The following is a 72,089-nucleotide window of genomic DNA, read 5'->3' as shown; positions in this document are numbered from 1 at the left end:
CTCATTCTTTCATGGTTTCTTTTCATCTTAGGAGTCATCTTAGGAAAATAAGGGAGTTTTTCAATTGATTCAGGTGCCTCCTGTTTTTTTCTGCAGCTTGGATTTCTTCATTTGAGATTGTATCACTTAAGTCACTTAAATCATCCTTGTTCAAATCATCATCATTAAAGTCATCTTCAGAAACTTGCACACCAATTGACTTATCTTCTTTCACATCTTCTTTCAACACAAACTCTCTATCTTCATTCACTGTAACCTTATCATAATGATCAATGAAGTCTTCTTTGTCTTTGAACACATCTCTGAACTGATTGAGATGTGTCTCCCTTTTTTCCTTGTCAACCTTAAGTGAATAATTGTTGTTGAAAGGTGGAGAAACAACTATGTATTTGTCTTCTTCTTTGATCTTGTTCAGAATGCCACAAATGTTTCCAGTTGATACTAGATTTTTCAAAAATTCATTTTCAACTTGTAGAGTGGTATTCTTCACCTTCTCTTCAACTACCATTTTCTTCAATCCTTCAGTTTCAGTCACATACCTTGACTGAATTATGTAGCTATTCATACAATCTTCTTCTAGACTTGTGATTCTTTCTTCATAGGTTAAATCACTTGCTTGATACACATTTATCATGCTTTGCTTTTTGAAGCAATCACTTTCTAACTTTCCTACCTTCACATTCAATGCATCAATTGTTTCAAGTAATTCAAGTGTAGAGTTTGAAGACACCTGTGAAGAAGATGATCCAGCTTCAGTTTCAATTTTAGCCATAAATGCAACATTGGCCTTGCTTATGTCATCAGCATGATCACTCCAATCAAAAACACCTTCTTGTTGAGCAAAAAGTGCCACATTTCCTTGGTCTCTAGGCTGGTTTTGATTGGTCCTGTTGGTGTTGTTGGGAGCATTAGAAGGGTTTTGGTTGTTGTTTCTTTGATAGTTCTGATTCTGAGTAACAACTTGTTGATTGTTCTGTTGTGGTTGCTGGTAATTGTTGTTGAACTTGGGTTATTGTTGAAGTTGTTATTTGTAGTTTCTTAGTTGACCTTGCTGATTTTAGTATTGGTTTCTTGGTTGTTGGTTATGATATTAATTCCCTTGGAAGTTTCTTGGTTGATTGCATTCCCTTGCAAAGTGTCCTGGTTGTTGAGTTATAGCATATTGCTTTAGATTTATCAAAGCCAATTCTTTCATTTGGACCTGACACAAGGGACCTTCCAGTCCTATTGAACAACCTTTTGCTTCTAAGAACCAGTATAGCAGCCTGCCACTTCAAGTCCATATCTTCAAGATCATCAGCATCAGTCTGTTCTAAATCATCTTGAATGACACTGGTGTATATCATGTTCTTGGCAACAAAAGCATTATAGGAATCTGTGAACATAGAAAACAATGTCTGGTATTCATTTCCTTGACCACCATAGTTACCACCAAATGGTGCATTCCCACTAGCCATATATACTGAATCTTGATCATCTATTAGTTGAACATTGAACCTTGAAGGTCCACTCTGATGGCTTGAACTTCTGACAACAAAAACTCTTGGAGTGTCAACACTATGCTCAACTGGTTCTTCAATGATTGGGATTTGTTGTTGGTTCTTCACAGACATGTTTCCCATTGGAGCAATAAGTGCATTTGTCACTTGAAAACAGGGCTTATCTTCCCTAATCATCTCATTCTCTATCATTTCTATCACATCAGCTTGTAAGAAGCAAATCACATCATCCAACTTGAGTGAATCATAATTTGATTTATGTATGATAAACTTGTTGACAGTGTACCATTCTTTGGATAAGGAGGATAACAATTTTGTATTCAAATCAGCATCAATCACCACATAGTCTGTTGTTCTAGTTTCATTCACAATAGTGAAAAACCTTTCAAGCACTGACTTCAACCTCTCACCATCCTTGTACTTGAATCTATCAACCGTTGCTTCAACCCTTCCTTCTTTATATTCTTCAATTCGGTGTTCCCTTCAAACATTTCAAGAATTGCAACATACATAGCCTTGGCAGTCTGATGATGAGCAACCTTTGTGAGGATCTCCCATGACAATCCCAGTTCAACATAGCCACTGCTCGGTCATCGATTTTCTTCATTCTGACCTCAAGAGTTTGATTGTTGTTGGTCCCATCAGACACATATGGTCCATTGTTTATGGATTTCCACATTTCTACATCGTTGTAGCATACTGCAGCCTCAAACAACACTTTCCATTTTATGAAATTATCCTGTCCATTCAACCTTCGAATTTTGTTAGTTGAGACTTCATGCTCCTCGTATCCAGACATATTTTTGTTGTTTTTGTAAAATATTTTTCAAAAAGAAAATAGAAATTTAACAAGTATTTAAAAACTAAGACTGAAATAAACCTTTTGAAAATAAATCAGATCTGAGATGAAACACTCAGATCTGATAGATCTGGACCGATTAAAGCAAGATTAAGAGAGAAAGTAATGAAGATCGAAAGAAAAAAGAAACTTTTAAACCGTAAAAGAAAGTAGATCTGAGAATAGAAGAACAGAGTTGCTGACGTCACTCTTCAATGGAACAGTGCTCAGCTGATGTCATCCTTCATCCCCAAATCGACCATATTCAGACAATAATCAGCAACTATTCTTCACCAAGGTAGCTAAACAAGCTTTGATACTACTTGTCGGTCCCGTATACTCACTCAATCCATAGATGTCACAACCCACACTAAGAGTGTTGACAAGAAGGTTAACGAAGGGCTAGATTGGGAAAGAAGAATAGTGTATTAAAGGCGGAATCAATAACACACTAATTGTTGCGTAAAAGACATAATAAAGACAGACATACTCTTAGACTCAAAAGATTTCCATTAATAGAAAGATAGATTACAAAACAGAAATCATTAGGATTCTAGGAAAGGAATGAATTGATTCTAGGCAGATTATCCGTACGAATATGTCAGCCGTCAAATCGTTTTCAATGAAAGTTCAGGTGTATTGTATTTCGTGTGTCGTCTCTCCCTTTAGGCATGCCCTAAAATATTCCTTTTATTGGTGTGCCCTGACAGCTGTCATTCCTTCTAGAAACCCTAATCATTAATACATAATCAGAAACATATTACAAAAAGATTATAAGTGTAAAACAGGTCTTCGAGTAAGCTTTGCAACTTTTGTCATCTTCGAGCAGACCTGGTAACCTTGAAGTGTGCTGGAAAACAGTTCTCCGGGTAGACTTTACTTAGAATATTTTCCTTAGAAAATATTCTCCTAGCAGACTTCAATCCTCTTAACCATAGCAAACTTTGCTCGATATGGTCCTACGAGCAAGCTGTTCTTCATGAATCCCTTCAACTCTTTGTTAAAAGATAACTTATTAAGCAAACCAAAGTGTGCTGGTAACACTGTTTGATTTGTGCTGGTAGCACTATAGCTTGCTCGGAGTTAAACCTTACTAGAGAAAGTCCTTAGAATAATTCTTGATCAACTTTCTTCATGCATGCATCACTGTTTAGTAATCAAATCTTGCTAGATCTTCCACAATACTTGGATTCATTATCTTGGTTTAGTCAAGAGTTTGCTAGTAAGAAAATCATGCTCGACTTGAAGAACACCTTTGCTAGACAAAGTGAACCCTGATCGGATTAACACTTAAGAAGACTTCAAGAAGATAACCTTGCTCGGAGAGCAAAATATCTTGCTAGATAAAGTAAAACCATGCTGGGAGGTCCAAGTGTGCTCGGTGTTCATACTTAGCCATATTTTGTGAGTGTTGAGAAGATTCCAATCTCCCTTAAGCTTTTACACATAAAATATTCGACCCAACAGGATTAGACTGTTGGATCATAATAAAGGTTTCCCACTCTTTAGGTAACGCATCAGGAAGTTTGTCATTGTTTCCATTTCAATTACATTTACTATAAAACAATTACAATAAAGTGGCAGGCAAACGGGCAACAAGCTGCGCCGCAACCCCCTTTTGAATAGCAAAGCCAATTCTGCTAAAAACGAAGCTTTGGGACAATAAGTTTGTCATTGTACTCATACTCTGGCTTATCAGCTACCAATCTTTTCATCTCATTTTCCATGTGACAATAACTTTCAATCAGTTGAGAAAAAGATTCACCCTCCACCATAGTGAAAATACCAAACTCCTTCTTTAGCAATGCCATTTTTGCCTTTCTCATGTCAGGGTTACCCATGTCTTTGTTAAGAAGAGCTTACCAAATCGAGTAGTCTTAAAAAGAATTGAACGTATAGGATCAACACACGCTACCTCACTTAAAAATTTAGATCACTAAATTGCTTAGGTACTTTTTGACCAAAATAATAACCAAACTTAATTACTCAAAATACAAAATTATCGGGAAAATCACAGGCAGCACTTATTACAACATTTTAATAATTGGTCCTGTTTTCCCCCTAACACTCAATGACTTCTTCTTTCCCCCTCCAAACAATTTCTTACTCCATAATCTGCTTCAGTGTAAGTCATGTAAGACAACCAGTTGGAATGATTTGCCACTTGTTGTGGGTTCATTTCTCGACTATGATCCTGACCGGTATCTTGGGGGATATCCTGAGATCTGGGATCCTTAACAGGTTCGGAATCTTGAGCCTTATTTTATTTGAACTAATCTAAAGCTTACAGGTTACTCGTCAGTTAACAACCCGGAACGGCTAGTAGACTGAGTCTTGCTAATAAATCGAAAGCTTAGTTGATTTGCACGTGGGAATGAAGAACAAGTTGTGCAACAGTCATACAATTAGGGTTTCTGAGTTTGTAACATAGGTTGTTATTTATTTTTCTATATAATGAGGCTGATGAGAACATTTTAGAACACACAAACCTCTGGACTCACTACTCGCACTATTTTACTTAGCTTTTGTTCTCAATCAACTCTCAACTTGTAACCGCTTATTTCTTATTAATAAATTGAGGCATGAGATAGTTTTCCCCTCTTGAGGTTTTTTCCTAAGATCCTTACCAGGGTCATATATTTTTCCTTGCTATATCATTGAGTTGAACTTTACTTTTACTGCAATTACAAACTGATGCTAGATTGTCGCTATCTAGTCAAAATAATAATAATCAAGTTCCTAATCACCTAAAACAAGCTAGGGTAAGTAGGGTGTCGAACCATGATGAGTATGTGGTTAGTGTAATGTGGTTAGTGTAACGTGTAACCAATTTCTAGAATTATGAAGTGAACGTCAAAAGTGCTTATCACACTAGCAAATAGATTTAGTTTTCAACTCAAACAAATAACAACTTTCAAACATTTAATAAAAACAAATCACACACGGGTTTCAAATAAGCAAATATACAGTATTCTCATGTTCACTTAACAGGTTAATTGTCAAAGATCAAATCAGATTGACTATAGGCAAACCTTAGGCATCAATAATCGCTAACACACGACACTGGTTATCAAACAATCCCTGCCATCGTGACTCAACTAAGGGCAAGTGTATGCTTCATCATATTCAAACTAGTCAAAACAACCATATAAGCAATTATCACAGCAACTGACAAACTAATCGTTCTGATCGAAATAAACCTAAACCGACTGAGTGCACAGCAATACCAAACATCAATACTTATAGATTAATCAAAGATGGTTACAAAATCATTCGTTCTTAAACACATGAGAAATCTGAAAAATACAAACTTTACATCCCGGGTATGACTCAAGGAGACTAGCCGCTCATGGTGATGATTTGGTCTTCACTTGGTGGTTTGTAGGCCGTGACCCTCAATATTGATTGGAAGGTAGATGAAAAATCAATATGGTTTGTCCTGTTGTGACCTACTGTTGTCCAAAAAACCAAAAATAATAATATCTCTTTTCTTTCTCCTTTTTGTTTCTCTTTTTCCTACCATTAAAACACACCAAAACCAACTAATAATCCTCCTTTTATTTTCTTTCTTTCTTTTCTTCTTTCGTTTTTCCTGTTGCTGCCGTAAAACACCCACACCAAAAACCCTTTTTTTCTTTTTAATATATCCATAATTAATGGGCTGTTATGATTTAATTAGATGTAACTCAAAGCCCATGTAAATCCTTCGGCCTTCTTTATTTTCCTTCGTCCTACCTTATTTTCCTCCGGCCTACTCTATTTACCTCCGATCCTTTTCTATTTTCCTCCGACCTATTCATCTGCTCTTCTTTATTTTCCTCCAGTCTTTTCTATTTTCCTCCAACCTATTCCTCTGCTCTTCTTTATTTTCTTTCGTCCTGTTACTCTGGTCCTTTTCCTCTGGTCCTTTTAATTCCTCCGCTCTTCTTTTTTTTCCTTCGTTCCGTGCACATATAAGTCCCAAATTAGCATCATTATCAATCAATGACCTGTAAAACATAATCACGTATGAAGTACCATTGTTCGTATGTTAAACTAACTACATATATATAATTAATGGACTAAAATATGTACAAAATAATCGACAATCACATCCTCACACTTATCTTTTGCATGCCCTCAAGCAAACTCTAAAGCAAATATCAACCTCCATCATAGGTATGTCACTTATCGCCATTAATACTAGTAAGGTTTAAAGTCATACCCAGTTTCCCAGACTGACACTTTCTATATTGACAACCCACAAAAATATAGTTAATCGTACCATAAAAACAATAGAGCAATCCAGACAAGTGTATCTTGTTTCCAGCTAAGGCATACATGTTCATACCCCTCACACTATCAACACTCCTCTCAGTTTAATATCTGGACTAGCAAAATATATGCTAGTATATGTCTTTACCCTCAAATGCCAAATATGAACCACAACTTAATAAGCTTGCAGGTCAGTCATATCTCCACCTATTAACCACCGGTTGCATAAAGACTCGGACTGAGGGTTTTGCTGAGGCTTAGGTTTGGGTGCGGATTAGGCATATTTAGTGACAAAGGTGGATGAAACCCAGTTTTAAAAATACGCAAATAGACAATCAAATATAAACAAACTGCTGTTTACAATGACTGAACATAAACTGATAACTTCTTTTTGGCTTTTTGCTGAATATTTTTTTTATTTTTATTTTTTTTAATAATAAGGAATACAAACTAATAAACAATATTTATAACTTTATTGATACATATGTACATTGTGTACTATGCTCTACAACTACTACATACAACTCGATAACGAACTCATTTATGATCATTCATTTAAATTTGTTTAGGTTCTTTCATGTGCGTTCACATATTAATAGAAAGTTATTAAATATTATTTGCATTTTGAAATTATATCACCATAATATTTTTATATTTATGTTCATTTAAAAGCGTTCATTTATGTTCGTTTATGTATGTACATGTTTCTTCAAATTCGTTTATCTTTGTTTAATTGTGTTTATTTGTGTTCGTGAACTGTTCATTTAGATTTTAAATGAACGATCATAAAAAAAACACGAATATGTTCATTTTTTAACGAAAGAACATGAACACAAATATTTTTTTGATTAAGTTTTTGTGATCGTATTCATTTAAAGTTAAATGAATAAACACGGGCATGCATTTAAAGTTAAATAAACTTTGATTTCTAATCCGCAAACTCAATCCAAAACCAAATCGTTGCCAACAGTTTTGTTCGGTTTTATTTAATAGCAGTTCAGCTCACAGTTTGTCTAAAAAACTGGACAATGGTAACTCTTATTTTGACGGTTGTTTCTTATTTGAACGTGGCATGTAACAGAACACTAATGATGGGGGCACAAGGTGAAAAATGGGGTCGCTCCCTCCATGAAACTGGGAAAAAGTTGAGCCAACAGATCTCGATTCAAGATAAATTCATGAGGAATTTAAAAAATCATGAGTGTTCGAGTCTCTCTATCCCCAGTTTGACTCCCTAATTCTTTATTGTATCATTTTTCTACTTTTTGCGTTAGAGGTTCAAAAGTACTTATCTTTCTCATTCACGACTATTTATACAAATGGATCCGAGCGGAAATGTATCACATGTCACATGTTGAATCTATGATACATGTACAAATAAACATCTTTGATCAAGGAATCCCCATTTGAATAATACACGATACGAAGATAAAATGGATTATGGGAGTGTGTAACTTGAACCATTGATTGGTATGTGCAAGAAGACCTTTGACGGAACATTTTCATTTCTTTTGATTAAATAATGTAATACATATTACAAATAATCGTAATTAGAAGAGTACAAGTGAAGTAAGAACTGCATTTTTTTAACGAGTCACTCCTAACAAATTATAATTTAGTAATCTGTTTATTTTATTTATAAATCTTTCCGTCAAACTTTCATTGTTTTATTGTATGACAGAATTACAGAAATTCTTCTTTATGTTTGTACCAAATTTCATTCATGATCCTTTATCTTCAAAATTGATTTGTTTTATCATTTACGTTTACAAATCCAACAATGTTTGTCCTTTGGCCCTAACCCAGTTAGTTTTTCTCGTTAAGTCAAGTCATGTGTCTTGCATATAAGGGCAAATTGGTCATTTTACATATTTATTTAAAAAAATAATTAAAACTAATATATATTTATAAATAGTATATTTATATGTAATTTAATCTAACTTCACCTCCATTCTCTCTTTGATTTTTTCTTGTTCTCCGACTTGCCACCTAAGCTCCGCTTCCGGCGAGCCACCACCACCACGTTCTTCACCGATTCAAAAAATAACGATAAAGATCTCCAAATTCTAGGTTTTCAAATTGAACGATAAATAAATTAACAGAAACAGGAATATAACGATGGTTGAGTTAATGTTTACGATGCCGCCGAGAGAGGCCATGGCTACGATTATGGAGGATTCGCTTACAGTATCCATCGGAGAAGTTGATGTTTCGGGAGAGATTGGTGGAGAGTTGAACGGAATCGGTTCGAATCGATGGTGCAGGTTTGGTCGGATTAATGGTGGTGGCGGGTGTGTTGGGGTTTTGTTTTATGAGAAGAAGATGGAGAGAATGGAGAGGGGAGAGAGAAATTTTTATATTTGACATTAACTAATAATTAATATTCTTTTAGTTTATTAATATGTATTTTAAATAATATGTAAAATGACCAATTTGCCCTTTATGCAAGGCACATGACTTGACTTAACAAGAAAAACTAATTTAGTTAAAGCCACGGGACAAACATTGTTGGATGTGTAAACGTAAAGGATAAAACAAATCAATTTTAAAGATAATGGATAATTAGTGAAATTTGGTTCAACCATAAATGATAATTTCTGTAATTTTGTCTTATTGTATTGTATTACTTTAATTAGCTACATGTGAATTTTATTTATTGGTTTTTTTTCGAGTGGTTATATTAAAATTTGTAAGTTAAAACGAACAAGTATATTGGATATAATGAGTCCAAATAAGTTCACATCATTGTAATTCAAACCAATGCAATACATCTGTGAATGACGAAGAGACTAATATGTAACAAAAAATATAAAAAAAATACTAAATGAAAAAAGTTAAAGGGATATCACACTTGCTTACTTCCATATAATCAATAAAAATTATAATAAATTTAAGGAATATTGGTTTTAAATATTTCCAACTGTGCGCTATTGTTAAATAACAGTCCTAGCTTCACACTTGCCTGGTGGCGGTCCAAACTAAAGGTGTATTTATTTATAACAGTCCACGACTAACGGAAGACTAACCCCGTTAGTCCGATGATGACATGGCCATCCAAGCTGTTAAAAAATTCTTATGTGGCACGATTACATGGCGATGAACTCTTTATCATCTTTAAGTATTATTCAGAAAAAAATAATAATAATCTCCATCTCTTTTAAGTATTACACAAGAAAAAAAATTCATCTCCTCTCTTTTCTGTCCAACCACCACCAACCTGCAACCACAACCACCACCATTACCACCTTATTCATCCCAAAAAGTACACATTCTCATCATCTTCAAAATCAACCTTTCTTTCCCAGATATTGAACAGAACCACATAACCCTCACGTAGCTCCATCAAGACCTCACATCATCTTCTAATCCTCTGAAAAATTCCCAGACCTATTGGTAATTTCATTACAAAACCTTTAACTCTATACTCCACTCTCATATCTCAATCCACCACTACCAATTCTAACAACGTCACCACCGGAGATGACCATTCTCCGGCGATTGCGAACAAGATCTCGCCGTCTAATCCTTCACTGCCTCCACACAGTCCACATATCCACCTGTCGTGGATATTTCCCCTCACTGTCGGGATGCACGCCACCGTACACTCTTTCGTCACCGTTATCTCCGTCGCAAAATAATCAAGCCAGATCCCCAATTCTCGAGCCATATAAACCCTAACCCTAGAAAAAGAAGCAGATGATTAATAGGATTAGGGTTTGATGGTAAGTGCTGGAAGGTAGTGATGCTGGTGGCGGCAGGTGGTAAGTGGTGTTGGAGGGCCGGTGGTGGTGGAGTAGAGTGGGAGAAGAGAAGAGAGAGTGATTAGAGAGTGGTGGTGGTGGTGGTAGTGATGGTGTAATCTGCGACTAAGCTCGATATTGCCACGTATTTTTCATATAAGCACGTTTTTGACACGTATGCATGCCACATCATCATCGGACTAACGGGGTTAGTCCTCCGTTAGCCGCGGACCGATAGAAACAAATACACCTTTAGTTTGGACTCCCACCAGGAAAGTGTGAAGTTAGGACTATTATTTACCAATATTGCATAGTTGAGATTATTTAAAACCAATATTCCTAAATTTAAATACGGAACGGACAAATATTTTCATTCAAACAAATCGTTGTTGTAATGGCGAATGGACTAATATGTATGTATTGAATCTAAACTATTACAAGCCCACTACCTATAATTAAACTCCATCACACCTATAAACCTACCCCATTTTGGTCCAAATCATAAGTCCAAGCAACTACAATCCTAGCTCATTTACACCTCAAAGTTTATGTTTAAGCTAAACCTAAACACATCATACCCAAAACATTACATATTCATTATTATTATTATTATTATTATTATTATTACACAGAAAAAAAAACTAATATATAACTCTTAAAAACAACTTCATTGTAACGTATAATCTCAAAACATTCATTCAAAAAATTAAGAAACAAGATACAACCAACAAAACATAATTTGTTAACTTCATTTAGCATTTAATTGTAATACATAAATCCTTAAACACTATTCACAACATCGGTTGATCTACACGTTAAAGTTTGTGTTTAAGTTGAACCTAAACACATCATAGCATAAAACCCAATATTTTAAACCAAAACTAAAATAAAATGAAAATTAAAAATTATCAATACCTCAAAAATCATAAAAAACTAAGAACATAAGCTATGGATAAGATGAAAAACACAAACAAAAAATCAAACATTAAACCACCCCGATCATAGAGAACAAACATGATACAACCAACAAAAACAAAAAACATTCGTTCGTTACGTAAAAGTAAAAATCGTGCCCAACAATAAATATAGCCCATTTCGGTAAAAAAAAATCCTACAACCACAATAACATTAAAAGCAACGGTCATTGTCCATATATGTTAATTGTATAATTATAAAAAATTAGATATTCAACTGAACACATAAATCATAAAATTAATGTAAAACGTTATATATTTAAAACAACATTAAAAGAAATACTTAATTAAACTCGTGTAACATGCGGGCTAAAAGCTAGTTCTCGAGATGTATCCATAAAGATTGTGTGCATTAGTTTGTTTAGTAGTAAATTTGATGTAGCAAAGACAAATTGCATCTGATTAAATCAGAACCAAGAGCAAGATAATCTGCGTTTGAATTTGCTACTTCTTCGAAATATCTCGATTGACGGCTATAGAAGAAAAGCGTGGTTTTATATATGCGCTAGAGCATTTTTTATGAATTCCTTGGGGTGTTTGAAGATTTCATTATGTAAGTGAATACATATTAAAATAATGAGAGTGAGAGAATTGCTTAAAACGAATTACAATTGAAATTCCTATATTAACTTACTAAACATTCTTTCAAAATTAGTTCATTTCAATATTTTCAATTCCAGTTTTAGGAAATATTATGAATTTTAGGAAATATTATGAATGGAACGGTGATAGAGACTGAATCGAGATGGTCAAACTCCCGATAGACAGTAAATTGGGTTAGGCTCTAAAAGCAAAAGAGAAGAAAAGAAACCAATCTTGAAACAATTTTCTGATTATTGTTCTCAAAAGAAGATTACAATATTGTCACACCCTCACTTAGGGCCTAGGCGTGTGACCAATAGTTGGTACCTATTTTGAAAATATATCAGAGTTTTAGCGGAAGTCTTTAGTTTATAATAAAATATTAATTTATGTTTTGAAACATTAGTTTATTTGTAAAATATAACAAAATATTTGATTTAATATAAAGCTTCTGGATAATAAATATTCAAGAGTTTGATTTTCAAACCTTTGTTTTATTTATAAAACTTTGTTTAAATATTGTTTGCAATATTTTAATAATTTAAAATATTGAGCCATCTCTACCTTGCGAGCATATATCTCCATGAGTTGGCTATAATTCTATGCTACTTGTGCTAACTTTATTTCCTTACCTTTTGTGCTAACTTTATGCTACTTATGGCCAGTTGTGTTTAACTATTTACCTTACCTTTTGTATTCTAAACATTTACTGATGTTAACAAGATTGCTTCTTGGATTCAGTCTATCGAATCCTTTTAACTTACTCGTCTTGATACCTTTCAAGATATTCATACTTGAGTAATAATATTCCTTTACTTCTTGATCTTGACGGATTCCTTCTGTTTATTTCTATCAATTATACTCATGAACTTTAAATGTTCGGATAACTGATTTTCCTTGAGTAGACATGTTCTTATGTCTTAGTTTAATTTATTCATTTCATCTTTAATTCATCTTTCTATAGAGATAAAATATGCTATAGTCTAAATTTAACTATGTCTTTTCATAGGTATTAGCATTCTTATGTAAAGACCCGATCTATATGCTAATATCTTTCTTTATATACATTAGGGATTTAAATACCCTTATATGATTACAAAATTTCTCGTTTAAAACGAGATTATAAACACTTTACAAGAGCTAACTATTAGTTATTTCTAATGCCTTTAGATCTTGACTTTCGTTGGCATACTCTTGTCTACTTCTATTCTTGATTGTCGGATGCTTCCCGTATGTTTAACATATTAGCCTTTCCTTTCTTAGCACCACTTCCATTTGTGTTGTTAGTCTTATTTGGATATTCTGAGCTGAAGTGTCCGTTTTCTCCACAGCTAAAACATACAACTGTTTTCCTTTTGCAATCGTCTTCCGAATGACCGAGTTTCTTGCAAAAGTTGCATGTGATCAATGGAATATTTTTGGGGAAGTTTGTTGGTCTTAAACATTTCCCGTGATGTCTCTTGCCACAGCTTTGGCAGATTGGTCTTGTATAATTAAAAGACCCTTCCTCCTTTTCTTTGCCTTTCTTTGTTTTCTTTTCCTCAATTTCTTCTCACTTTCCTTTGTTATTCTTATCCTCTTCTTGATTTCTGATAAGACCATTCATAAGATAACCGGCTAATTCCATGGCTGAATCAGCGGTTTAAGGCAAATGAGATCTTACCATATCTCTAATTTCTCGAGGTAAACCACAAATGTAGCGGGTTACTTTATTGGATTCGGGTATTACCAAGTGTGGTACCAATCTATAATACTCATAAAAAGAAAAACACAAACGTCATCACTCAAGGAATTAGTTAGCACATGGTTCGTAAGGTAAGTAGTTAATGACGTTGATCAAGTGTAATTAACTATTTGCATTACTCCTCAGGTTCTAAATACTTCCTTCATGATTTCACTTGTGCTAGTTTCTACTTTAAACAGTTAATCAATCAAAATCAACTAATCCTATCCCTAACATACACATATCCTTCCTGTAATAAATAAACTAACATCTTACACAATATCTAACCATATACTTTACCGTTACTAAGCTTGCTTGAGTGACACATGGCTATCTTGAACTTGCATCTTCTTTCTTTTCATACTAAAATCCCATTTTCTGTTCGAGTCTAAGCATGTAGGATGCTTAAATCTCTCGAACTTTGCTCTGATACCAACTTGTAAGGCCCCGTTACAGGTAGCCCTACTTTGGTGTTGGATTTACTCATAAACACAGTTCTTATAAATCAGAGTTAATTAAAACTTTCGCGGAACATAAAACTTTAACCGTTTATTACAAAACAATTAATCTTTTCTTTAATACCATATCACAAAACATTATATTTAAAACATCCTTTCGTACATCTTCAGATGCCAGCCGTTCAATCCATGCCATGTGTCATCCTCATGCCGACTCTTTAATCTGCTCACCTGCGTGCATACTAAAAGTCAACTACGCTGAGTGAGTTCTAGTTAATTAGGCGACATACATTAGATACAATACGTACACATAACATGCAAACATACATATCCGATGATATATACTAATACTTAACCAGTACCCTACTTCCATACATACATACATAAATATCTACAATCACAAACCTCAGTCTACCGTGAGTACGTTCATAGTCCGCCGTCTATACCTGTACTCAAGGTCGTGAACATGAAAAAGGTCCGACGTCCTTACCTATGTTCACCATTAAGGTACGTACAAAGTCCGCAGTCCTTCCCTGTACCATCCTATGTTAACAACACAAGCAAGGTCCGCAGTCCTTCTCTGTGTTGCAAACTAAGTGATAACACGTAAGAGGTCCGCAGTCCTCCCCTATGCTATCACGACTCAACTATAGCAAGTGTAAGGTCCACAGTCCTTTCCTATGATGACTCCTATTTCTTAGCACGCAAGAGGTCCGCAGTCCTCTCCTATACTATCACAACACAAATACAGCAAGAATAACGTCCGCAGTCCTTTCCTACGCTGACTCTTATTTGAAGCACGTATAAGGTCCACCGTCCTTAACTACGTTCTCATCTATCATCTGTAACTCGTATAAGGCCCACCTTCCTTAACTACGCCATCACCTGTCAAGTCTATGTCAAACGTAAGTTAGAGGGATTTGCCATCCTAACTTACAACGTCAGGCGTAGAACTTATATACCTTTCATGTACCTGTATACGCATACTTCACATATACGATAATTATAGCATAAGAACACTCTATCAAGCCATTTCCTGACAGTACATGCAATATCCGAAGATCGTTCATGTACCGACAAGAAATAATTTATACATTATACGTAGCATTCATATTCGTAACTATAACTTGACAGTACGTGCAATATCCGAAGATCGTTCACGTACCGACAAGAAATTCCTTTATACCGTTCACATATATCACATAGGGCATACACTTATCGCTTAGGATAAGTGTATTAACAAATCACATCAAGTATGCACATAGCCCCGAAAACATAACAAGGAATGGGGCTAGAAACTCACCTGAATGCGATTACTTCTTCTGCTACTGGTTATTCCTTCTCGAGCTGTGCGCGACTAACTGTATAACAATTATACGTATCAATTAACTATCACTACTAATAACGCGTTCCTGGTCCAATTATTAACCCTCAACGAATGGGGGTTCGGGGGCAGCGCCCCTGACGGCGGGGTTCTAGGGGCGGCAGTCCCTAGCAGGGTTTAAGGGGCAGAGCCCTTGGCTGGGATCAGCTTGAAAAAATTTTATTTACATTAACTGTCTTAACACATTTCCCATTGGGATTTTAAATTATTTTCTAATTCGCTAACCCATTCTTTATAACGAATTAATCCTAATTCGTTAACTAATTCGTTACTCTGGTTCGTTACGTTAACATGGTCCGATTCGTTATCCCAGTTCGTTATCTTGTCATCATCTGGTTCGTCAATCTGATTCGCTACCTGAACATGAGTTGATTCGTTATTCTATTTCGTTATATGAACACTATCTGATTCGTTACCTTGACATCACCTGATTCGTTATCATAATTTAACGAATGGATAACAACGAATCAAGGGTTTATTCGTTATCAAGTTACACAAAGTAAGGGCTCATTCGTCATGTACGCGTAACGAATTACTATCCATAACGAACTATAAGCTGTTCTTATCCATACTTTGACTCAGGGTCAAAGTCAAAATTGTCAAGAACATGAAATGGTCAACTGTTACCAAATCTGCAATTGAACCTTCATTTCCTAACCAATTTACACGATTTTGGTATCCATGAACTCGTAATCACAGCGCTAACAAACCCCAATCATCAAATCGACTAACGTTCATGTTTAAAGGGTGCAATTTGGGCACATATATACGGGTTTATTTTGGTTAACAATTAACCTATCAAACGTTAATCAATTTCAGTAAGTTTAGATTCGTTGGATTCGTTTTTAACATACTAACACAGATCTAAGATTTCCAAACGAATTCGAACCTAAATGAACGATTTCTAAACATAAACGTACCTTAAACGAGTCGAACTACGAACACGGTTAAGCCTTGATGTTGTTTTGGTTCATCACAACGATCTAGCATAAACGGGTCGGGTTCTCGTCTTCGGATCTTGGCTCGGGTTATAGGATAATGTTTGTGTGTGTTTTCCAAGGTGTAGGCTATGGTGTAGTGATAGATAATAATGGAAAGGATTAGGGTTTAAGGGGTATTTATACTCCCTTAAGCCCATGGGCCTAAGGCCCATCTTTCCTTTTTGGTCCATAATTAATTCCATCTACTTAGCCTACCTGAACCATCTTATTATTACGTCATCATTTCTCTACCAAATTTAGTAAACTTTTCCATCATTAACGAATAATACATTAAATATTATTTTAGGAAATTTCGGGATGTTACAGTGTGTGTGACTCTTCTTTCATTGCATCGATGAAGGGAGTCATTGCATTATGAATCATATCTTGGATTTTGATCGAATACTGCTCAGGAATCTCCTGTGCAGGTTTGGTTATATCCTTGTGGCTTCTATCAGTTGAAGCTTCATCGTTATTCCCTTGATTGTTTGGGTTCGACATTCTGTAAACAGAATAGATTTTAGTATGAACAAAATTCCTTATTTGTATACTAATGATTAAATGTTTACAACGGTTGTGTGACATTATAAGTGCAAAAGATTGATTTGTTTATGAAATGTTTAATTAAGTTCTTCGCATTTCGAGGTAAGTTCTTTCTAATATTTCTTGAGATTGTTCGTCTCGTAATGACACAATCTAATTGTTTATTCTTTGTTTTTGAAAATTTTGAGATAATCGTGTGAAACGATAATTATTTTCCAAGTATTTTAATGACAGAAGTCGATGGGGTTCTTGAGAGGCATCAATACTTCCTTGTTGTATATTCTTGAAATAGTTAGTACATACCCTGTGTACAAATCAACCACGATAATTTATATAATTACTTTTCTAAGTCTCTTTTTATTTAATCCTTGCTAGTTATTTCACATAGCATCGACTTGAGTTTAGTCATCTTTTAGACTTTGTCCACCTGGACCTTTCCTTTATTTCTTAGCTATTACTCTCTTACTTCCAGATGTACTTGGAAGAATTATCTTGAGAGTTTGTCTAATCTTTCTTGACATAATTCTTTTTAAAAGATACATTACTAATTTCGAGGAAATTTAAATATATCTTTTATTTATGTGACAAGATTACACGGTATTTATTATATTTGCATTGTTTATAACTACTAAGACTCTTATTTCTTCCATCGAATAATCAGCTTCTTGATCTTTTCGTCCTTCTTTACATTTTCTCCTTTCTTCTTTTCCTTTTGTCTTTCTTCAGCATCCATTCCTTTAGTATTAGTAAAGTAAGGATTTTGCATTATTGAATAATATTCCTGTCCCTGAGGATTTCCTTCTGGATATGTCATTACTTCCTTTCCTTTCGACACCATTGGTTTCTTGGATCTACTTGATACGTATCCATACGTGTTTTGATTTGGAATAATCTGGGCTAGCGGGATGCTTGAATCAAAGGAATCTGAATCTTCCTCCATTGTTGTTTGGTATGAACTTTCGTCGCTAGATATAGGAATTGGGAGAAAATATGTTCCCATATAGCCTTTCCCCTTACCGGATCGAAGCTTAACGGGTTCTTCGCTATATTGACGATCGCACATCTGTACGACGTTATATTAGGGATAGGAGCGTGTTTTTCCTATCTATCCGTACTTGTTATATTTTATTGGTATTAAATTTTTAAACATTCAATTATTTCTTTGATATCCTTACTTGGATATTGATGATTATTATAAACTTATTTCTGATCGAAGCCTAGGTATGATGAAATACCTAATTCGCTAAGATCGATGGCTCTGATACCAACCTGTCACACCCTCACTTAGGGCCTAGGTGTGTGACCAATAGTTGGTACCTGTTTTGAAAATATATCAGAGTTTTAGCGGAAGTCTTTAGTTTATAATAAAATATTAATTTATGTTTTGAAACATTAGTTTATTTGTAAAATATAACAAAATATTTGATTTAATATAAAGCTTCTCGAATAATAAATATTCAAGAGTTTGATTTTCAAACCTTTGTTTTATTTATAAAACTTTGTTTAAATATCGTTTGCAATATTTAATAATTTAAAATATTGAGCCATCTCTACCTTGCGAGCATCTATCTCCATGAGTTGGCTATAATTACATGCTACTTGTGCTAACTTTATTTCCTGTAATATTTGGGGGGGGGGGATACGTCAGCGATATGCTGGTGAATCGTTGACTCTAAAAACATTTTATAAATCTTTCTTTGACTGACAGGATAGTTTTCATGAAACACCCTCAGCAGAAACGTCTCTTATTTCTGAGATTTGTACCACTTGCCATACACACACAATTACAGTTCTCTGGGAACTGATGCATTGGGAACTGAAGCCCATTAGGAACTGATGCCCATCGGAGAACTTTTTTTATGATCTCTAGTCTGCGGCCACGTAGCCTTGATTGATAGACTAGATTAATTATGTTTGGATCCATACACATGTGTGCTTGGTATGATTTGATTTTATTTTCTATCTTGTAAATTAGGGATCACGTAATCCCTTAAATCTTTTTGTTAGAGATCACGTAATCTCATAAAAATTTGACTGTCTTTGTTTAAGATAAACAACCCGTTTATCTTGACTGAAAAAGGTTTAACGTATTCACATGTGACTGTCTGTTCTGAATGATGTGGTGATCTCGTTTGAAAACCTTTTGTGAATGAATGAATGATTGAATGATTGACCTATAATATAATAAAATAGGTTTATATAAATACCCGGATCGTCTCTTAATCCGGCTACAGACCTTTAGTCTGGTTTTGATAACTTAAACCTTGATTGATTGATTGTTTGTTTGAATAAAACATTTTGGATATGAATTCCTTCTCTTTATTTGCCAATCATGTACTATGTTTCTTCTTCAAAGAGAAATGTCTATGATATGTTTATTCTTCAAGAAGAAACGTCATTTATCTATAACCTTTGTATATAAAATCTCATGTTTCTTAATCATAAAGAAACACTATTTTTAACTATACCTCTTGTAGGTAAAACTTATCTTTCTTACTCTTAAAAGAAATATTATTTAACTATATTCCCATGAATACTTATATTTATTAACCATAAAGAAATTATATTTAGTTGTAACCTTTGTTTATATAATCTTGTATTTCTTAATTATAAAGAAATTTTATTTAATTGTTATAATTTAATGAAGGTCTATGCTATACCCCTGACTAGGGTCTAAGCCTTTTGGAATAATAATATTTTATTTGGACAGAACCCCTACCTTGTTCGGTTTATTATTTTCTAGATTCTTGGGCAGCACTTCGACGCTTGCACGTATAATGAGAATCTTGATCAACAACTCCTTGACACGCAAATCGAGGCAATATTTGGGGGTCGCCGGGTCGTGCACGTACTTCGAGGCATGACGTCGGGTCGTCTCGGGTCGGCACGCAAGACGAGGTACGCCGGTCGTCGGCATTGTCGATACGAACTTCGAGGCGTCGTCGGTATATGGTGCGGATTACGAGGTTATGATTTGTCGGGTCGGTGGCACGGAAACCGAGGTAGAGAGAGAAAGTTTCTAGAGAGAGAATGGGGTGGTGTAAATGAAATGAGCCATGGAGCGTCCTATTTATAGCTGAAATCCGGTCCCATCGCGATACGCGATGGCACCGTTCTATTGGTCTTCGCGTATCGCGATGACATGTGTTTCTCAGAGAGTGCCATGTGTCGCCACGTGGCGGACACGTGTCACTTTCTTAAACACCCTCGACCATGTGTTGCCACGTGGCGGACACGTGTCATTTTCTAAGACACGTTCTGCCACGTGTCACCTCCCTCCGGGTGACACGTGTTGATGTGTCATCAAGGACCATCGCGTATCGCGATGGCCTCTTTGGCCATACGCGATGGGTCAAAAAATCAGGATACTTATATTTAAACCCCTTTAGTTTTACTAACATGTCATTTTTGGATTGAAATTTTTAGGGATGTTACAAATATATAGGAAACCAATACATAAAATAGAAAAAAAATAAACAATAAGAAATCTAGTTAGAGTATAATATGGAAACTAAATAATAGATAAATTAATTAATATATATTAATTCAAATAATATACTGGAATCATGTATCCCATCAACTCCTCGCCCCTTCAAAACGTCCTTGTCCTCAAGGAAGGAATGAGGTCGCCACTCACGTCTCGCCGCGAAATATGGAATCTGTGCCTTGGCAGTGAAGTTTGGTGTCGTGAAAGCTATAACGTTGAAGTTCTTGACACCAGAACCTTGTAAGAAGCCTTGATGGAGAGCACGAGCATGAATTTTTAAGAACCCATGCCGGGCAGCACATCTTTTATAGGTGCAACAAGAGTTGGAAGTGATGGTGGCGATGTGCTTTTCTTTGCTATGGCGACCAAGATCACAACATTTGGTTGTGGTTTCTTTGTCTTTTCCGGTCCACTAGTTAGGTTGGGAACAAAGTGTTCTGATACTAGTGTGAGTGTTGGGACCGGTGCGGTCCTAGAAGTGATTACAGGTGATAGTGGCGATGTCGGGATTATGGGGTGTAAGGGTTGGTTTTGTGCAGGTTATTGGTGAGGATATGCCGGAAATTTTGTTGAGGGCGACGGTAAGGTTTGCGGTTATTTGGTTCATGGTGGTAGTGAGGGAGTCAAAATGGAACTTGGCTTGGACGACGCTTAATTCTTGCTGGATTAATAGCCGATCGATTTTTTCAACCAAGGTCATGATCAGGTCTTTACATGATGAAGGAGACATGGAGATGAATAGAAGCATCAAACTAGAGACCGATTCGAGATGATCAATCTCCCGATAGACCCGAGAGTGGGTTAGGCTCCATGAATAAAAGAGAAGAAGAGAAACCAAATTTGAGACAATTTTCTTGTTATTTTTCATATTTTTTTTTAAACAAAGATTCTAATATATAGGAAACCAAGATATAAAAACAGTAAAAGATAAATAATAAGTAAACTTAATTAAAATATAATATGAAAATTAAATAATAATATACATTAAATTCAAATAATATAGTAAAATCATGATCAAATCAAACGGGATCTGAGAATTTTTAGTTGTGAACAAGTCACATTAAACCTGGTGATTTCCAATTTGGGCTAACATGTCACATGGTTTAACCCCACATCAACACCTTAATGTTACATGTGTTTTATCCTGTTTTTTTAAGGAAAAGGAAAAACCTAATCTCCTAATTTTAAAAATAAGAACAATTTGAATGGTTGTTTGCAAGTAGCTTTCAGAATTTAAGGAAGCAAGGTTTTGTGCAGTCTTGGTAGGAAACTCCTAGGACCAACCTCTTTAATCTTCAAGCATCACTTGTAGTTCAACCGTTATCTATGAGATTTAAAGTCCATCATTATATATTAAACATTTAAACGATTAATTTTTTTTATTTCTTATTATCTAAATTAGCTATGAAATTATAGTGTTCAAGACTAACTAATACCATAGTTGAAGAGTGAATCATATTTAAGTGACTAGATGTTATATGAAAAAGGTTAAAAATATAAAGGAAGACAAAAATAATGAGTGTGAGAAGGATTTATAGCCTAAAAACCCCTTGGATTTTAATTTTATTATTGTAAGAAAATTAATAATATACTTAGGAATTGATGAAGAAAGGGTTTCACAAATAAGTGAGATACTATAACCCAGTTTAAAAGCTATTTGGGTTTGTAAGACCCATGACCCACTTATTTTTTTACTATAAAATTGTTCTTAATTATAAATAATATATTTATTAAAAAAGTCGGATACTAATTTTTAGGATATCCTTATTTTATAGGTGAGATTAATATTTAATATTTAAATGTTATAACCCGTTTAAGGGTTATCTGGGTTTGGTGAGATCCACAACGTGAATTCGGGTAAAATGCATGAGAAGCATCCATTTACAAATAAAGCAATATGATAGTTTGGGAGAATGTAATAATGTTTCGTTTATATATTTAAGATATCAAGGAAAAATGACACGATGTCAAGGAAAAAAAGACTAAATCAATAACGAAAATAAACAAAAAACGCAATGATAAATAAAATGACAATGATCTTTTTTTTCTTAACATTGTGTCTTTTATTTTATTTTATATTTTTGAATGAGGAAGACCGTGAAAACATTTTAGTTTTTTTACTTTTTTATTTATATTTTGAGTTGTGATTTTTTTAAAAAAGTTTTTTATGTGGTCATAAATTCTTCTAATCATTCTCCTTTTGTTGTCATTCATAGAATAATTTAATTCATCTTATATGGTTCTGTTTTTCCTTAAAACTTTATAAAATACAAATCCCAACATAATATATATAAAAAAATAAAATAAAAAAATAAAAAATAATAAAAAAAGCTACACTGATTTCCATGTTTGACATTTATATTTAAAAAATATCATAACAAATACACTTATTAAAATTAAGCATTCAAACTCTTTCCGTTCCTCTTGCAAAATAGTAGTTGGGTGCATATCTTAGGTTACGAGGTTAGGGCGTCCTCAGTTTACCTGGTTTTAGGATGCTTGGGTGATGGTTTCTTCAAAGACGTGTCTAGGTTGAAACGATGGGGTGCAACCGTTTTTTCAAGTACATATATGATTCAGTCCAGGGGGATTCCGCTTTTCGACAGCCGCATGTTTATTCAAGGTTTTACCCGTTTTGAAAATTGGCTTGGGTTGGGTGTATATACGTATAACTATAAGAGTAAGTTTAAATCCTTTCAAAAAGCACGGTCATAACCGTTTGACCTTGTCCCTAGCCGTTGTAATATCCTCACCGTTATTGGCAGACACTATGTTTCACACTTGGTTCGTTGCCAGGCCGGACCACGCCACCACATAGCTTAAATAAAACAAGTGCAAAAAGGAAATAAGATTCAAAAAGCTATATTTACATATTCATATCTTGAATCTTACTAATCTTTTGAGGGTATATAAGAGAAGAAAAAATTTTAAACCAAGAAAACATGGAGACCCACCAATTTTGATAGCCAGGTTCAACCCATCTTATATACTTCCTTTCTCTATTACTTTAAAATACTAAAGTCACTTTCAGATAATATCTTTTAACCTAAAAATTATGAAGTTTCAAGCATAGAAAACACATAACCCCACCAATTTTGATAGTAGGGTGAAACCCATCTTCATCTCACTCTCTATTTTTGTATTACTTTAAAAAAAAACTAACTTGAATTTATATAAAACAATAACCAAAATTGATGATGAAGTAATGTAGAGATACCAGCAGCCTTGGGTCCCATCTTAAAATGGCAATTTCTTCCTGCTACCTCTTCACTAATTCCACTAATTCTTTCCAGTTAAAAAAAATCAATAATCCTTATATACTTTCCAGTTATTAATCAGCTTCAATGATGGATAATAGACTGGTTGGTAGATTGTTTAAAACCGATTTTATCAAAGCTATGCGCCCAAAAGCGACTTATCGAAGTTATGTGCCTCTGCCATCACAATAAATCCTGTCTTTCGAGAGGCCGTCCCACCATCAATCCTAGATTATACATAACCAAAAATTACTAAAAATACTAGAAAGAATTATTTAACATAACAATTTATATTGTTAAATATCTGAGCATAAAAACACTTATAAACGTACTTGTAACACAACTAAACATAAAAACCACACTTATAAATTATAAAATTAGGTATAAATCAATATTAATACGCATGATGCGATGAAGAGATCGCATAATGCGCGATGTTGTCTGATGCGCATAGGTTACTTCTACCTTATGCGTAGAGTACTTGTATAGAGAAAGACTTGTTTTGGTTGCACATAAAATTTCGTTGTCGGTACATAGATTTTCTTTTTAATTTATTTATTTTAGTCTCTTATTTTTAGCACATCGCGCATTTTTAACTAAGGTAACAACAAATATAAAATCATTATATCCGTCTATACTTTCACTTGTTAGTTATGTAAATTAGGTATAAAATCAGAAACATAAAATATGTATAAAACAGTAAACGGTGTTTAAACAGTATCTAAAATCATAATCCTATAATCATTGCATCAAACGATATATAAACATCAGGTGATTCAAACTGTTTGCATGTGTGTAAATATATACATATATATACACCCACAGACACAGATACCCACACATGTGTGTATGTGTATGTGCATATGTGTGTGTGTGTGTGTGGTAGAAGAATACCTGCACTTAAAACAGAAAGTTGCAATGGTGGCAATCATTCAATCGGTCACCAAGCTTCTTCAGCTTCTCTTCCTCACTGCAAAAGCACTTACAAAGTAACCCTCCAAATTCAAAACATTAAACGATAATATAAATTCATTTTTATATTGCACTTCTAGAAAATAATTAGACTCACTAGTAATTTTGATGACACAGCATCCTTATAAATCTGTTCGTCGCTTCAGAATACTCAACAGGTTCCCTGATATCGCTAATGTAGAACGTTCAGCGAAATTCCTGTTACGTAAACACTTTTATTCATTAATAACGGATGATACCGAAAAAAAAAGCTATAACAGAAATAAGTCAAACCGGTTGAAATTCGGCCTACGCATATGTATTATGTGCATATAACATTTTAATCCTTTATTCAAAACTGCAACGATATAAGCTATGTAATTTTAAAATTGGTATATAATTAAAAAGTTAGGTTGTTTTTTTGCTATGTCTATTGCATGTATTTAACCCAAACCGAATAAAACAGTATGCCTTGATCTCTCGGTGCTGCTAACAATACCCTTTTCTTCAACATACGTAACCATATGATTCATTATTTTCCTTCAAAAATGAAAATAAAATAACTCACCCTCAGGCCGTCTCGTGGATAAGCTAAATGAGGCCAAGGCTTTAGGCCTCCATTTTATAGGGTCTCCATCTTAAAGAGGAGTTATGTATTATGAGATTTTGAAAGTAGAGTTCTCTTAGAATTAGTAACTCGTTGATGGACCACAAGCTAAGGAGGATTGCTTCATATCCATCATCACTGCATATCATCCATATTCTATAATTCTTGTATACTCTCTAGCGCTATACGCATAAAGAAAAGAAAAGAAAAGAAAAGAAAAGAAAAAGGCCTCAACATTTTAGTTAGTTATAGGCCTCCGAGGACGTTAAGCCGACCTTGCCCACCCTAAAAAGATCAGCAAGATCGAAAAATAGCCTAAACTAGCCCTAAAGAAGCTTAAAACATGTATAAAACCCCTTAAAATAGTATTTTTATGCTATAAGCCTTGCTTATTTTGGGGCCTTGCTGTTCAAGCCCCTTGAGACAAAAATAAGCTTTTTTAATAAACGAGCCCGGGCCCGACATCGCTTATCGAGCTCAAGGTCGCTCGAAAGCCTATTACTTATATAATTTTTATTTAATATATATCTACATAATAATAATTATTATGTATAAAATTGTGATAAAATAACTATATGATTTACATTATATTATGTGTAAAAATTGTGATTAAAAATATATACAAAAAAAAAACTATAAATGTAAATAAATACACTAATAAATAATAAACGAATCGAGCTGAACTCTAAGTTTTATAAACAGAGATTGAAACGAGCCGAATTCGCGATCGGCTAGTTTACACCCCTAGAAAGGGCAAAACAAAACTTTGGATAAATGCAAATCGCATAACAAGCCAAAATCATTAACAGAAATAAAGATGATAAGAAAAGTTTTTATGATTCTTGAAATGCGTAGTAACAGAAATATCTCATGTACACACAGGAATCTCCTCCATGAAATAAAACAAAAAAGATAAAAAGCAAAAACGATATCATTAATTCACAGAGCATGTAAGGGTCAAGATCTCAAGAATTCTTCAGGTTGGCCATGCAGATAACTTAAGATAATTACTGTCTAATGTATAGATTTAAACATCTTATGCATGCATACATATATTAAGTTTAGTTGGATACTTTAATCATGTATACAGTATACTGTCAGATACCTAAGCAGCTAAGCTAATTGTCTAATGTCAAGATTTAAACATATTACACGCACATATATTATAAGTTTAGTTGGATACTTTAATCATGCATACAGTATAATGTCAAATACCTAAGCTAATTGTCTAATGCCAAGATTTAAACATATTACACACAAACACACACACACACTGATAGGAATCATGCTGTAGTTCTAGATTAAATGTCGTTTGTCTATTTTGGGAGGGGGTCAAGTGCAACTTATATTTCTAGATAGGTATTAATAGCTAATAGTACCATGGCTCCTGCATATGCAGCGAGAGAGGGCTAGGCCCTGGAATCTCTTGTAATCGTTCTTTACGTTTTCATTAATACAATCATTCTTCCTTTTTATCCCTATTATCTTCTCAAAATTCAATCTATAGCATATCAAACCCTATCACACACACACACACACGTATATATTATAAGTTTAGTTGAGTACTTTAATCATGTATACAGTATACTGTCAGATACATACGCAAGTATGGTCTAATGCAAAAAATTTAATGCGAACAAATAATGTCAACTTATGCTATTTTACAAAAATATAAATAAATAAACAAATAAATAATAAAAAAATTAAAAATAATAACTTATCAAAAATCAAGTCGCCGCTTCTAAAATGTTATAAATTTCTGACACTGCTGCTAGATTTAACAACTAACGAATGACAACCAAATAAATAACGCATCATGTTTACATATAACACACGCACCTGATGTAAGCCCCCGCTCTTCTGCATGCCACATACTTACACAGCCACAGGGATATCAACTCTTTTACTATATGATACATCCGTTTGTGGGACCCGCACGCCCAATGCAGCTTTCCTTATTTGAAATGCTTCTTTGGCCATCCCAGCTTTTATAAGACGCGACACCAACGAATTCACAGTAACAGAATCAGGAACACAACCAACTATTATCATCTTGTCAAAAAGACTTATTGCTTCCAACATTCGCCCTTTCATACAATGCCCAATTATTAAAATAGTAAATGTTATCTTATCAAGTTTGCATCTTTTTTCCTCCATTTTTTTTGCAATAATATTCGCCTCGTCCACATCACCCGCTTTACAAAAACCATCAATCACAGGGTTGTAAACAAACGCTTTACAAATGATATCATCCTGTTTCCCCAACTGTCTTAAAACATCGTGCGCCTCGTTTAATCTATTTTCGTTGCATAAACCATGAATTAGAATGTTATACGTGTATATGTTCGGGTGCAAATTTCTTCTACCCATCTCATCCCAAATCTTTAACGCTCCTTGCACGTTTCCCGCTCGACAATAACCATCAATAATTGATGTGAACGTGATAACATCTGGAGTGCAATTAAAACTAACCATTTTCTCATATATGTTTACCAACGAACCCATATTTCCGGTCTTCGCAAAACCATCGATTATGACATTAAACGTAACGGTGTTGGGTTTAATTCCATGATTCATCATGAAACTAAACAAGATTAACGCATCGTCCATTTTACCAAGCTTGCAGTACCCTGATATAACGGAAGTAAACGTTACAACGTCTGGCGAACGCACTTTGTTTAGTAACACGTGTGCTTTATCGACATTATTAATCTTGCACAAACCCGAGATGACTATGTTAAAAGTATAAGCATCAGAATGATATAACTTAGATCGTAAAATAACGTTTTCAAACAAATCAACGGCTTCATCCACTTGACTATTCTTCACTAACGAGCTCAAAAGTTTGTTAACCACAAAACAACTAATGACCCCCTTCTTTTCTACACCATTTTTCGCATGATTTACAACCAACTCTTTTGCCACTTCAAATCTACCGGTATTCACAAATGATGCAATCACAAACCCTAAAAGCTGACTATCCAGAACCAACCCATCAGCCCTCATCAAATCAAGTAAGGATTCGGCTAAATCAAGAACACCCGTTCGACAAAACGACCTTAACAAAAACCCATACGTTTCAAGAGAGTGAACAAGATTCAACATGTTTTTAGTATACCGTAAAAACCCGAAAGCCAATTTGGGGTTATTCAATTTAGTATCCATATGGTGAATAACATAAAACGCAGTCTGGGGATTCAAATTAGAGCGAAAGTAATCGAAAACATGAGGTTTTTTCATAGAGGCATTTCGTCGAACATGTAGTGTGCATAAGATTTTAACGAGCCAAAGAGAGACAGAGAAGACTGTTTCGATCTGGGTATTGGGTTTTGGGAATGAAGAGTACCTGGGGAAGTTGGAAATGGTGATTGGGGGATGGTTGAAGAACGTCAATCGCATTGTTGTTGATGTGATATTATGATGTTAAAGGGGGATTGAATCAACCATCACCGATGAGAAATGGTCAATGGCTAAGTTTTTATTATTATTATTATTATTATTATTATTATTATTATTATTATTGTGGGCGTCATCGGGTGTGCAGTGCAGTGCAGTGCAGGTCGGCCGAGCTCAGGCGACCATCGGAACTGGCTTGGCTGGTTAGGTTCGGAAATGGAAGTGGGGTTTGGATTGGGCTGGTGGAGCCCAAATGTGATTTTGCTGGGCTCAAACCGGGCTTATGGGTAATGTTGAATCAATTGGAGCCTAGGTCAGGTTAGCCGTTTGTATATAAATCTAACTATCTATATAACTGTCTATTATAAAATTTTAGGTGTCATTCTTAGGTTGTTCCCCACATTCTCTAGAACCACCAGATTGTTTGATCTATAAATGGAGGCTTCTCATGCATTTGACCCGAATTTGCGGGTATGGGTCTCACCAAATCCGGATAGTCTTTAAATGGGCTATAACATCTCATTTAATTGTAAAACTATTTCATAATCAAACAATAATTTTCACGGGTCATGGGTCTCACCAAACCCGGATAACCCTTAAACGGGTTATAACATCTCATTTATTTGTGAAATAACCTCTTAATTATCAAAGAATAATTTTCACGGGCTATGTGTCTTACCAACCTCTAATAGCCCTCAAATAGGTTATAAGATCTCATTTATTGATAAACACTTTATCAAACCCTAATTTAATTTATTTGCTTTACATGTTCTTAGTTGTTGGTCTATCATCTCCATCGTTGGTTAAATTCCAATACTACCCACCATCGTTAAATAAATCAATGCCTCTTTTTTCATTAGACAAATATTTGTGTTCATGTTTGTACATTTAAAAAAAATCAGCATGCTCGTGTTCATTTATGTTTGTTCGTTAAAAATCTAAAAAACCTAAACATCTCAACTGATAAAACCCAAACGTTAAAAAATATAATAACAAACTAATATGTATTAAATTAAAACAAAACTACGTTAAAAAATAAAATAATTATCATAAAATAGCAAAACGATTAAAAACAAAACTTTAAATAAACTCAACACGGGAGGATCAAACTAGTGATTTATGATTCAGTATGTTTATTAAACTAAACCATTAGAAGACTCCATGAGTTATTAAGAGGTGTAACCAAACACTCTACATCCGATAGAATAAGAGGCTGCCAAGACGTTTACGGGTGTTTTCACAAAATAATTGATACGGATTCTTAATAGTTTATAAATAAGGGGCTTTTTGGTAGCCCGATAATAATTTTGTTAAAGAGACTACCTATGAATCGGTCAAAGGTAAAATTGTTTGGTTTACTAAAAAGACATTTTTTTAATATTTCATGAGGTCTTTAATGAGTAAGTTTTAAAAACATGTTAATTGATTCAGAGACTACCTCTTAATCAGACAAACCTCTTAATAATTTAACACAAGATTGTCAAACAACCAGTTAGTTATAAAAAGATTTGATGGGTAGTACAAGTTTATATAATTGTATTATTGCATTATATGCCACATGTGACTTGTTAGAACAAGTGTATGCGGAAATGTCATCCATGTGCACTTTTCTCTTATACATACACTATTAATAGTAATAAAAAGAAAACTGTATTCGTATACGGGTTCTTATGGACATGGGGGGAAATGAAGAGTATAGAAAACATGATGGGTAAATTGGGATAGAATAACAAGTCATAAAGAAGCACGAGGTATGGGTCTTATTCCACTTCGGGGTGCTAACATAGCTCTTTTCACAAAATAGAGATGGCGATTCAAGAACGAAGTTAATGCCCTTTGGAGAAAAGAAGCTATTTCGATACACTCGTCTAATAGTCCTTGGCCAGCACTTGCGCATGTAAAAAGCAGTTGGGTACTTGGAGTAGCATTGTCAAAATGGAAAATCATATTGTTTTCTCTAATCTTAATTTTGTTAATCTAGTCAAGGGCGAGATTGGAAATGAGGATAAAATTTGGTTGAAAATGTTTTCTCCAATGTAAAAAGTAAAAGTTGTCTTGTTCGATCATGGTGTGATATGGCAAGATTGCCATTGGTGAGAATATTGTTTGGAAATGGAGATGGAGAACGCAGTTTTGAGCATTCTTCATAATAGGGAGCTGGAGATGTAGCTCCTGGCTACAAGACATCGTTATTACCAATACTCCTGATATATGGATATGGTAGAATGATCCTTCAGGTAAGTTTTCGGTGGCCTCGATCAAACGCCTCCTTTTTAATGCTACCGTTTGTAATGAAGGGGAATAGTTGGGCGCCAAAGAAGAATAAATATTATTGCTTGGAAAGCAGAAATGGATAGGTAGCCGACTTTGGTGGCGTTATCGTATAGGAACATTTAAGTGGGCCTGTTGTTTTGCAAAATGTGTGGAGACTATGAAGAAACCAGTAATCATTTGTTTACTTCATGTTATTTCGCCACCTTAATTTGGCAATTTGTGAGTAACCGGTGTAGGATCTCCCCCATCTATACTCACTCGGTAAGAGATTTACTATTGTTACATAACTTTTCTACTTTGGGTAACCGAGATAACAAGGTGCTTCACGGTTGGGGTGTTCATGGTCCGGTTTTCACGGTTTTTGGGTTAAACCGCTAACCAAACCGTTAGTAACGGTTTTTAGTTTTTGCAAACCATAACTAAACCGTAAAACTTTTAAACCGAACCAACCAAACCGTTACTAACGGTTTGGTTCCGGTTTGGTTTCATGGTTTGAGCCTTTCGGGTTTTTATACAAATCGTTCAACATAAGGCATGATATATTTATAGTAAAGTTGTCAATAATTTGCAAATATCAAACATGTTTAAAAACAATATGTTCACGGTCTAAGTTTAAACACAAGTTGTTCGAAACACACATCAAAATAACTATGTGACCAAACTTCAATATGCCAAACTACATCAAAAAATTAACGATTTGGCTTAGCACATTTTCTAATTCATTGCAAGTATGCAGTTAATATATATATTAGATACATTACAAGTTCTAATTTAACAAGTATATTCATATATAATCTAAGATATTGTAAGAATTTAAATATAATTAATTATGCAGTACGGTTCGGTTTTATACGGTTGGTTTTCGATATAAACCGTAAACCAAACCGTTCTCTACGGTTTGAAATTTTTAAAACCGATCGACCGAAACTTATGAAAAAAAACCAACCATGAAACCACATCGATGATCAGTTTGGGCGGTTTCACGATTTCGAACCAAGTCGTGAACACCCCCTACTTCACGGTATCATTCTCACGGCCAGTGGCGAAGCTTGGATGAGTTCGGCCGAGGGGCTCAAAATGTATTATAAACATCAAAAAATAGGGGGCGGGTTCAAATTTTCGGTCCAAAACGAGTTTCGTCCCTGCTCACGCTGTGTTGGTTAATTTGGAAAGCAAGGAATGAGATGGTCCATTCTAACGCTCTGTCTAACATTTCGAAAACCATGGAGGCTATAAAGTCTTAAGTCATTGAGTTTTTTATGTTTTAAAAATAGATTTCTGTTTAAAATATTGTTTGGAAAGACTGATGTAATTACATTTTGTAAGTTGTTGTTTTAGCTTTTAGCGCCTTCCTAGTTGGTCTAATGAAATTTGATGTTCCAAAAAAATATAATTATATTTTCTTTAAACTCTGGTATAAAGTTACAAAATCGCAACATCGGGGTTTCATTTTACTTCATGGAGTTCAAATCCTATAGCATAGCCCAGGCATATTTTGTAAGGTTGGAATTGGGCTTATAATGAAATTCGGCCTACACCAACATTCTTAATTATGGGTAAACATGTTTACGGTACAGTTTAACCGGTTTTCATAGAAACTACGACTTTTGAGAAACCAAAACAAATCGTGTAGGTTCGTCAGACCACCTATAACTGGTCCAGTTAAAGCAATCTTAGCCCATATTACTAAGGATTATGATGAGCTTCTAGGTTAAAGAGTATATGATTAATGGATGATAAACGAGAGCTATTTGAGAGATAAGGAACACAGTGAAAAAGTTGTAATAGTATGAATGTATTAAGATTTCACATGGTTACATTTACGATTGTTTATTAATATTAGACTTATTGCATCTACATCCATACACTTGTGGTCCTTGAGGGGGACCTCTACCTGTCACTATATTGGATTATTTAAGTATGATCTTGTGGGTCTTTCAATTGTGCCCGTTATGTACGGTTGTTATTTTGTCTTTATGTTGGTAAATGCAACTCCTTTGTTATTTGGGGTGTTACCATCACATGTGCGAGTAGTCCAACGTATTATAATTGTTTTATTTGTATATGTTTTCTTTTTACTAAAATTAAGTGGATAAAATATTTTGCTTTTTCAAAAAACACAACGGGTTTGGTTTACCTTGGGTTCTAAACGGAACCGTAAACCCTGGTTCTTCAAACGTAACCCGTAAATTAAACTGGTTTACTTTTAACATGCCTGACCCGGGCAATTTAGTTTGGTTTCAGTTTGTTATCACTAAATGCTTGTAAGATTTGTTGATAGTTTGTAATTAGGTTAATTGCATTAAGAGGTATTGAATCTGACTCGTGTTATAAGTGTGGTTAGCAAACTAAATTTATTCTATGTTAGAGTTAAGTGTAATTTTCATACCTGTGGGTTGCTCAATTATGCAATTTTAGTATCATTTTTGAATTTATTGCAAATGGCTACTTCAGTTTTTTAAAACTTGCAATTTTAGTACTTTTTTCTAACCCCGTTTAATTTTGGCCATTAAGTCAAGGGCACTTGGTAATTTCTTATTTTCTTTATTTATTTTTTCTTTTTATCACATACCCCTTTTATATCCATAAAATAAAACTCTCAAAATACCCTCTCTCCTCTTTCCATCATCCCTTACGCTGTGTTCCCGAGTCTCATTTAAAGAGGGGAGGGGAAAGAAATGAGAAGAAAATGGGAATTGTTATGAATATAGATATTATTATGTTTCTTATTATGATTATCAACCACTAAATACCGAGAGCTTGTTACGAGTGGATTCACTTAAGATTGCAAGACTTTAAGTCTATAACCGAGTATAATTCGGCAATGTTTAGAATCACGTCACAACTGATTCTGTGTGGTGAAAATATTACTGATAAGGAGATGTTGGAAAATACATTCTCCACCTTTCATGCTTCAAATATGTTGCTGCAACAACAATTCGTGAAAGGGGTTTCACCAAGTATTCTGAGCTTATATCTTGTTTGCTTGTGGCTGAGCAAAACAATGAGCTCCTCATGAAAAATCATGAGACTCGTCCAGTTGGCACAACCCCATTCCCAGAAGTGAATGTGGCAACATATAATGGCCATAGTGGAAATAGTGGACGTGGTCGTGGTCGTGATTACAAACGTGGTCGTGGACGTGGATATAACCGGGGGAATCATCATGGTGTTCAGTTTAGAAACACAAAAGCCCACCAAAAGTGGCATTGTAATGAAAAGAAATCTAACGATGAAAAGGGTAAAAAGAAAAGCGAAACTACACCAAATGCATGTCATAGGTGTGGAAGTAATAATCATTGGGCTCGTGCATGTCGTACGCCCAAACACTTGGTGGAACTTTACCAACAATCCATCAAAGGCAAAGGATAAGAAATTGAGACACATTTCACATATGACGATGGAAGTGTTGATATCCTTGGTGGTCAAAAGGACCTTAACGAAGATACTCACATTGATGTTGGTGATTTTACTAATGATGCAACTAAATTGGATTATGATGATTTCCTTGTTGATCCAGTTAATTTGGATTCTGGTGATATTTTGGCTGATACAACCCAGTTGGATGCTTGCGATTTTTTCACATATGAATGATTTGATTTAAGTTATGCTATTTGCTTAATGTTTATTTTAGACTTTATGTTTGAGATTATGTTTTTGTTTTGAAGCACACTAGACATTATGTTTTATTTTTTTTATGCTTGAAGTATCTTGAATACACATACAATTCTCAAGAAAAGGAACTATTTTTCTAAATTAGTTATAAAAGAGGCAAACGTTAGTACTATACCTGGTAGTACAAAATTAATTGAAGGTTTTGGAGAAGCTTGTATTGTGTTACCTGGTGGAACACAATTTAAATTTAACAATGCTTTATTTTCCCCAATGTCTCAAAGAAATCTAATAAGCTTTAAAGATATTCGTCTAAATGGATATCATGTTGAGACAATAAGTGAGGGGCATAATGAGTACCTTCAAATCACAAGTATGAAATCGGGTAAAAAGCATGTATTAGAAAAGCTACCCGCGCTTGCCTCCGGTTTGTATTGCACTAAAATTATTGCAATTGAATCTAATATAGTCATAAACAAGAAGTTTATGGACAAAGAAAACTTTATGGTTTGGCATGACTGGCTAGGCCATCCCGGTTCAATAATGATGCGAAGAATTATAGAAGATTCATGGGGGCACCCTTTAAAGAACCAAAGGGTTCTTCAGACTACGGACATTACATGTGTTGCATGCTCAAAAGGGAAGTTGATTACTCGCCCATCACCAATTAAGGTGGGGACCGAATCCCTTACCTTCTTGGAAAGAATACATAGGGATATATGTGGGCCCATACACCCTCCTAGTGAACCATTTAGATATTTTATGGTGCTAATTGATGCATCAACGAGATAGTCACATGTGTGTTTACTATCAAGTCGCAATATGGCATTTGCACGACTACTTGCCCAGTTAATAAGGCTAAGAACACATTTTCCAGATCAACCCATTAAGAAAATTCGATTAGATAATGCTGGTGAATTTATATCCCAATCATTTAATGATTATTGCATGTCTATTGGGATAATTGTAGAGCATCCTATACCTCATGTACATACACAAAATGGGCTTGCCGAATCGCTTATCAAGTGACTTCAAATGGTTGCAAGACCAATGATTATGAAATCAAAACTACCAGTTACTTCTTGGGGGCATGCGATTTTACATGCAGCAACACTAATTCGCATCAGACCAACGAGTTATCATACTTCATCACCATTAAAATTGGTTTTTGGTCAAGAACCAAATATTTCCCATCTAAGGGTTTTTGGTTGTGCCGTATATGTTCCAATCGCTCCACCACACCGCACAAAGATGGGACCTCAAAGGAGGTTAGGAATATATGTTGGGTATGAATGACCATCTATCATTAAGTATTTAGAGCCATCAACGGGAGCTTTATTTACGGCTCGATTTGGTGATTGTCATTTAGATGAAAACCTTTCCAACATTAGGGGGAGATGAAAATCAGCTGGAAAATAATATAATTTGGAATGAATTATCATTATCTTATCTTGATCCTCGAACTAAACAATGTGAAACGGAAGTTCAAAGGATAATTCATTTACAAGAAATAGCAAATCAATTACCATACGCATTTACTGACCCGAAGAGAGTGACTAGGTCACATATACCAGCTCTTAATGCTCCAATAAAAATTGGTGTCCCTAATGGACAACCACATATTGGTAATGAGTCTAATGCAGGCCTAAAGCGTGGTAGACCAATCGGTTCTAAAGATAAAAATCCTCGAAAGAAAAAAGGAGCAAGTAATATAGATGGTCTTGTCGAGGTAACTACAATGCTTGAAAAAGAGTCTCTTGAAGAGACACTAGACATAATGGTTCCAGAAGAACCTCAGGTACCTGAAAACGAAGAGATCTCAATAAATTATATTATGTCTAAAAAGGTATGGAACCGAAATATAGTCGACATCGATGATAATTTTTCATACAATGTAGCGCTAGAAGTAATGGAAAACAATGAGGATCAAGAACTAAAATCTGTCAATGAATGTAAAAATAGAAATGATTGGCCAAACTAGAAAGATGCAATTGAGACAGAATTAAATTCCCTTGTGAAACGTGAAGTTTTTGGACCTGTAATTCATACACCTAAAGGTGTAAAGCCGTTGGATATAAATGGGTCTTTGTGCGAAAACATAATGAGAAAAATGAGATTACACGATATAAGGCACGATTGGTAGCACAAGGATTTTCTCAAAGACCTGGAATTGATTATGAGAAGACATATTCTCCGGTAATGGATGCGACGGCATTTTGTTATCTTATTAGTCTGGTAATACAAGAAGGGATTGATGTGCGTCTAATGGATGTTGTGACGGCCTATCTCTATGGCTCACTTGATACTGATATTTAATGAAACTTCCGGAAGGCTTCAAATTGCCAATATCATGTAAATCTAGTTCTCGAGAACATCTATCAATTAAGTTAAACAGATCTTTATATGGGCCAAAGCAATCTGGACGTATGTGGTATAATCGCCTTAGTGAATATTTGTTGAAAGAAGGATATAAAAATGATTCTGTATGTCCATGTATTTTTATAAAGAGGTCAGAATCTGAATATGTCATAATTGTTGTATATGTCGATGACTTGAATATAATTGGAACTCCGGGGGAGCTCCAAAAGGCGATTGAATACTTGAAACAAGAATTTGAAATGAAAGATCTTGGAAAGACAAAATTTTGTCTTGGTTTACAAATTGAACAAATTAAAGATGGAATCCTTGTGCATCAAGAAAATTACAAAGAAAAATTACTCAAAAGATTTTATATGGAGAAATCGCATCCATTAAGTACTATGATGGTTGTAAGGGCACTGGATGTTGAGAAAGACCCATTCCGACCTCCGGGAGATGGAGAAGAAATTCTTGGTCCAAAAGTACCATATCTAAGTGCAATTGGTGCATTAATGTTTCTTGCTAGCCATACACGACCGGATATATCGTTTTCTTTAAACTTATTGGCAAGATATAGTTCATGCCCGAATAGAAGACATTGGAATGGGGTCAAACAAATATTTCGATCTCTCCAAGGTACAAAAGATATGGGTTTGTATTTCACTAACCAATCGAAAACAAGTTTGGTTGGTTTTGCAGAAGCAGGTTATTTTTCTGATCCTCATACAGGTCGATCTCAAACTGGATATTTGTTCACATATGGAGGTACTACAATTTCATGGCGTTCGGTAAAGCAGGCAATCACAGCAACTTCATCTAATCATGCAGAAATGATAGCAATCTATGAAGCTAGTCGAGAATGTTTTGGTTAAGGAAGGTAATACAATATATTCGTGGATCTTGTGGTATTTCTTCCGAAGACAAGGGGCCGACCGTTTTACACGAAGATAACGCAACATGCATTGCTCAACTTAAGGAGGGCTATATCAAAGGTGACAAAACCAAGCATATTTCGCCAAAGTTCTTTTTCACACATGATTTGCAAAAGAGTGGAGATGTTATCGTCCAACAAGTTCGTTCCAGTGACAATTTAGCGGATTTGTTTACCAAATCACTCCCGACCTCAACATTTAAGAAACTGGTTCATGGGATCGGGATGCGCCGACTCAAGGAGCTTAACTGATTCTCATCAGGGGTAGAAAATACGCGTTGCACTCTGTTTCCCTTAGCTAAGGTTTTGTCCCACTAGGTTTTCTGGCAAGGTTTTTAATGAGGCAGCATAAAGCGTATGAAGTTGATAATCAAGGGGGAGTGTTATGAATATAGATGTTATTATGTTTCTTATTATGATTATCAACCACTAAATATAGACTGACTTGTTCCTTAAGTTTTCCTCCTCTTATAAATACCTATTGGTATTTCATTGTGTGACAAACCAATTAATAATATAAACTTATTCTCTCCCTAATTCTCTTCTCATTTTCTTGCTAGTAGGCTTGTCATAAAACAGGAATGTGATTTATGCCATAAATTATTTGATTAACTCGAAAACCCAATAATAATAACCTCCAGATTCAATCAATCACAGTAAACTCTAGTATCAACGGTTTCCACCAATGGAATCTAACTCACTCCTTCATCATCCATGGATATCAAAGGCAAGTTATTCTTTATTTACACACTCTTAATCCTCAACGGTTTCATATATTTCCACCACTGATTCGGATGAAACCTCCGATCCCTCATATCCAACACAACTTCTAAACCTACTGAATCAACACATTTCTCAATTAGGTAGTCAAGAACCTAACTGAATTAGTAAGCTCAGTTATTATTATTGGGTTTTAAAGTGAATTTTTTAATCTCATTTTTTCCGGTGATAGAGATGACAGAGACGGCGCAGCGACGATAGAGATGACGGAGGTGTGGTGATGATGGTAGATGTAAGTAGTTGGCGCGGCGAGTAAAAGTTGGGCGCGGTGGTGGTTGGGTTCTTTTTCCAGCGAGCCGAAGGTGGGTGCGACGGTGGTTGGTTGCGTTATTCCGGCGAACAGAAGCCAGAAGGTGCGTTTTTTCCAGCGAAGGGTGAGGTCATGGATGGGTGCGTTTTTCTGGCAAACAAAAGGTGTTTTTTTCCAGCGAATAGAAGGTGGGCGTGCAGCGGTTGGGTGGTCTTTCCGGCGAGGATCAATGGAGAAGAAAATGCTTGATTTGAGGATTTAGGTTTTGGATTGATGATATGATTTGGGGATTTATGTTTTTATGGATATAAAAGGGGTATGTGATTAATGTCACACCCCAACCTACGGCGGAAATGCCGGGGCGCGAACTGATTGTCACAGCTCTCAAGGTACTATCATGCAATATTTAAATGACAATATCTATTAATTTTATTCAATTTTCAAATAAATCAAATACGAAATACAACTCATTAAACAAACAATAAACACAAATTTAATTCTTGGTTTTATCTTTTCTAACATAATTCTTCACTAAATCATCACAAAGTCTTGCAACTAATTCAAGCGATAACCTGCATATGCGTATAAAATAGAATTTTGCCAACAACACGTGTTGAGTGAGCAACACACCAGTTTAGTTGTACATATAGTATATATAACAAAATACGTAGCTGCAACAAGTCATATGAGAATAACAAATTAACCAAATGAGCAAGTATAACTGAGATGTCGAGAAGCACAAAGGCTAACGACTGGCGTATGATCATACTAGACTGAGATTATGTTGGACCTCTCCGAATGCGAAAGCATACAAAGCAAATAAGCACATAAACAAGTAAGGTATAAGTTGTTAACACATAAGACAAAAGTTGCAGTTTTAAGTATAAGTATATATGAGAAGTATATTTACGCATATGTCCCCAAAACGTGGAAAACTGTAAAATAGGGGAATGTGGTACTCAACTTAGCAATTAAGCAAGAGATAAAGAATAGGTAAGAAAGCGATAAGTCAAACTCTTCGTGAAAAATACCGACGAGATGTCCTAGTAACGAATAATTGAGGAAATGAATATGGATGGTATAACAAAGCTATAACTAGATAGAGACTTAGGAAAATATGATCGAGTGATTATTGAGAAAGTTATATATGGCCTTATTATCAATTTTTTTACTTTTATTTAACAACGGTTTCACATAACTAATATTATTTTAGTTACAAAATTTCTTAAAAATACTTAAGTAAATAATCATAAGACCTTGGATAAATTCTATAAAAATATTTGTTTTAAATAATTATTTTAAGCTAAAAAATACATTTAAGGTATTTATATATTTTTATTATTAATAAAGATTACTTATTAAATTTGATATTGTAAATAATAAATAATAAATAATAATAATATTTATATATAAAATAAGACCTTTTTATAAAACACTTAAATTTATACCATATGTTAATATATTAATTAAAGAGATGTTCTAAATATATAATAAAACCCCTTTTTTATATATTTAAACCTTAAAACAAATTCTAATAACATATATAAACGTATACATATATGATTTTAACCGAAGTTCGGAAAACAAATAGTTTAAATGTCTGTTTTAATAAAAAAAAATACATTTATTATGAGTTTTATAATAATTTTGATGGAATTAAATGAACAAAAGCTATGTTTAAAAATAATAAAGCAAAACCGGGCTGGGGTGGCTCGAAGCGCCCCCAGCAAGGTAACGTCTTAGCAAAACCCACACCAGCCATGCGCGCTAGTATGGTGGTTGTTCATTAGATGCAACAGATTATAAATAAACAAACAGACGAGTAACAACACAAACACAAACCCTAACAATCAAATCGCTAGATCTGATAATAATATGTTTAATTAAGGTTAGGGTTTCGGATTAGGGATCAAATACGATTGCAGTCCATGTTTCAATTACCTGATAGAGTGATGATTTGACGGGGAACGGCGTGACACAGCAGACGGCGAAGACAAGGTCACGGATACGATGCAGCAGGCCATGTTAATCAAATTAGTATTAGGGGTTTGATCGGCGATGGTACAAGGATGATTCCAGTAGGTTAAATCGAATTATAATCATCGATAAATGATATAATCAATAACGAGTTAAGGCGGTTGTTAAATTAGGCAATACGTATATTATATGTACGAGTTAACATAATTAAATATGTCGGTGGAGTCGCTATGGTAAGGATAATCAGACACATGATTGAATTTCTAAGTTTGTTACGAGAATTATGGTCCAAGATGTTGAACGGGTTACTGATTTGAGAAAATGGGTATGATAAATGGGTACGGGTAAATTGGGTAATGGGTTAAGAGTTCATATTATCATAAATTTGCAAACAGTCCTTGGAGATTATAGATGGAAACAGATTTAGGTTAAAGTATAGTTTTAGGGTTAATAATGTATATTTATCAAAGTTAAATATATATTAAATAAATTTAATAAACAATTAAATATTATAAAATAATTACTCGATGAACGCGATATTTTCTTGATAAAATTTCCCGAACTTAACAACGGGTCGGGTAACATTTAATAAACTAATAATCTAAAACCCGAGTTGTTACAATTAAAAGAAAAATAAATAAAGAAAAAAATGAAATTATCAAAGTACCATTGACTTAACGGACAAAAATAAATGGGGTTAGAGAAAAGGACTAAAATTGCAAGTTTTAGAAAACTAAAGTAGTCATTTGCAATAAATTCAAAAATGTTACTAAAGTTACGTAATTGAACAAACCACAGGTATAAAAATGACACTTAACTCTCTATGTTAAACTAAGCGTACTGGGCAACATGTGGGGGCGACTTTTGGGCGAGTTGGGCGAGAACAACCCCCCCTGGTGAAATGTGGGGCGATAAAGGGGGGGAGGGGGGCGAGAACCTTTTGTCGCCGGGGGATGTGTGTGTGATGTGTGTGTATTGTATGTATGTATATATATTTATATTATTATATATGTTTGTGTGTGGTATATATATATATATATATATATATATATATATATATATATATTAGCTTACAACACCATTACACCCTAAAAACAAATTCTTACCATTTACTGATTGAGCACCACATATCACAATTCGTCCAATTTGTAGCCCCTTCACTATGCATAGCCTTATTATGTTAATCTAGAAATTTGATCGTCGCATGCAAGCATCTGACTTGTAAGTTAGAAAGAGCTTATGTGGAAAATGTCATCATTTTACCTTTGAACTCATTTGTTCCGATGTGTGCATTTTAGTAAAGAAATAAATCAAATAATATCCTTGTTTTTGTACAAAGGGTGATCTGTAAGGACTTCATTGTTTTTAAAATCTACTATAAAAAAGATTAGAAACATTTTGCTATAGTGGAGATCCTATGCACGTTTATACATTATGGACAATAACAAATCATGTAGAAAATTCGTTGGTTTATCTAAGTGTTCACGTTTTCCCCTAGTTACGTGAAAGAACACAACAACAATAATAATCTACCTATATACGTAATAAAAGGGTGGATTTTCAAGCAACAATTTCCTACTACTTTTTATCAAATCTCTTTAAATTGTCACATGACAATTTGACATTTTTTTTATTTTTTTCTTTTTCATTAAAATACATTTTATCAAATCTTTTTAAACTGTCACATGACATTTTGGCTTTTTTTTTCTTCTTATTTATTAAAATACTTTACATCAAATCTCTTTAAATTGACACATGACATTTTGATATTTTTTTTATTTTTTCTTTTTCATTAAAATACTTTTCATCAAATCTTTTTAAATTTTCACATGACATTTTGGCATTTTTTTTTCCTTTTCATTAAAATTAAAATTGAATTCACATATAGCGGGTTCTGTAAACAACTAGACTATGTTAAAGGCAACTCAATTTCTATCATTCAGTTTTAAACCTAACAATTCTATGTAATCCTCAACTCTAATTCTATAATGATTATACCCTAATTTAAAGTATAAATGCGAGTAGACTATACATATTCAATTAACGATCGTTGTTTGTTTTTGCATTTGTCTTCTACATTAGAATTATAAGGTTTGTTTGATTTCTTCCTTTTACATGCGTTTCAATCGATATTCATCATGGGTATCGATTTATCGAATGCAACATAAAATTAAAACATTTTTAGGAGATTCGTTGGTAAAAACATGAGTTTCGATAAATTAATTATATCTTTTTGGTTCTTTGATTAAATCCAATTTATGAAATGAAACTTCTCAAATTTTATAACTTGGTTTAAAATTAAAGAGTTCTATTCATATTTCTATATAACTTTGTACAGCATGGCCTAAATATATTTAGTCTCCATGAAAGTTTACCAATAGAAAATTTTAAAGTTTTGTAACGTTTGTTAACTACTACAAAACACTAATGTCTATTACGTGTATGATATTGGTAATTTTATGACATTAACAAAAATGTTTGTAATTGTTTATATTATCGCTTTTGTTTTTATTATTACCCTGTGCAATGCATGCATTTCTCTTTTGATTTTTTTATTTATATATGTTTTTACTAACTCGTGTATCACACGAGTTCTAACCTAGTAGTAGTAGTAGTAATAATAATAATAATAATAATAATAATAATAATAATAATAATAATAATAATGAAAAATTCCAAAAATAATCCTTTTGAGGAGAGAGAAAGTATGAAATAGCCCAAAATCCTTATATATTCCCAAAATAGCTCGCTAAATTTGGACTGAGGCGACGAGATTTGACGAAATCTTTAAACCAATAGAATTCAGTCTTTCAAGACGCGTTTGTGGTGAATTTGTACCAAGAAGACCATTATTTTGTAAATATTGAGGGACCCGTCCTTCACTTTATTCTTAAAAGTTGTCATATCCTGACCAAAGGCGACGGAATATGCCGGGATGCGACAGATTGCCCATAAGCGCATGACACTATTTAAAGCGACAATATTTAACAACACATTTAATTTCGCAACATCATAAAGTCACATAGCAATATTCATAGATAATCATAACAAAATATAGCAAATAAATATATTGTTCAATTTGCTAATATCCTAACGGTCTTCGTTACGTTTTCTCCAAACTCCATAATCACCCTAACGCCAAACCTGTAACATTGTGTAAAATAAAGTTTATCAACACAAAGGTTGGTGAACAATTCATAGTTTTTAACAATATGTATATAATAAGAAAAGCCACAACTTGTACACGAAACAATAAATAAAAATAATAATTTGGACAAAAATGAGGTCGCTAATAAGAATACATTAGCGGCACCGCCTATAAGAGAATATCAAATAGATTCGGATTTCCAATGAGATCGTCAATAAGAATACATTAACGACGCCGTGATATAAGAGAATACCAGATAGTTCACGGATTTATGAATCAACCCTCCAAAAGTGGTAAACACATTAACATATAAGCATGTAAGCATAGAACACCAAATCGAGCATTTGTTTAAGTAAAATATACAATAACATTTGTGGTTTAAGACTCAAGTATAAAGCATTTAGTTTGAATAAATATGTAATATCACCCCCAAAACGAAAGATGGAAAAACGGGGTATGAAAGTACTCACGTTCAAGTATAAAACTTGGTCGGTAAAAGGCGGGAAAACGGAAGGACGTGTCTAACGAGCAAAGCCTAAATAAAAGTAAAAGGCTTGAATTAGAAAGGTTGTTTTAGGAAAGCTTTAAAATAAAAGATAAGAAATGTAAACAATTAAAGTTTAAGGTTTAAAATGTAACTATCTAAGAAATTATAATAATAACCTTTAAAAATTTAAGTTTGCTCGAAACCGGGTTAAAGTATCTAACCTTAATATTTACTCAACCTATGTTAAGTAATAAGGTGGGTAAAAATGCAAGAACGCAAGTCCCTTTATAATATAGATACTAAAACGGGTTTTAACGAGTGTTCAGGTTGTTGGTTCGGGTCTTGATAATCAGTCAAAACCAAAGTCAACTTTTTTAAATAATAAATGTTATGAGACAACTCAATAAAATCTAATAATACTTAACCAAGTATGTTGTTCTATTGTTTTAGAACTAACAACGTACGTTAAGCGAGTGTTCGGTTTTTTCGGTCCAACTTTGTTATAAGATCAAGTTGGATTCAACTGTGACATTCATCAATTTCGGGTCTCGTTTGTATTCGTTTTTGTATTCGTTTATCATGTAAACCGACCCATTTTGTAAACCAAAGCTTATGATATAATCAAAATGATGGATTTTATGTTACAATATTTTTTTACACTTGTTGGGTCTTGAAAACATTCTTTTTGGTCCTTAAAACTACTTAAAATGACTTAAACCAAACTTTGGGGACTATTATTGCCATTTACCAAAAACTTGTTTGACCATTTCAACCATCACATGCATCTTTACCCTATTTGTATGAACCATACTCTTACTATTATAAAAGCAAGGCTCCATACACCATTTTGGTTGTTCATCTTCTCCAAAATCTCTCTCAAATCCAAGTATTCATCTTCAACATTTTGTTATTTTGATTTCTTAAGGTCAACTAACTATAGTCTTTCATTTTAACTTGTTCATATAATATTACTAACACTTGAATATGGTGGTACAACATACATATAATACACACCCCTTGTTTCCTTTATTTGTTACTTCACCGACTCCGGTTGGTTAAGTTTCGAATGTCATAAGGCAAGGCTTCATGGAGGACTTCGTGTTCTTGATATATATATACACACACATAACTTATTATACATATCACTTATGACTAACTTCTAACCCTTTTAGTTTGTTCATCTTATTTACAAGTTCCATGGTGTGGGTTTGTATAAGACTAACCTCGGTTTAACCGAAACTAGTCCAAACCGGAAACCAAACTTTTGTTTACTAGTTTTGTTAAAATAGTTGTTTAAACATGTTTATTGCTAGATTTGAGTTTCAAAAATCATTTTTACAAGTTCTTTGATATTAAGCATATGGAATCCATCTATGAACTCGTTGGGAGATGGAAACCGAACTAACCCGAAACTTTTGCTTAAAAAACTTGTAGTTAACTTTTTAGTTGTAAAATTTAAGTTTTCTTCATTTATAAACCAATATACAAGTTCTATGATATTTGGGCATGTAGAAACCATCTATGAACTATTTGTGAGATGGAGACTGAACCAAACCGAACTATACCGACTTTTACTCGCTTAAGACACACAAGTGTGTTTTTAGCTATCAAGACTTGTATATTTCTTTAAAAATAGTTTACAAACTGATTTTAATTATTTTCTTAAGTACTTGGAATTGTTGGATCCAACTTGATCTCATCACATAGTTTGGACCGACAAAACCGAACACTCGCTTAACGTGCTTTGTTAGTTCTAAACAATAGATCTACATACTTAGTTAAGTGTTAGTATATTTTAATGAGTTATCTCATAACAATTAATATGTTGGAAAGTTGACTTTGGGTTTGACCATTTGTCAAGACCCGAATCGACAACCCGAACACTCGTTAAAAACCCGTTTTAGTATCTTTGTCCCAAAGGAACTTGCATTTTAGCATTTTTCCCACCTTATTACTTAACATTGGTTAAGTAAATATTAAGGTTAGATACTTTAACCTGGTTTCGAGCAAACTTACATTTTTAAAGGATTGTTATTATAAATTCTTAAATAGTTAATTTTAAACCTTGAACTTTAATTGTTTACTTTTTGCAACAATTATTTTATTTAAAAATCTTCAAGACAACCATTCTAAATCCAAGATTTTATTGTCATTTAGGCCTTGCTCGTTAAACTTCATCCATCCGGTTATTCATCTTTTACCGATCAAGTTTTATACTTGAACGTGAGTAACTTCATACCCCATTTTCTATCTTTTGTTTTGGGGTGACATTTCATACTTATTCAAATCAAATGCTTTATACTTGAGTCTTAAACCACAAACGTTGTTGTATACTTTACTTGAATAATTGCTCGATTTGGTGTTCTATGCTTATATGCCTATGTGTTTATCGCTTTCGGTTGGTGGAATCTATAAATCCTAGACTACTTGGCATCCCCTTGTAGCAAGGTGTCGTTAACGTAATGCAATTAACGATATTCTATTAAATCCTAGACTACTTGGCAATCCCTTGTAGCTAGGTGGCGCTAACGTAATTCTATTAGCGATTGTCAATTTATCCAAGTTTATAGCTATTATTTATGGTTTTGTATACTAGTTTTGTGGCTTTTCATACTATATATCTATTGTTCAAACTTATGAATTGCTCACCAACCTTTGTGTTGACAACTTTATTTTATGAAATGTTACAGATTTGCATCTAGGTTGATTATGGAGTTCGGTGAAGAAAATGACACAAATACCGTTAGGATATTAGCAAAAATGAACAATATTCGATTTGCTATATTTTGCTATATTTTGTTGTATTTGACTTATGAATATTTGGTTATGTGACATTTTCGATGTTGTGAAATGAAATTGTCGCTTTAAATAGTGTCATGCGCTTATGGACAATCGTTACACCTCGGCATGTCCCGCCGCCTTTGGTCGGGGTGTGACATCAACATTCCAAGTACTTTAATAAAATATTTAAAATCATTTAGTAAAGTATTTTTAAATAAATATACAAGTTTTGATAGCTAAAAACACACTTGTGTGTCTTAAGCGAGTGAAAATCGGTTTGGTTCGGTTTCAATCTCACAATAAGTTCATAGATGGTTTCCACATGCCCAAATATCAAAGAACTTGTATAATAACTTATAAATGATGAAACTTAAGTTTTACAACCAAAAAGTTAACAATAAAGTCTTTAAACGAAAGTTTGGCTTTCGGTTCGGATCTAGTTTCGGGTTAAGACCGAGGTTAGAATCTACAACCCCATAACCATAGAACTTATAATAATGATATTAGAAACTTAAATATAACATAAAGCATGTTTAAACAATTATTTAACAAAACTAGTAAACAAAGTTCGGTTTACGGTTTAGAGCTATTTACAGTTAAACCGAGGCTAGTCTCTTCAAACCCATAACCATAAAACTTCATAAATATGATAAACAAACTAAAATGAGCAGAAGTTAGTCATGGTTAGTATGTATAAACAAGTTATATAAGTATATATATATATATATATCAAGGACACGAAGTTCTCCATGTAGTCTTGCCTTACGAGGCCCGAAACTCAACCGACCGAGGTCGGAAAAGTAACCACCAAAGGTAACAAAGGGTGTGTATTATATATATGTTGTGCCATATGCTTCAAGTATTAATTTGGACTAAGTAAACTAATTAAAATTTCAAAACTAACTCAGTTTGACCTTGAAAGTCAAACTTGACATAAACATGAAAATAACCTTGAATGATCTTTGAATTTGAGAGAGAGAATGGTTTATGAGCAGTGATTAATGCGGGAAAGGGTTGGGTATTTATAGGAAGTGATTAAATGGGTTAAACAAATGGTTTATTGGTTAAAACTCGGATTTATTGGATAAAAGAACCAACAAACAAACAATACATGCAGGTCTGGTCCGCCTAGGCGTCGCGCCACGCGATCTTATGGGTCTCCCCCATCGCGTAGCGCGATGGGGTGGTGGCTGGTGATGTTTTACAACTTTCAAAAATGACATAATGGTCCCCGGAGTTCGTTTTAAGTGATTGTAACGCGTTTTAAGGACCGAAATGGATGTCTTCAAGACCCAACAAGTGTAAAACAATATTGTAACATAAAATCCATCATTTTGATTATATCATAAGTTTCGGTTTACAAAACGGGTCGGTTTACACAATAAATGGTTACAAAACGAATACAAACGAGGCCTGAATTTGACGAATGTCACAAAAGCTTTCTTGCCATACGGTTTATTAAGGTTTCCTATCTGTCCCCTACAAGTTTTAAACAAATGGAAAAATTTGCCTTTAAATTTTGTCTTTCAAGACACATATTTGGTAAATTTGTATTAAGGGGACCATAATTTTGAAAATATTGAGGGACCCGTCCATATTTCTTCACTAAATCTTATTATTAAAAGCTGTCTTTCCAGACGGTTTATTAAGGACTCACACATGACCTCTACAAGTTTTAAACACATGAAAAATGTGCATTTCAACTTTGTCTTTCAAGACACATATTTGTTAAATTTGTACTAAGGAGACGATATTTAGTTAAACTCTTACGGGTCCGTCCATATTTTTTCATTATATGTAGAATATCATCTTCCTCAATAATTCACCTCTCTTCCACAATCAACTCTAACACTTGTTCTTGAATCAAAACCTTGAAGTTTAAGAGGGGGGATCATGTGGAGGTTATGAATACGGGTCTCGGGTTCATTGGTTTCTATTACCACCATAACAAACAACAACATTATCAAATTTCATGGAAGTTGAAGGTTTAGGGTGGTATGGGCCAGTTTATTCAAAGGATGAATGAGGAAGATGAAGATGAAACACATGTATATGAAAAATAATGTAAGTAATATGCATTGGATGATCATGTCGGAGTAGACGGAATCACATAAAATCTTGTCAGTGTAGACGAATTAAAAATTAATATCGTAGGTGTGGACTAGATTTCAACACATAAGAAATAAACTACTAGCTCGTCTTCTTGGTACAAATTCACCCAAAATACGTCTTGAAAGACTGAGTTTAAAGGCACAATTTCCCAAGTTTTTGGAATTTGAAAGGATCTGGTATGAAACATTATTAAATCGTCGGACAGGACTGATTTTTAGAAGAACGTTAGTAAAAAATATGGACTGATCCCCAACATTTTCAAATAACTCGTTGGATTTAAAAAAAATACACCTGTCAGATTTCTATTGGTTTAAAGATTTAGTCAGATCTCGTCGCCTCAGTCCAAATTTAGTGGGCTATATTGGGAATATGTAGATATTTTGGGCTATTTTCCACTTTCTCTCTTCTCAAAATGGTTATTTTGGGAATTTTCCCTAACAATAATAGCAATTAACAATAAAAATAATAATACAAGCACAAAGTTCTTATAGAAACGTAATCTTTGTTGCAATCTAGGACAAGTTGTAGAAGTGGCTGATCAAGAAACACTAAGCAAGTGCAAGTTCAAGCATTGCTTCTTTTCTTCTTTCACTGGTGTGTATATATGTGTGTGTGTTTGTTGTATACAAGAAATATACGTGAAGACTATATCTATCATGCTAGAAGGTTTGCGAGTTCTTTTTCTATTGTATTCCTCACTAGTGTTAAGTCTCAACAAATGCAATCACTATACATTATTATCCGCCAAAGATAGCTAGGATGTGCAAATAGAAATGTAGTTTAGTTTAGATAAAGATAAGGTGGGCCATGCAAGCAATGTATTTTTTAGTAACTTTTACAATCACATAAGTGACATAAGCATGGGGTGCATTTTATTAGTATTAATAAATAACCGGAATACAACCATATTATATTACACATCACGAGCGAGAATGGGAGGTGAAGGTCATGCCTTCCCCGATTCTTTATTCAATACCTTTCTGAAAGCAAATGATGCATTGTATTAATTAATTATATGTGCCAACCATTTAAATCTTGCAACTAATGTCCTAACGCAATTTTTTTCAAATTTCAAAAAAATTAATAATAATAAATCTCTAATCTATATCCAAACCACCTGTATTGTTTTGTTTTCTTTGAATGTATTATAAAACTTATAAATTCGTCTTTAATTAGTTTTTTTATTTAACTTGTAGATTGACCTTAATTAATTTTCTTTGATATTGATATAATTAAAGTAAGTTAAAATAAAATAAAATAAATTAAATAATTATACAATAATTGTGCTCAAACCCTTTCACGTGACCCTTTGTCAAATGATAGTTACATAACCAAAGGAGTTGTAGGTGATGAAAGTGAATGTCAATGTGACAACGTGGTCAAAGTCCTTTCAAGTAATCACTTACACATAGAATAATAAGCATTATAACAGGTAAATCATAATTCATAACTACACACATAAGTTCAAATGGTACATGTGTCACAAACACAAAATTTGGCCTTGTCATTTGAAATTAGACAATCACCCGAAACTGCCACCAATCGTTCATCATTAAAACTGTGATTTAGGTTTTTCATTATAGAATAATTATGTTCATGTTTATATACTATTAAGACATGAAAAAAATGAGTATACATACATCATTTTTTTGGGTACACACACTCATTTTTCTACATGTGCTTCTAAAACGACTGATAAGATTCTTATCAAAACCAACCTTAATTAAGACATAACATACATAATGCACAAGGTCATTTGGGTGCACATTTAAGTACTTACATCGAGTTTAATAAAGAACTATACGGAAAAAAAATAATTTATTTGAGAACACACTATACCAATAAGATAAAAACTAAAATTTGAAAATAGCTGCTCCGCTAGAAGGCTTCGATGCAAACACATAGAGACCGAGATCACACTTGTTGATCACCCCCTTCTCAATCCTAGAATCATAGAATTGCTCCTGCAAACCATTTCAATCCATCACTCACCACAACATTTAAAACATAAATATAAAAATTAAATATATGAATTAATTGTTTTTACCTTCAAATTTAAAATAAATTGCGGGACGATGTTTTCTTTGACTAAAGCAACCACACATCCACCCCATCCAGCTCCGGTAAGCCTAGCCCCAAGAGACCCATTATCTTTACAAACTTTAACTAGTTCTTCAAGTTCAGGACAACTTTTTCAAGAATTACATACAGATTAGGTACCATCAATAACAATGTATTATTATATATACGCGTGTATACGTATATACACGCCTGTATGGTAGATGTATACCTGCACTCAAATAGAACGCTGCAACTATGGTGGCTTTCATTCATAAGGTCGCCAAGTTTTTGCAACTTTTCCTCCTCACTATAAAAACATCTCGGAGTTAGAATAATATTAATATTGTTTTTAAATATATATATTAAGTTTATAGAAATACATTACTCACTCAGAATTTGATGATACAGTATCCTTAAAAGCAAATACACGCTTCGCTTCAGAGTACACATGAGAGGCTCTCTGTTAACACAAAATGTAAAAAAGGGTTATGATTTATTTCAACAGCTCAAACAGGTCAAATGGGTCAAATCTGAAACAGGCCAAATGGGCTAAAGTTTTATATAGAATTACCTGGAATAGCTTGTAATGTTTAGCAGCTTTAAGCACATCAAGTGAAGAAGCTGAGTCAGCGAATATCAAATCCAAGCTTTTGAAAGTAATTTTCTCAATTTCTTCGGCTGTATACGGTTCTTCTTTTAGATATTCCTGTAATTTTGAAAGTATAAACCATTATAAAACTTATAAAAAATAAAAGATGTAAAATTTGAAATCAAGTATTATTCAATAAGTAGAATAATATTATTCAACAGGTAGAACAATTAAACTTAAACATAGAAGTGGCAAAATGCGCAGGTCAAACGGGTCAACCCAAAACATACTTTGGTTAGAGTTTGACCCGTTTGACCCACTCGACCCATTTCGGTTTTAGTCCAATACCTTAACAGCAAGGGTTGGGTCAGAAGACCCGTGAGTCCCTGCAAACGCTACACATAAACCTTCTACATCTGAAAGTGTTTTCACTTTTGATATCGCCTCTTCAGGCTCCATTCCAAGTTTTATACCGAGTACAATCTGAAACATTTAAAAAACGCAACGATATTAGAAAAAGATGATGATTACAATAATATTTTAACATACTACTTTCTATAAATTACAGAAGCTAAGCGGCACTCAACGACTCGATTATTATAGTTTGTTGCTGCAGTTACTGCTTTCTGAGATTCAGCCAATGAATGGGCTATCACAAAAGAGCTGCCAGCTGGCAGTTGCACATCTGTTGCACGAATCGGGTTGAAGTCTATGAGCTCAGCAAACCCAGTTTTGGCCATAATGGATATTGCCTGTAAAATTAAGTGTAATTAATTATGTAATTAGTAAAAAGAAAATGTAATTAATAGGAATAATAATGTAATATACCTGGTCCATCCCACCAGATTGTGTGCCAATGTGTCTTTCACACTCACATGTAAGTTGAGCAAGTTCTTTCTGCAATGTAGAAAATATAATAAGTTTTATCAAATTAATATTTTGCAGGCACTTGAAAATATAAAACAAGCCTTATATCCAACAAGAAAAAAACCTTGGGAAGATTGATATTGTGGGCAGCCATTATAGAAATTGTAGAAGAACACACAAAAGCTGCGGAGCTTGAAAGCCCAGACCCTGTATGGGCAAGAAAGAAGTAAAGTTAAAGCATAAAGGGATTTAATTTTATTTTATTTTAACTGAAGTGAGATAAATATTATTTAATTAAACAATATTGACTACAAGATTCCACAAGTATTTGAACAGAAGTCTTACCTGTAGGAACTGTTCCATCAATCATAACGTCAAGCCCAACTGGTGAACTGATATCCAACCCTTTCGATTTAGCATATTCATGGAAACCTTTGTATCTGCAAAATACAAACCGTAAGTTTCTAGTTCTTGCATATCGATTGTTAGACCATAACATTACTACGTTTGGTAGCAATAGGCTTATCAATTCATTTAACATTCACGATCCGAACACAAACAGTTAAACAGAGATTTCTTTTTCGTGTTCATTGACAGGCCCAGGTAGCACTTTAAAGCAGAACTGGAAGTCACTCACCCGCAAATAAAATAATGGCCCCATCGATGATTCTTCAGGTCAATCTCCTGCAATAACATAACAATTTCTTTAAAATCAAAACAATGCTATTCTTAAGATGTATAAACAATATCTCTGTTTTTTTTTTATTTTTGCAACATAAAAGAGGTGTTTATTTACCTGGTCGGGATCAACAGGATAAGTACACACAGTGTACTTATCATTAACATTTGCAATTGTAAGAAGCTTTTCAGATTCTGATGCATCCCTTTTCCGAATGGCTACTATCGTGTCTTGCCTAATCGCCATTGGTAAAACCGAATATCCCTCATAGTCAATGTGCTCACCAATCAAATTCACTCTTCCTAAAATTCAATAATAATATTGCATGAGTTTAATGTCACCAAAAGAAGATAAAAATAAACATGAAAAGTACTCTACATGTAAGAAAGTTTGAGATCTTAAACTATACACAAAAGAAAAAAAAAATAATAATAACAAATTCTGCTTTTATTGTTATTCCTAGTTGTTTGTTTAGGATCTGATTCTTCCTCCTTTCATGGATCAGCTTTTTATGACAAATCCTTGTACTGAATACACTCTTTTTTTTAAACGAAAAAAAAGCGAAGCCTAAAGTACAAAGAAACGTACAACCAACTAAAAACACAAGATAAGAAATTAAACTAGCATTAATAATATGACATGAATCAATTCACAACTTTTAGTTATTCATGGAATATCAATTTTTCTTCAAAGACTCTGAATTCTAAAAATTCGATTTGATTAATTCTATCATCCAATTGCTATGACAAACACTAAATCCCCTAATTACTAAACCTAAAGTCACTTAAACATTGATTACATCAACAATTAAACAATGTGCAGTAAATGCATAAAGTAAGCAATCAAACACAAATCACGTATTTCAATCGCAAACAAAAGGTAATGACCTGGAGCACGAGCGTAGATTTGGGGAAGATGACCGAATAAGTGTTGGAATTTGGAGTTGAGAACGGAGATTCGAAGTTGAGCTTCTTCAAGTTGTGATCCGTCGCCATAAACTTCGTCAAGTTTCGAGTAAACTGGAACCGGCAGATCCTCGTGATTCTTCGCCATTGATTGATTTTTTGCTGCTGAGAATGAATAATAATATAACTAGACGGGTGCCCGCGCGATGCAGCGGAGAAAAAATCATAGTAATCATGTTCGTTTGAAAATTTGAAAACGTTTGAACCAATCATCACTTTTGGTCAGCCGGTTTCCGAATGTTCAAACCATAGCAAACAGTTTGGTTTGTGGTTTATACAGAAATTTGGCCATATAAAACCGGACTGGACGGTAAACTTATTATTAAGGCTCAATGCATGAAACCAAAACCATTAGTAACGATTTAGTTTAAAGTTTCTACGGTTCAATTCGGTTCTCAATAACAAATAATCGAACCAACGGTATAACTTAGAAACCGTTAAAACCGAATTGTGAACGCCCATACGTAATATGTTAATTTTTTTATTTGAAAAATTATAACAATATCATACCCAATTTAAAGACAATAAAATGCTCATTTTGATAGCGTAATCTTTTATAAAAAATATTAACGTATGAAAAGGTTATGGCCGTTGTAAAATCGTTGGTGGGAAGTTATTTACAATTAAAATTAAAATGAATGTATAGGTAAAGATAAATGTCCAAAATAATAACTATTTCTAATATTTACAAAAGTTGATTATAGTTGAGGAGACAATATTGTAACTATTTCAAGACATAATTTGTAGTGGACAAGTTTGTTCCTCTCTTACATGCTATATAAGGTGTACTTTAAGCTTTAAAAGTTGTAATTTAATTAAAAATGAATGTTTTAATTTACTCTTGTTTGATGTATTATATATAGTATAGATAATAATAATAATACGGTTGAGTTTAGATGAGTATTGGCCGGAAGAAAGGATACTTATACCCAAATAATTGTATAGTTTGTGTTGGATAATAATTACATCTATCATACTTGGAGATTATTATTATATTTAAAATAAGATAGAAAAGAAAAAGATTAACTTGTTTTTCGGTTACAATTTGAGTCAAATGGAATTTCATCGTCATCTCAATGTCAACACTAACTCATCTCAATGTCAACACTAACTCACTTTATTGTTAAAAGATAGGGGTTAGTTGATCTTGATTTATCTAAATTTGAGGTAAAGATGGTACATATAAATTTAAATATTAATTGTATACAGATAATATTAATAATATTTTAATGTATTTAAACGTAGTCCTAGAAGGCCAAGAAAATAAATGTTTACATTCTATAATCTCACAATTAATAAATTAGAAAGAAAAATAAATGCTTCCATTCACATGTAAACAAATATCATCCCCTTACTTCTGTAACAATTTTAGAGGTGTATGTTAGAGCAAACCCAAAAATATAAGTTGTCATTTAGAATTAACTAATTTTTTACCCGTCGCGGTGCAGCGATGCACTAATACGGGTTCGGTTGATAACATAACTAAATCCAAAAACTAAATAATTTGTCGAAAGAAAAAGGTTAACGTGTAACAAATTAAAATAATTAAAACAACATTTATTTGGTTGGTAAAGCATGAGCGTTAAAACTCAGACGTTGTTAAAACCCTGGTGGGTTAGGTAAAAACTGAGCGTTACCACGGCGATATGACGCGAATTCAGTCAGTATTTCGTTATGGTATAAACAATGTTGGTAAAACTCAATCGTTAAAACCTAAAAAATAAATTCATCAGATTTACATAAAAAAGACTAACATATAAAAAGTTTTAATATCAAAATGACATTTATCCGATCTGTAAAACTCGGGCCGTTGGTAAAAATCGAGCGTTGCATAGATGAGCCGACGCGAATTCAGACAATTTCATTTATGATCGTTACGGTATGGTATAAACAACGTTGGTAAACTCCAAGCGTTAAAAACACAAATAATAATGGAGTATCCCCCCCCCCCCTTGTCGGGCTTAGGTATATCGGATTTGTTGTTAGACAAGCTGTGTTGAAGGCGGAATCAGGAAAATTGCCAAGCATGTGCTGAGAATCAACACGTCTTCATTCCTTTTATTTTTGATACATTTGGGTCCATTGCCCCCGAAGCTGTTATATTTCTTAAAAGAGTTCAATGGGTCGTGCACAGTAACTTATCGACGCTAAAGAACTATAACTTTGTTTTCAGTAGGATCGAGTTGTCATTCAAAAGGGGGTGGTGACGCAACTTGTTGCTCGCTATACCCACCTCTCTATTGTAGGATCATTTTGTTCAATATATTAATTTTATCAGAAATAATAAATAAATATATAAATCCATTAAATTAACCTATAAATAAATACATTTAAAACGGCGTTTTCGGTCAGTGCAACTCGGGCATCAGTAAAACCTAGTGTTGTTGTTCCCAGGCATGGCAGCGGTGAGTCGGTAAAACCCGTGCATTCGTAAAACCTAAGCGTTGTCGGTCTAGGGCATTGCGGCGGTGAGCCAACGCTTGAGTCAGTAAAACCCAAGTGTTGTCGTTCATGGGCATTGCGGCAGTGAGTTAACGCGAATGCAGTTGGTTTCGGTTACATTCGTTATGGTACCGCAACTAAAACAAAAATATCGGTAAAATCCTAATGCTGTCAGTCTCGGGCGGTAAGTCAGTAAAGCCTGGAAGTTGGTATAACCTGGGAGTTGGTAAAACCTAGGCGTTAATAGAAACCTAGGAGTCCGTAAATCCTGGGAGTTGCGGCGGTGAATTGACGCGAATTCTGTCGGTCTCGGTTACGTTCGTTACAGTGCTGGAACTAAAACAAAAAAGTCAATAACCCTAGGTGTTGCGACAGTGATTCAATAAAATATGAGTGTTGTCGGTCGACACGAATTCAATCGGTTTTAACTACATTTGTTAGGACCGCCACTTGCCCCAATGAGATACCTAGCGGTACCAATCTTTTATATTGTATATCTATATCTATACTATATATAATGCACCACTTATTGGCAAACTAAGACACTTCATTTTTAAGTAATTTACAAATTTTCAAACACATAGTACAACTTTACATAGGGATAAAGTAGTCATTCTAACACTAAATTTCACGTGTCTTTCATATTTTTATAAATTATTTACAACCTTGCCCCCTCAACTTTAATCAACTTTTGGAAAATTAAAGAATAGTTACAACTTTGATTCCCCATCTTTTAACTATATATTATTTATAATTTCACTTTTAACCTAAATTCCCCAACGATTTTTAAACGGTCATAACTTTTTCATACGTTAATATTTTTTTTTAAATTGCACCATAAAAACGAGCATTTAATTCTCTTTAATTTGAGTATGATATTATCATAGTTTGCTTTTAGTTAAAAAAAATACATTTTAAGTAAGGCGTTTGTGGTCCGGTTTTGATGGTTTTAAATTAAGCCGTGAGCCAAGTCGTTTTTTGTCATCGAAAACAGAAACCATACCTTTGAAAATTAAAACCCAACAAAAACAAACCATTAACAATAGTTAGGTTTCGGTTTCATTTGTACTTCGATACTAAATTGAGTTTAAAATAAGAATTCTTAATCCACGGTTTCAAATAAAACGACGAGCACCCAAAAATCTCTTACGTGATTACCAAGGTCTGATTTCTCACTGCATTATGCGGGCACTCGTCTAGTATTATATAATAGACCATTACACATAATTAGTTACATAGATGATTCTTGTGAGTTGGTGTTTTTTTTTTTCTTTTCTTTTTTTTAGTAACATATAAGAGGTTTAAAGTTTAACTTCTGTTAACATGTGGTTAAGTTGAATGCCAATTTTTGTGATTTCACACTCAAGGGACTAATAATGTATTGTTCAATATTTGGTGGGATGTTTGTGTATTTTACTTGCAATTAAAAAACTAAAAGCAAATATTGTAACATCCTAAAATTTTAATGTTGAATAAAGGAAGTTATGTTTAGTGATTTCGCGTGATTAATTAATATCGGGTAAGGAGCGGACCATGGACTTGGATTAATTGAGATGGGTTAAACGAGAATGGGCCTTAGATCCATGGGATTTCAGGGATATAAATATCCCCTAAACCCAAAAATATCTTCCATTTCCACCTATTCCAAACACACTCCAAAAACACACTACACCACAACTTCGCCGGCGGCCGGAACCGGGCAGATCCGAGGAGAGGAACGGGCAGATCCGAGAGAGAGAGAGAGAGCGATTAGTTGTGTTAACAAGTTAAACGAGATCCAAACAAGCTCAAAAAGGTATGATTCTTGATCTTTGAAGTTTAAAGATCTAAGTTTTATATTGTAGATACGACCGAAAATGGTCGGGAACGTAGTGGGTGATGTCGAACCATAGCAAGGGTGTTAAAATCGCCCAAAAATGCTGGACAGAAACCGAACAGCGGCTGATCTGGGCAACTTCGCCTTCAAAGCGATGAACTTCGCTGCAAGATAAGTTCGCCTGATGAACTTCGCCTGCAAGCTAAGTTCGCCTGATGGCAACTTCGCTGTAAAGTTAAGTTCGCCTAACTGGTAACTTCGCCTGAGGCCAAGTTCGCCTGATGACAACTTCGCCTGAAGCCAAGTTCGCCTGCTGGCAACTTCGCTGTAAAGCTAAGTTCGCCTAGCTGGTAACTTCGCCTAAAGCTAAGTTCGCCTAAGGTTTAACTTCGCCTGCAAGCTAAGTTCGCCTGATGGCAACTTCGCTGTAAATCTAAGTTCGCCTAGCTGGTAACTTCGCCTAAAGCTAAGTTCGCCTAGCTGGTAACTTCGCCTAAAGCTAAGTTCGCCTAAAGTTTAACTTCGCCTAAAGCCGAGTTCGATTAGGAAATAAATTAAAAGCGATAAGTAAAAGTAAGCTAATACTAGGCCACCAGATTAGATCAGGCGAGTATTGATACGTGTAACTTGTACAGTCAGCCGAGCTCAGTTAAAGAAGGGATTTACAGCTATCAGAAGAAAGAAGCAGAGTTCAGGTGAGTTTCTAGCCCCATTCCTTGTTATGTTTTCGGGGCTGTGTGCATACTCGATGTGTTGTTAATACATTTATCCTAAGTGATAAGTGTATGTCATATGTGATATGTGTGATAGATATGAATGATTGTTTGTCGGTACGCGAACGATCTTCGGATATTGCGCGTACTGTCAGGTTAAAAATAAAGGTACGAATATTATATATCGAAAATGTATGAATATTTCAAATGAATACTTGTCGGGGCGTGAACGATCTTCGGATATTGCACGTAACGACAAGGGGTATGGTTGTTAAATGAATGAGGTAAAGAATGCCTAGAGTGTTCTTATGTTATAATGTAAGTGTATATAGGTACACGAATGGCATGTGAGTTCTACGTTCGACATAGTAAGTTAGGATGGCAAATCCCTCTAGCTTCTGTCGGACATAGACTCGGCTGGTGATGGCGTAGTTAAGGACTGCGAGCCTTATACGTGAAGTAGATGATATATGTAAACGTAGATAAGGACTGCGAACCTTATACGTAATGTAGATAGGCGTCAGCATAGGAAAGGACTGTGAACCTTATACGTGTTGTATTTGTAGCATAGGGGAGGACTGCGAACCTCGTACGTGCTATGAATTAGGTTGCAACATAGGGAAGGACTGCGAACCTTGTACGTGTTGTGGATGTATTTCAGCATAGGAAAGGACTGTGAACCTTATACGTGCTGATTTTGTAGCATAGGGGAGGACTGCGAACCTCGTACGTGCTATGAATTAGGTTGCAACATAGGGAAGGACTGCGAACCTTGTACGTGTTGTGGATGTATTTCAGCATAGGAAAGGACTGTGAACCTTATACGTGCTGATTTTGTAGCATAGGGGAGGACTGCGAACCTCGTACGTGCTATGAATTAGGTTGCAACATAGGGAAGGACTGCGAACCTTGTACGTGTTGTGGATGTACTATGGTATAGGGAAGGACCGCGATCCTTGTACGTACCATAAATGGTGAACATAGGTAAGGACTGCGAACCTTGTACGTGTTCACGACCTTGAGTACAGGTATAGACGGTGAACTATGAACGTACTCTCGGTAGACTGAGGTTAGTGATTGTAGATATGTATGTATGTATGGTAGCAAGTATGTATGTAGAACAGAAGGGTAACTAGTGAAGTATGGATATGTATCTACGGATATGTGTGTATGTGTATGTATTGTATGGCGTTCGATTAACTAGAACTCACTCAGCGTAGCTGACTTTTAGTATGCACGCAGGTGAGCTGATTATAGAGTTAGCATGAGGATGACACACGGCATGGATTGAACGGCTGGCATCTGAAGAAAAAAGTAAAGATGTTTTTAAATATAAAGTTTTGTGTTATGGTATCAAAGAAAAGATTTAATGTTTTGTAACAAATGATTGATGTTTTATATTCCGCGAAAAGTTTTAATAAACTCTGATTTGAAGAACTGTGTTTATGAGTAAATTCGACGCTAAAGTAGGGTCACCGGGTTCGGGGCCTTACAAATATATATATATATATATATATATAGAAAATGGTTTAAATAAAAATAAGCAGTTTCATAAGAATAGTAAAAATCAATATAAAACAGACATTTGGCATTATCTATAATTTACATGGAAGGATAGATAAGTAATTTTAACTTTGTAATTAATTTAATTAAAAATCAATTAAAACAATATAGCTCCTAAAATGAAAGGATTGCCACGTGGGTAGTTTGAAAACTGATTCATCTCTTTCAAGATTACAAAACAACAATGAATTTCATATATTAAGTTGTTTTCGTTTTTTTTTTCTATTGATGTCTTAGTTCATCCAAAATATCGTACATAGTGTATAAGATATTTGGCATGAATGGAAGTTTTTTAGTTGTTCATTATAGTCAGGATATTAAAAGAATTTAATGCTATCATTTAATGAATGATTATTTTCTCATCATGTAAAAGCCAAATTAAAAAAACAATGGGTTAATTTAATGGACTACTGAACTATGCTTTTTCTTTCCGATCAATGACTTGAAAAGGTTTAAAAAGATAATTTTCAGTGATTGATGACTTGAAGAGGTTTAAAAAGCCTACGTAATAGCAGACGGGTTCATATTTTTTTAAAACTAAATAGACATAATTGCCCCTAATACACTATATGAAAAGGGTAATCTTAAGAAACACCATGGTTTTTGTTAAACTTCGAATCTCCACCACTAGATTAGTTGATATAATGGCCTATATTTATTCCTACCATTTCTAGAAAATAATGTATTTTTACTATAACCTTACCCTATATATATATATATATATATATATATATATATATATATAACAAAAAAAGCTATTTTAAAGACAAACAATATATAATTTATCTATACATATATATCATCTGCGGATTTCTTCCCCACCCCACCTCCTCATCTCCATCACCTGTCTGGGTATGATGGACTAATTTATTCAACTTCAATGTTACATGCTGATAATGATAAGGGAATGGGATTTGGCCACTGGTTACAAAGCTCCAATAAGGTATCGAGAGGGCTATCACAGTCAGGTGCGAAGTAATTAGCCCTATTTGTAAAGTAGCTCTATTCCAATTTAGGGAGTGAAGGCTAAAAATGGCTTGATGAACCGTCAAAGACAAAGCTAATTAACCATATGTCCGGTGACACGAAAGCTCACAAAAAGACCTTGACGATTATCCCTACCGGAATTGTCAACGCGATAAACAGCCTCAATGGTAATGAGATCATTCCTCTTTCAGCAATTAGAAAAAAGGTTGGAAACGGGAATAATACCCAATTTTGGAAAGATGTTTGGGTTGGAGATTGTAGTTTAAGCGCTTGTTTTCCTAGATTATTCAACCTGGAGGTTAAAATAGATTGTTTGATAAATGAGAGGTTGATTAATTCGAATAAGGTGTGGAATTGGAGGCGATGTCTAGGGGGGGGGGGGGGGAGGTTGCTCAACTAAATGAGATGGAATTCTTTCTTTCAAATGTTTCCTTAATCAATGAAGATGATAAGTGGATTTGGGATTTTGAACAAGATGATACCTTTTCGGTCAAAAGTATTAGATTACACATGGATTGGCGAGAGTTTATGGGAACTTCTTCTGCTACGAGATGGAACAAATATATACCTAGGAAGGTCAATATTTTAAGTTGGAGTTTGCTTATGGATCGTATTCCGACAAGATTTAACTTAAGTTATAAAGGTATTGATGTTCCTTCTATTCTATGTCCTCTATGTTCTTCTTCGGTGGAAGTTTTGGATCATGTTTATGGAGGTTGTTATTTGGCTTCTAACATTTGGAAATTGATAAGTCGTTGGTTGGATGTGGAGCTCCCGATTATCAAAGGTCCTGAGAATATTATTAATTGATTGGATTCGACTAGATAGGTGAAGAAGAAAAAAGAGGTTGTTGAAGCTATCATTTTTACTACTTGGTGGATTATTTGGAGAGCTCGGAATGAAGTGATTTTTGGCTCACAAATCGAATACAAAGATTCTCTGTTTGATTTGATTGTGTCGGTTTCTTATTTGTGGTACTCGTCTCATAATTGTAATTTTCATTTGAATTGGATAACGTGGCTTAAAAACCCGTTACTTATCATGTAATTTTGTCTTGCCCCCGGTTAGGCTTTTCAAACCGGGTGTGTGTTTTTTTTATTCAAGCTTGCTTTTCAAAAAAAAAAAAAACAGATATTGCTCACATTGCAATACACTAGATCTGTCTAGATCGATGTGATATCTTAAAAGGAAACGAGAGACTGTAATTTAATGAAGAAGTGAGAATACAAGCCGGTTGATTACCTTAACTTTGTTATATTCAAAGATAGCTACAAGTCAATTTCAGGTCATATTCTTATGTCGACAAACATATCTATATCATGGAGATGTCATAATGAATTGATAACAACAAAGTTATAACATAATATGCCGCCAATTACAAAGAAATAGTCACTAACTGTTGTTGAAAACTTTTTAGTGGAGTCATAAATATATTTACTCCATGTAAATTATATATTTAAGAGACTGTGATAAAATCAGCTGTCATGTTTTCTCAAACTATACCATTTCGAGAGGTGTTACATTAAATTTTGATATGAATTAATTATTCGTTTATGAACGAATTGAGGAAACTACATTTTTTTGCACCTAATACATTCATGGTATGCTAATGGATCCAATAACTAAAGGTATACAACCATAGGTATTATGTAAGCGCTTATTATCATGTTGGGTTTATTGATGACCATTTAAAACTGCATATCGCACTATGAATGATTAACTATTAATTTTCCTCACCAGTTTTGATTTTTATATGTCTCTAAATATGTTCGGCTAGCATAATAAAATATAGATAAATTATTATACAAATCAAACATTTGAAGGGCTTACTTATAAATTTTAACCATAACCACTTAGGTTTTAAATAAGGGTTGCAGTATGATTAATGGGGTCTTGAGTTGATATTCAATTCAATAAATGTATTTCTCTGCTCCAGTTTGAGTTTAAAGCTAAAATGAGTATTAACTCCTTATCAGAGTTATCTAATACTCATAATAGATGATTACTCGGCCAAGTGGAAGAATGTAAGAATAATATAATAATATATTTATATACCTATGCACTATGGGTTTGGATCAAATACAAATGACTTTTTATCATTAGAAGTGTATATATAAGTAAATAACTAGAGTAATTATTATTACACTATAAAATTTGAACTAGAGTAATTTTTATTACACTATTTTATTTTTATAACATAATTATTATAGTTCAAACTGTAATTACTCTAGTTATTTGCATGTTTAGAATATTAATATTATTTGTACTGGATCCCACCCCATGCCACTATAATAATTTATATTATACTAGATCAAAATATGAATTATACCTTATCATATATTAGTTTGATAATTGTTGATAGATCATATTACCCTTACTAGTTAATAAAAAGTTTTTCCCTAGATATATATAAAGGGGAGAATATTTTAACATAATAACCAAATCACCTCTCCCGAAATTGGTTTCTCTCTCCTAATCCACACCCTTATCCCAAAGGAAAACTTGATCAAGCTAACAAACATGTCAGCTACATCATACTTGTTGTTCCTACTCTCTTTTTATTGTAACAGATACACATGTTTATACTATTTATCACGTTTTCCCTTATTGTATTAAAGAATTTATCAACATTTAGAAGTTACTAAAACTAGCCTATAATGTAATTGCCTAAAAACTTTCAAATGATTATATTAATGAACGTAAACAAACGAAACAAATGTAAACCAACAAACATATATAATCAATCGAGACATGTGTTTATGTTTGTTGGTTTAACTAAGTGAGTAAAAAATTTGGACATGTATGCTCGTTTATTAAAAAACCGAACATCTCGCAAGACAACTCCCATGTAGTTCACTGTACGTTCAGTACGTTTACAAGTCTAAACAAACTCAAAACTTTGCGTTAACAGGGTCAAGTAACATAATACCATAAGACGATAGGGTATACATTCACATCTTTTAACTCCATATAGGCATCACATCTTCCACTGTGACCCTTTTAAATCCATTCACCCAAAAGAAATGATTTAACCCTACTTATTATATATATATACTGATATATATTTGAGATTGAGTTTTAAAAGTGCTTATGGCTTTTCAAAAAGCCATTTTGAAAAGTCAGGATTTGAGGCTTTTAGAAAACTGTTTTTAACCATTTCAAAAAACTAAAATAAAAGGTTTTTTTTGTGATTGCCAAACACCATTTAACTTATTGGCTTTTTAAAAAAGCCAATAAGCCAATAAGATGTTTTCAAACTCAATCCCAAACATGCTATAAATGGTAACTTGCGGTTTACTCACATTAGGCCACTATTCATAAAATGTGCAACTTTTTGAGCTTGGCATACAAGCTTTTAATGCTTCTGATTTGTTACACGTCATAACACGTGTTTGTCTCTTTCCAACTGCCACCAACCTCATGCTTTCCTCTTCTGCTTATTTCACCTAATAACACTGTGTTCCCGAGTCTCATTTAACAAGGGGAGGGAAGGGAAGGGAAATTATGACTGGAAAGAAAGGTAGGGGAAGGAAAATATGCGATTTTATTGTGTGTTCCCGAGTTTAATGAAAAGAAAAGAAAAGGAATGAAAATTAAATATTTTAGGTGTTCCCGAGTTAAGAGGAAAAGAAAATAAAGATTCATTTTCCTATTATACCCTTTAAGTAAATTATTACATGTAGTTAAATATAAGAGTAATTTGGGAATTGATAAAAGTTATAATTAGACACAAATATTTTCTCTCCAAATCTCTCCAATTTGGGAGGACGATAATATGTTTAAATTTTCTATCATTTTACCTCCTATCCCCTCCCCTCCCCTCCCTTTCTTAACAAATCTCTGAAACACGATTTTTTTTTTATATTTTCCTCTCTTTTCCTTCCCCTCCCCTCCCCTCGTTATACAAGAATCGAGTACGCCAGAGGTTGAAGGCCACTGTCTTGTCAACACAACACAGCGACGATGTGAAGATTAACAACAAAAGTAAGTTTACTCTTCTGTAATCCTTATATGATTGTTCGAATCTGAAGAAGCCGACTGTTGTAATCACAATCGATTGACACGAAACCCTAGAAATTGAATACTGTTTGTCTGTTTTGTAGGCAAATTGATCCAAAAGATGGATATGAAGGTGTTGAAAACATTAAGATGGGAGCTTAATTCAGCCACACCCTACTCCTATGTTGAATTCATTAATTCAATTCAGGGTTGATACACCATTTTAATTCTTTAGTAAGATCAATACTTGATTTAAGTTCTTATGGCACTTTCAGTTAAATATACTTCTTTGTTTTATTATTATTATTATTATTATTATTTTACTTTTTGGATGACCCGCTGACCTATGTTTTGTTCCTGTTTGGTTATTGAATGCAGTAACTTTGCACATGAACAAGTTTGAGAGAAAGTTTTGCTTGCAGCCTTGAGATTTATTGATAAAGATGGAAGTTGGTTCATAACTATGTATGAGTTTCAGCAAGTTTCCAACCAGTAATTTCAAAAGTGGATGGGATTATACATTTCTAAAATAGTAAGTTAAGGAGCAGAGTTGCAATGATATTACAGTGGAAATATGAAAAACTAACCTGTCTAATTAAATATTGTCATTCTAGATTATTTTCCATGATTTTTATAAGACGGTCTTGATCATTGGCGAAAGTTATTGATGTAAATCTTCTAACAAGTTTGTTAATAGCTTCTTATACACTGATTACATTTATTTGTTTATTTATTTTTGTCTTATAAGGTCATTTATGTTAAAACAACACGCCACAACACCAATGCACCGAATATAGTAAGATACTGTGAATTTAAGAGAGAAATACATGACGTCATGTATAGGCGTATTGATGCGCGCAACGCGCGCGTGTAAATTTTCTAGTTCACCCTAAATTTAAACGTTGCCCATAAAACACTAAATGTTATTTACAAGAGAGTATTTACAAATTTGTGAAAGTTGACTTTTTAAGTTATTTATGTTATACATAATTTAATGTTCGCATTTATTTGCTCTTTCTAACCTAATTTTAAGATAAAGTTAGATTAACAATAATAAGATTCAGAACATCAACCTAATAGCATTCATTAATTCTGCATATGTCTTAACATAAAAACCAAACCATTGCAAAATTTAAGCACACCATAAGATCACCAGTAGCCATTAGCCAGGTACCAGTACACTTAGAATTTGAAATCTGCAATCTCTTCTTCATCACTATCTACTCCACCTTCATCATCATCCTCATCAGTGTACATTTCGATTTCTTCATCCTCTTTCTCATCTTCATCTTCATTTTCATCTTCCATCATGCTTGTACTACCTTTACCATTATCTTTTAAACCAGTACTCAGCACCACAGTTCCGCCCCCTAATTTCTCCATATCCTTTTGCAATCTCTCCATGTTTTCTTTCCTGCGTTCTTCCTCTAAACGTTCCTTCTCTTCCCGTCTTTTGTCCAGCTCAGCTCTATTCCGATTCAAATATTACCATATTAGATCTAAGTTAACTCAAAATCTGATAAATTGAGCACCGATTATTGGAAAACATGCTATTTTTCTAGTGTGTTGGTTCAGGCCATCTAAACATTATCAATATGATATAAAACTTTGTTAGCAACAACTGTAATATGGAAGATGCCCTAAAGTTGTATGTTGTTGGGTTGGAGTTTTTTAAACCAGCCCGTTCTGACCCGTACTCATTCTGAACCCTTACCCATTTGGCCCAAAAACCAGCCCGTTCTAACCATTATTTAAATCAGCCCGTTCCGACCCTTACCCATTTGGCCCAAAACCTGTTTTGTCCCAAACCAAATCGACCACTTTTTTAGTCAGCACGTTCTGACAGTCTGACCTGAACCCATACTGACCTGAACACGTCGTAGCCTAAACCAAAATAACCATTTTCTCAATCGATCCATACTGACCCGTACACATTTTCGTTTTGACAAAAACCAAAATGAACACTATTTTAATCGACATGTTCTGACCGGAAATACGTCCTAACCCAAAATAAAATAACCATTTTAAATCCGACCCATTCTGCCACGTACCCATTCTGGTCAAAACCCGTTTTGAGCTGAACCAAAATGTCCACTGTTTTTAATCAGCCTGTTTTGACCAATTACCCAGCCTGGCCCAAACACGTTTCGACCCACATAGCCATAAAATAACTTTTCTTTTCCAATAAACTTCCAAGAGTCTTTCAAAAAACTTACAAAATGTTTTGTAATCTTCAAAACACTTACTATAACTGACAGTATAAGGATATTAACTACTAAAATATTAAACTTTTTTTGGTAACCATAGTAAAATGCAACCAGAAAACTCACAGACCCCACTTACCAATGACAACAAGTAAAACACAATTTATAAAGATATTAATTGTCTTTGTGTTTGTGTGTGTGTAATAGACAGCAAAGAGTGTGTAGAAATACTTGTAAGTTTCCATGTACTCATCTGCACTTGCTTGAACAGCTTTAAAGAAAGCATCCATCCCTGCACCAGAAACTGCTGACACTCCAACAGCCCTTAAGTTTTTATAAAACTCCTCAAGAGCAAGAGAAAGACTTCGGGTCAAATCTGACGGGTATGAGTTGTCATTTTCTAATGCAGCATGAAACACCTCAAAATCTTCCATCCACTAATCATATACCACAACAAAAAAGTGTTCAAAATCTTTGATTAAAAAGATAAAGAATATTCAGATGACACATTATCACTATTTCAGCATACCTTTATAAAAAAAACAATAAATATGTCTATTTAAATTACATTTTAAGTATTTGAAATGTCAAACTGAGAATTAAGCTGAAAGATTTAGCTAAAAAGAAAAGGGTCAACAGGCAAAACAGATGAGTCAACCAAAGCGTATTCAAATGTATAAAACCCTCAAATCTTTTTCTTAAAACATCAGATTTTTTTCTAAATAGTACAGTTTCTGTAATCATATTAGTAGGCTTGTAAACAAACCAAACGAACACGAAAGGTGCATGCTCGTGTCCGTTCGTTAACAGTATAACCAAACAGTTCACAAACGTAAACAAACGGATATGACTGAACATAGTTGAACGAAGTTCACGGACATGACTGAGCTAAAAGCCTAAAACCAATTAAAATAAATGTGAACAATATGTTGGGCCTATTATGTTATTAAAACTAGACTAAAATGTAACGGGCCTAAAAAAGAACATATTAACAAACGTAAAAGAACGGACTAAAAGAAACGTTAAGTAATGAACATAAATGGAAGCAAATAAACAAGCGTAAATCAGTTTAAATGAACGAACAAAACATGGTTTCATGTTCGTTCGTTTAACTAATGAACAAAAACTTTTATTCATGTTCGTTTAACATTTACTAAATAAACATAAACAAACTCCCCGCTAAACAGTTCACTGAACGCTCAGGTTAAGCCTACATATGAGTGCACAAATTATTTATCAGAAAAAAATAATGGAAAACTTGTTCATAAGTCAGGCAAACCATCACAAAAAATGACTTGTTTTGACTTTTTGACTGATCCAATTCAGAAACCCGCTACATAAAAGCACACTAAAAGTTAATTTTAAAACTGTATTTTACCTCCAAAGCAAATTGGTGCTGAATAACATCCGTCTTGTTGAAAACCACAACCATGGGCAAACGGGTTTTATAAAGAATGCTACACGCATAAAGCATGTTACTCATAAACGTATTCGGACTCTCTGCACGCGGTGTATCAACAACATACGCGATCACAGTAGGAAAAGTTGAAGCAAACGCCTCAGTAATTATCGCTCCCGATGCAGACCAAGTAAATATCTCAATTTGACCAGGAGTATCCACAAGAACATAATCAAGTTCATCCGCTCGCCTTTCAATCATTTCTACAACCTAACAACCACAACACTACTATTAATATTAAAAACCATCAAAATCTTTAAAAGCAAAAAATGTATATTTTACTATGTACCTCGTCAAATTTAGTGGCGAACAAGTTGAGTGAAGTTAATATTCCTCCATTGGGTCCAAGATTAAACTGTTTCATGACTTCTTTGTAGCGAACGGTGTCCCGTATGTCGATATTGGCCCCAAATGGCAGTGTCATGACAGCTGGATCAAGATTCATTACGTAACTTTTTATGTTGGAAGCATGTGTGTGACAGACGGTTCTATGAAGGAATGTTGTTTTCCCACTTCCTGTGCATTATAAAACATTGATTAAACAAAAAGTTGTAAACGAACACGAACAGAGTACGTTCGTTTAACTTTAACTGAACAAACAATCGAACATGAGCAATTAAAACAAGGGTTTTCTTGTTCACGTCCGTTCATTTACAAGTCTAAAAAAACTAAAAAAGTTTGTGTTTAGAGTCAAGTAACATGATACCTGCCATTCCAACAACAATGATGATAACAGGTTTCTTCTTGAAACCCGTTGAGGACTTGTCTATCTGCAAATTCTCCATAGACATGGTGATGTCATCTTTCACTTCACCAGCCGACTATCAACATGTTCAAAAAGAAAACCATAAAAAAAGTTGGAAATAATATATCTAAAACTAATTTAAAAAAAAAGAGGGGTTGATTGATTCATTTACATTGAGTCCAGATGAATTAGTAGATTTGGTTTGCGTAGATGATGCAGCTTCTTCTGATGCTTTAACGTTTGACTCTGAATCAATCTCCATCTACAAAAGAATCAATAGTAAAAAACGGCCATTTTGGTTAGGAATGTAAACGAGACGAGCTCGAATCCTCAAATAAAGCCGGAGCCCTGTATGGACAAGACTTGTGCATTTTAAAGTTCTGCCTCAAATACAAAATTCAAACCTCAAATAAAGGTCGGTTAAGGTTTTCTTAAAAATAACTGAAAAAGAATATGTATTAATCAACAAGCAGAAGCTCGAACTTCAAATTAGCAACTCGCGAGCTAAATTACACCCCTAACTTAATTATGGGGCATTTGCATATATCCCCTTCCTAAGTGGCTTTATTACATATTTACCCAACCCTTAAATATCAATTACATATTTTCCCTCCCTAAACCACATATATTACATATTTCCCCTTTTCATTAAAAGTAACTAAAAAAAAATGACTATTATACCCTTAATGAACTAGTTAAAGACTTATTTACATATATCCCCTAAAAACATCAATTACATGTATCCCCAATTTCAACCCAAAGGTGTCAAGGGCTTTTGCAACGGCATTTCCGGCCGCAACAGCCTTATTGCTACCACTTTGCAATCGAAACTGCGGTGGGTACTGGGTAGTGACCACAAAAAAAAGGCTGGCAATATTGCAACCTGGTAGTCACGACCGGATTGTTGCGACCAAATTTACCGCGTGTCTGTCACCGATTGTTGGGACCATCTTGTGGCTTCTTTTGACTTGTAGTTGCAACCATTTCCCGGCCACAATTACTGTTTTTATGACTGCTGCCACTTTTTGCCGACAGATAAAACACAATCTTCAGTGTTAATATTTAAATTGTTGTGCTTAACTTGTTTAACAAATTCAATTTGTTCAGCATCATTCAGTTTTAAATTTTGAACTTTTGAATAATCAAAACATTTTATAAAGAAACATTGACTTTTTAAACTCGTTTCTTTATCATCGCATTTCAAAGCAATCTAATTAATTTGTGGAGCTGCAGCTTGCAATTTGACTTTACTCAGTAAAAAATCCAAGTACACAACTAGTACCAAATTAGCCTGTCTGATCTGATTTCAATCCAATTCTATTAACCCAAATCTAATTTGCTGCTTTTGACTATAAAGGTCAAACTGCAAGATGAACTAGGGTTTACAGAATATGGATTATTAAAACATGCGACAACCATAAATAATCTTTAAAAAAATAACGAAACCCTAAATAAACTCAACATACCAGAAGATTTTAGGTTAGGGAAGACTAAAAGAGGAAGCCGGAGGATTGCAAAGAGGCTGTTCTCTCGCTTGATATAGAATTTAACGGCAAAGAGGTCTCAGGCCGTTGGCGTTGATAGTAATATAAATAAACTGAGAACGGTAATCGATGT

General features: G+C 34.1%; 3 protein-coding genes across 3 annotated transcripts; all 3 read right to left on the bottom strand.

Moving 5' to 3' along the window:
• Positions 1-24,715: 24,715 nt before the first annotated feature.
• On the bottom strand, positions 24,716-28,742 carry LOC143571744 (uncharacterized). Its single transcript, XM_077057086.1, has 2 exons — positions 27,117-28,742; positions 24,716-24,889 (listed from the first exon to the last, which is right to left on the bottom strand). Exon 1 carries the CDS (start codon positions 28,674-28,676, stop codon positions 27,153-27,155), a length of 1,524 nt encoding a protein of 507 aa, XP_076913201.1. The 5' UTR covers positions 28,677-28,742; the 3' UTR covers positions 24,716-24,889; positions 27,117-27,152.
• A 22,364-nt stretch (positions 28,743-51,106) lies between these two features.
• On the bottom strand, positions 51,107-54,665 carry LOC143571743 (galactokinase-like). The gene is made up of 13 exons (XM_077057085.1): positions 54,467-54,665; positions 53,697-53,881; positions 53,538-53,584; positions 53,246-53,340; positions 53,025-53,107; positions 52,862-52,930; positions 52,600-52,785; positions 52,382-52,516; positions 52,016-52,150; positions 51,834-51,904; positions 51,674-51,751; positions 51,431-51,572; positions 51,107-51,347 (listed from the first exon to the last, which is right to left on the bottom strand). The coding sequence occupies exons 1-13, from the start codon at positions 54,630-54,632 to the stop codon at positions 51,237-51,239; spliced, it is 1,503 nt and encodes a 500-aa protein (XP_076913200.1). The 5' UTR covers positions 54,633-54,665; the 3' UTR covers positions 51,107-51,236.
• Positions 54,666-67,168: 12,503 nt separating this feature from the next.
• Positions 67,169-70,810, bottom strand: LOC143571746 (GPN-loop GTPase QQT2-like). Its single transcript, XM_077057087.1, has 6 exons — positions 70,645-70,810; positions 70,434-70,548; positions 70,017-70,243; positions 69,647-69,937; positions 68,500-68,705; positions 67,169-67,532 (listed from the first exon to the last, which is right to left on the bottom strand). The coding sequence occupies exons 1-6, from the start codon at positions 70,732-70,734 to the stop codon at positions 67,247-67,249; spliced, it is 1,215 nt and encodes a 404-aa protein (XP_076913202.1). The 5' UTR covers positions 70,735-70,810; the 3' UTR covers positions 67,169-67,246.
• Positions 70,811-72,089: the final 1,279 nt, after the last annotated feature.

The sequence above is a fragment of the Bidens hawaiensis genome, unplaced genomic scaffold (genome assembly GCF_021521415.1).
Source record: "Bidens hawaiensis isolate Kalapana, Puna unplaced genomic scaffold, B.hawaiensis_p1.1 tig00025560_1, whole genome shotgun sequence".
NCBI classification, from domain to species: domain Eukaryota; kingdom Viridiplantae; phylum Streptophyta; class Magnoliopsida; order Asterales; family Asteraceae; genus Bidens; species Bidens hawaiensis.
This window is presented reverse-complemented; position numbering and strand designations above follow the sequence as displayed.

Excerpts from the sequence above, each read along its gene's own strand:
- LOC143571746 (XM_077057087.1), bottom strand. The coding sequence starts at position 70,734 with ATGGAGATTGATTCAGAGTCAAACGTTAAAGCATCAGAAGAAGCTGCA. Across the intron at positions 69,938-70,016 it reads TCGCCACTAAATTTGACGAG|GTTGTAGAAATGATTGAAAG; the intron begins GTACATAGTAAA and ends TGTGGTTGTTAG. Across the intron at positions 67,533-68,499 it reads GAGTACATGGAAACTTACAA|AGCTGAGCTGGACAAAAGAC; the intron begins GTATTTCTACAC and ends GAATCGGAATAG.
- LOC143571744 (XM_077057086.1), bottom strand. The coding sequence starts at position 28,676 with ATGCGATTGACGTTCTTCAACCATCCCCCAATCACCATTTCCAACTTC.
- LOC143571743 (XM_077057085.1), bottom strand. The coding sequence starts at position 54,632 with ATGGCGAAGAATCACGAGGATCTGCCGGTTCCAGTTTACTCGAAACTT. Across the intron at positions 53,882-54,466 it reads AATCTACGCTCGTGCTCCAG|GAAGAGTGAATTTGATTGGT; the intron begins GTCATTACCTTT and ends ATTGAATTTTAG. Across the intron at positions 51,348-51,430 it reads AATTTATTTTAAATTTGAAG|GAGCAATTCTATGATTCTAG; the intron begins GTAAAAACAATT and ends AATGGTTTGCAG.